Raw genomic sequence first — 72089 nt, forward strand, 5'->3', positions numbered from 1 at the left:
TGGATTAAAGATGGAGACAAGTGGTTGGTGGTCAGTCAGCAAGGTGACCTTCTGCCCGTGCAGATAGTGGTTGAACTTTTTCACTCCCCACACTAGGCTGAGGGCCTCCCTGTCAATCTGGGCGTAGTTACGCTTGGCTGAGGTTAGTGACCGAGACGCAAAGGCTACTGGCCTCTCTGAGCCGTCCGGGAATTTGTGCAACAGCACCGCTCCAATGCCATAGGGTGATGCATCGCACGCCAGCCGAATTGGTAGTGCTGGGTTGAAATGAGCCAACACCTCTTTTGATGTGATCAATTCTTTGCACTTCTGGAAAGCTCGTTTACATTCGTCATTCCACTTCCATGGTACCCCCATTTGCAGTAGGGTGTTCAGTGGGTGTAGTACTGTAGACAAATTCGGCAAGAACTTATGGTAGTAGTTCACCAACCCGAGGAACGACCTCAGTTGTGACACAGTTTCCGGTGCTGGAGCCTTGACTACTGCCTCAATCTTTTCAGGGGACTTATGTAACCCCTCTTCATCAATAACATGGCCACAATACGAGATCTGCTTCTGGAAAAACTCGCATTTGTGGCAATTAGCTCGGAGCCCATAATCCTTCAATCTAGTGTGCACCTGCTCCAGGTTGGCAAGGTGATCACTGTCATTTTTGCCCGTGACCAGGATGTACTCCAAATAACACTGGGTCCCTGGAATCCCTTGCAGGACTTGATCCATTGCCCTTTGCCAAATAGCCGGAGCTGATGCTACCCCGAACACCAGCCGGTTGTATTGGTAGAGACCTTTATGAGTGTTGATCGTGAAGTACTGTTTTGAGGCTTCTTCTACCTCCATTTGCAGGTACGCCTGGGCCAGATCAATCTTAGTGAAGCGTTTCCCTCCAGATAGCGAGGCAAAAATATATTCAATCCGCAGAAGCGGATATTGTACAGTGTGAAGGATTGAGTTCACTGTCACCTTAAAGTCCCCACAGATGCGAACCTTCTTTGGTTCCCCAGACGTATTACTCAACGACTTCCTCATTACAAGAACGATGGGTGTAGCCCACTCGCTCCAGTTCACTTTGGATAGTACTCCTGAACATTCCAAACCTTCCAGCTCTGCTTCGATGGCTGGGCGGATCGCATAAGGTACCAGTCTGGTCTTAAAAAACTTTGGCTTGCATTTTCCTCTATTTTGATCATTGCTGTTATGCCTTTTAGTGTTCCGAGTCCCTCCTGGAACACTTCTTGTGCATCAGTTAGCATTTTTGACAGTCGTCCAGGTGTGACGTCATCATCCTTTTTGGCATCTACAGTCAGTGCTTGTATGGAATGCCAATCTAGCTGTATCTTCCGGATCCATTCACGCCCTAGTAGTGGTGGTTCTCCATCTGGCAATACATATAGGTCCATTTTTGGTGTTTCCTTGCCGTTGTATATCACGTTCACCCTTAGTTTTCCTTTGGGGTAGACTTTTTGCCCCGTGTACGTCTTCAAGACAATCTCTGTATCTCTCAAGGGTATATGTGAGAATAGCCGCTTGTAGTCCCTTCGGTTTATGACTGTTAGGGCTGATCCTGTGTCCAATTCCATATTCACTTGGACTCCGTCTATCTTGAGCGTGACCCAGATAGTTTGGTGATCCTCCATTTTGATTACATGATGTAGTTTCAGACAACCCAGCTCCTTGCTTCCGGAGTCTGTATCACTTTTCTGTTCATCTGAACTACTCTCCGTCACCTTATGTACCTTTTTGTACTTCTCCTGTGGAGATTTCTTGCTGCTGGTTTTCTTTCCAGACCTGCCGACACTTGCTATGTGTCCTACTTTTCCACACTGTCTGCACACTTGGTCCTTGAACCAACAATCCTTATGGTCGTGTGTTGTTCTGCCGCAGTGATAACACTTCACTGCTCCATATGACATTTCATTTGTGCCATATTCTTGCGGTCTCCGTTGTATCTCAGCAACGCCCCGTGCGGCTGCTTTGTGTGATACTGCCATGCTGAAAGCCTTGTCCAGCGTAAGATCCTTTTCTGATAGAAGCCGTTTCTGGGTTCCTTCACTTTGAAGCCCACACACAAACTTGTCCCTTAAAGTATCTGCTAGTCCCGTTCCAAACTGGCAGTGTTTCGGTAGTTTGCACAGTTCCGTTAAATACTCAGCATTACTTCGTCTTTATGCTGGTTCCTTTTGTGAAACTTAAATCTTTCTGCTATTAGCAGCGGTGTGGGGTTTAAGTGGTCCTGTAGGATTGCCACTATGCTTTCAAAATCCTTTTCCACTGGCTTCTCTGGGTTACTAGGTTTCGCAGTAAGCCGTACGTTTTTGCACCCATGGAATTCAACAATACCAGTGCTTTCCTGGCATCTGGCACTTCATTCGCCTTGCAGTACACTTCTATGCGTTCTATATATGTTGCCCAATTTTCGACTTCATTGTCGAACGCTGTGACACTGCCACTCTTCGGCATCCCTGGGTATGGTTAGACTGGCTAAAAGTGACGTCTCCCGCGCTCTCCCTTCTTCTCCGCTAGCTCAAAATGGCGTCTCCCGCACTTCCTTTCTTCCCCCGCGGATGCTGCTCAGCCCTTGAAACCCCGGCCACGCTCTGCGCGTTTTCCCCTCTCTCATTGACGCCGCTCGGTCTTCAACCCCGGCTGCGCCCTGTACGCTTTACCCTCTCTCTTACCCCGTCGATGCTGCTCGGCCTTTTTCTGTGCCGTTGGTCGGCTCCAGCCGCCGCCGTCCAGGAAGGGTCTGCGCCGTACCTGCTGCCAGCCCGCTGCGCTGGATCGTCGCAACTGGGGAACCAAGCCCAGCTCTCCACAGCCTCCTCTGCGATGTTCAATTCCTCTCCGGATGGTCGACGCCCGCACTGGTGGAATCGGCCTTCTTCTACAGAGTTGCAGGTAGGTTCGAATCGACTCGTCGCCACTGTTAAATCCGTGAATTTTGATGTATGGTGTCCTTCAATAAATCGACAGAGACTGCAGAGGAACAATCAACAGGTGTTTACTGGAGGAAGGTTACTCTAAAACTAAAGTACAGATCCCTACTCAGGGTTTATAGACAGGTGTGGTCACTGCCGGTACTACAGTATACAGGAGCTGTAAAAAGTCGTTCTCCCCTTAAAGGTACATACACTGCAGTATCAGCGGCGGTATTTAAACAGCGAGAGACCAGGCAGCGCGGTCCTAATGGGAGGCGGTATCAGCGGCGGTGTTTAAACAGCGAGAGACCGGGCAGCGCGGAGCTAATTGGAGGCGGTATCAGCGGCGGTATTTAAACAGCAGGAGACCGGGCAGTGCAGTCCTAATTGGAGGCGGTATCAGCGGCGGTATTTAAACAGCGAGAGGCCAGGCAGCGCGGAGCTAATTGGAGGAGGTATCAGCGGTGGTATTTAAACAGCGGGAGACCGGGCAGCACGGACCTAATTGGAGGCGGTATCAGCAGCGGTATTTAAACAGCGAGAGACCGGGCAGCGTGGCCCTAATTGGAGGCGGTATCAGCGGCGGTGTTTAAACAGCGAGAGACCGGGCAGCGCGGAGCTAATTGGAGGCGGTATCAGCGGCAGTATTTAAACAGCGGGAGACCGGGCAGGGCGGCGCTAATTGGAGGTGGTATTTAAACAGCGGGAGACCGGGCAGCGCGGAGCTAATTGGAGGCAGTATCAGCGGCGGTATTTAAACAGCGAGAGACCGGGCACGGCAGAGCTAATTGGAGGCGATATTTAAACAGCGGGAGACCGGGCAGTGCGGTCCGGTGAGTGTAAAGAAGTAAAAAGTTATCAAGGTGTGACTCACGAAAAAGCAGGTAAGTGATTGGTTGGTGAATATTTCTCTATTTCTCGTTTTTTTCAAACTTGGGCGTCTAAATTTAAGTGCCTTGGTGTAGATCAAAAGACATACATGTTCCAAATTTTAAAAACGAATTAATTAATTCATTGAGATGGGAGACCAGGCAATGTGCTGACAAGGGTGGTGCTGTTGTTGTTTGGCGAACCGACCTCTATCTAGCGGAAGCTGAACGCCAAATCTCCGACACCTCCTCCTACCTCCACCTGGACCATGACCCCACTACCGAACATCAAACCACCATTTCCAAGACTGTCACTGACCTAATTTCCTCTGGAGATCTTCCCCCCACGGCCACCAACCTCATAGTTCCTCAACCCCGCACAGCCCGCTTCTACCTCATTCCCAAGATCCACAAACAGGACTGCCCCGGTAGACCCATCGTTTCAGCCTGTTCTTGCCCCACGGAACTTATCTCTTCCTATCTCGACTCTATCTTTTCTCCCCTTGTCCAGCCTCTTCCCACCTACATCCGCGACTCTTCTGACGCCCTCCGCCACTTTAACAGTTTCCAGTTTCCTAGCCCCAACCGCCTCCATTTCACCATGGAATTACAATCTCTCTACACCTCCAGCCCCCACCAGGATGGCCTGAGGGCGCTCCGCTTCTTCCTTGAACAGAGGCCCAACCAGTCCCCATCAACCACCACCCTCCTCCGCCTGGCTGAACTTGTTCTCACATTGAACAAATTCTCCTTTGACACCACTCATTTCCTCCAAATTAAAGGTGTTGCTATGGGTACCCGCATTGGTCCTAGCTATGCCTGCCTTTTCGTGGGATATGTGGAACACTCTTTGTTCCATCCTACTTGGGTCCCCTCCCTCACCTCTTTTTCCGGTACATTGATGACTGTATCGGTGCCGTTTCCTGCTCTCGCCCTGAACTAGACAATTTCCTTCACTTTGCCTCCAATTTCCACCCTTCCCTCACCTTCACATGGTCCACCTCCGACTCTTCCCTTCCCTTCCTCGACTACTCCGTCTCCATCTCTGGGGATAGGTTATTGACCAACATTCACTACAAGCCCACTGAATCCCACAGCTACCTGGACTACACTTCCTCGCACCCCGCCTCCTGCAATGACTCTATTCCATTCTCCCAGTTTCTCCGTCTCCGCCGCATCTGCTCCAACGATGCCACCTTCCACACCAGTGCTTCCGACATGTCTTCCTTTTTCCTCAACCGAGGATTCCCCTCTACCGTGGTTGACACGGCCCTCGACCGTGTCCATTCTATCCCCCGTACTTCTGCCCTCACCTCCACCCCTCCCTCCCGGAACCACGATAGGGTTCCCCTTGTCCTCACCTTGCACCCTACCAGCCTCCACATTCAACGGATCATCCGCCGCCATTTCCACCACCTCCAACTTGATCCCACCACCAAACGCATCTTCCCCTCCCCTTCCCTTTCAGCATTCCGTAGGGACCGCTCCCTCCGAGACACCCTAGTCCACTCCTCTATCACCCCCAACACCCCTTCCCCTTCGCCCGGCACCTTCCTGTGCAAGCACAGGAGATGCAACACCTGCCCTTATAACTCCCCCATTCCCACTGTCCAGGGCCCCAAACACCCCTGCCAGGTGAAACAACGATTTACTTGTACTTCTTGCAATCTAGTATACTCTATTTGCTGCTCAGGATGTGGTCTCCTCTACATTGGGGAGACCAAATGCAGATTGGGTGACCGCTTTGCGGAACACCTCCGTTCAGTCCGTAAGGATGACCCCGAGCTTCCGGTCGCCTGTCATTTCAATTCACCGCCCCATTCCCACTCAGACCTCACCGTCCACGGCCTCTTGCATTGTTCCACGGAAGCTTAACGTAAGCTCGAGGAACAGAACCTCATCTTCCGATTAGGCACTTTACAGCCTTCTGGACTCAATATCGAGTTCAACAATTTCAGATCATAACCTCGGCCCCTATTATATTTCTATGTATATCTTTTATCCACACCTTTGGTTTGTGCCTTTTCCTTTTTTTCTCTCCCACATGGCAGCTGTCTCTTATTCTGCCAGCGCATTTCACACTTCATCTAGAGCCATCCTTTGTCTCTTCACCTGTCCTTTCACCATCTCGTCTCGCCTTGAATACCTCTTAATGTCTCTTCATTTCCCTTTTGTTCTTTCATCCCCTCCCCCATTTCCCAGCCCCCAAACTGGCCTTTTAATGTTTCATTTCCTGCTTTTTTTTCTTCAGTTCTGAAGAAGGGTTTTGCCCTGAAACGTTGACTCTATTTCTCTCTCCACTGATGTTGCCTGGCCTGCTGAGTTTTTCCAGCGTCTTCTGTTGTTATTTCGGATTTCCAGCATCCGCAGTATTTTGCTATCGTAATGTTTTGTTGCTGTTACATGTGGGAGCTGGTGGACACCATTGAGGTCCACAGCGACTCATTGGTGAGACCACACCTTGAGTACTGCGTACAGTTTTGGTCTCCTTATTTAAGGAAGGATATACTTGCATTGGAGACAGTTCAGAGACGATTCACACGGTTGATTCCTGAGATGAGGGGGTTGACTTATGAAGAAAGGTTGAGCCTATACTCATTGGAATTTAGAAGAATGAGAGGTGACCTTATTGAAACATTTAAGATACTGAGGGGGCTCGACAAGGTAGATGCAGAGAGGATGTTTCCCCTCGTGGGGAAATCTAGAACTCGGGGGCATAGTTTCAGAATAAAGGGTCGCCCTTTTAGAACTGAGATGAGGAGGAATTTCTTCTCTCAGAGGGTCATAAATCTGTGAAATTCTCTGCCCCAGAGAGCCGTGGAGGCTGGGTCATTAAATACATTTAAGGTGGAGATAGACAAATTTTTGCAAGATAAGGGAGTGAAGGGTTATGGGGAGCATGCGAGGAAGTGGCTTTGAGCCCAAGATCAGCCATGATCTCATTGAATGGCGGAGCAGGCTCGAGGGGCCAAGTGGCCTATTCCTGCTCCTATTTCTTATGTTCTTATGTTTATGTTTTACACGATAGTGCAGATTTATTGTGTGGGTAATTGTGCAGAAATACCCAAGTCTGGACAAACATGATAACGTAGACAGTGCAAGTGCCAGCCGAGGCTCAGTGGGCAGCACTCTCGCCTGAGTCAGAAGGTTATGGGTTCACTCCAGAGACTTGAGCACATAATCTAAGCTGACACTCCAGTGTTTTACTGAGGGAGTGCTGCACTGTCGGAGGTGCCGTCTTTCGGGTGAGAGGTTAAACCCAGGCCCCATCTGCCGTCTCAGGTGGATGTAAAACATCCCCGGCACTATTTTGAAGACGAGCAGGGGAGTTCTCCACGATGTCCTGCCCAATATTTATCCCTCAACCAACATCACAAGCAGATTATCTGGTTATTATCACATTGCTGTTTGTGGGACCTTGCTGTGCTCAAATTGGCTGCCGCATTTCCATATTATAACAGTGACTACACCTCAATAGTCCTTCATTAGCTTTAAGGCATTTTGGGACATCCGGTGGTTGTAAAAGATGCTGTATAAATGCAAGTCTTTGAATCTTTTCTTTCTTACTGTTAGAAAAAATGACCTGTTTGTGACAACATAGCAAGTTATCGTTTACAACATAGAAACATAGAAGATAGGGGCAGGAGTAGGCCATTTGGCCCCTTGAGCCTGCTCTGCCATTCAATGCGATCATGGCTGATCATCCAAATTCAGTACCCTGTCCCTGCCTTCTCCCCCTATCCCTTGATCCCTTTAGCCTTAAGAAATATATCTAACTCCTTCTTGAATATATTTAATGAATTGGCCTCAACTGCCTTCTGTGGTAGAGAATTCCACAGGTTCACCACTCTCTGGGTGAAGAAATTCCTCCTCATCTCAGTCCTAAATGGCTTACCCCTTATCTTTAGACTGTGACCCCTGGTTCTGGACTCCCCCGCCATCAGGAACATCCTTCCTGCATCTAGTCTGTCTAGTCCTGTTAGAATTTTGTAAGTTTCAATGAGATCCCCTCTCATTCTTCTAAATTCCAGCGAGTATAAGCCCAATCGACCCAATCTCTCCTCATACTTCATTCCTGCCATCCCAGGTATCAGTCTGGTGAATCTTCGCTGCACTCCCTCCATGGCAAGAACACCCTTCCTCAGATAAGGACAACAATGTATGATTTTTGAAAATATTCTTGGTGATAACAACACCATGTATGCGAATGTACAATGAGGGATTGAGTAGAACAGTGATTCAGAACACTGTACTTGCACCTTTCGAACTTGGCTTATCATCCAGTCTCAATTTATATAGTGAAAATCTCTTTTCTGATGGCTGTTAGCATCCTCAGTGAAGTACGTTCTGAAGGAGACTCAATGCAGTAATTGAGCCCACAGCAAAAAAAAGCCCGTAGTTCAATATTAAATTGGCAGTTTAAGTCAGAGGAATCGTAAGGATGGCTGTAGTGGGAAAAGGAAATATTACACTTAGAAACAAGCTAGCAAGTGTCTGAAGACAGGTTTAAGGAATATTAATGGGGCAGAGCGGAGGAATCTTAATTCAGTATCTGACTTGTGCTATGCTTTACCTGCTCTTGCTTGATGCTGACAATGACAGCATGTAATTTTAAAAAATTCGTATTAACATCCTTGCTCTTCATTAGCACAAATACTCCGCAAAAGTGAAAGAAAATACTGAATTGGACTAGATACCTCCAGAAATCACTGCACACTGGAAAAAACAGTGCTGGCACTTCAGTTATTTTTTTTTAAATGCTTAGTTCAATGAGTATAAACCAGTTGGCACTTACCTACTCTTTCTTATTAACAGCTGTAATCATATCACCCAACACCTCATTCATTTCTGGATCTACAGCAAATGATCAAAGTGGCAAAATAAGTTAAGAAATATGGGAGTAGATTTTCATCCTCATCACCTGGTCAGTAATCCGGCGGAGCGGATCGCTCACGCTTTGTGGAACCCGCCTGATCTTCATTCCACTGACATCCGTGCAAATCAAAATCAGGCAGGTTCTATAAAGGGTGAGCAATCTGATTCGTCAGATTGCTACCCAGGTGCTGAAAGCGAACATCTGACCCATGTTCACGTTTCACTTATTTTGAACTAAATTTGATTGGTCGGGTTCTAATGCTAGATAAGAACCATAAAAGATTGATTTATTTCCCATCTGCCCACACCTGTCCATGCTCTGTTACTGTTTCTGAAGTCCACGAAGCACATTACCAATGACACACTTTGATTGAGCAGCCAGAGGCTATTCTTGGATAATATAGAAATGTTTCACCTTTTCCCGGAAAGGTCACAACTATCTTGTTAGGAGAGGTATGTGGGGTCTCTTTGGAGCCAAGTTGATCCAAGATAACATGCTTGGTGAATGAAGATTGGGACTGAGTCAGCTCTCCCTGGTAGACTTGATAACATCTGACACAGGTAGGTTGGCAGTACTTTAGGGCACTTATACACTACTGATGATTGACTACCAGTTCAACAACAGGACCTGGAAGGGTAGACCTGTTGCTATGGTCTGGGGTCTGTGGTTCTCCCCATTCAGCTCCACATAAGCTAATGCCCCGAGAGATAGGCTGAATAATCAAGTGAAAGCTGACTTGTGCACTGTGCTGGTGAGAGGTTTGGTTTTAGTTGGTTCAACTCTCAGTGTATCCCTACAAACCTTTGGGGGTCTTTAAACTTTGGGGGGGAAATTGAGTGTCGCCCCTTTTGGGGCACTAACGTCACGCTAATTTTAGCACCCCCCCCAAAAATTAGCACCCCTCCGCCAGAAATTCAGTTGTAGCGGCCCAAGCTACTGGAAGCGCTCCAACTCCTTCTTGGCACGCTACAACTGAATATCGTGGCGCTACGTGCAACAGCACCACGTGTGTCAGCACGTAGCGCTGCTTCTTTGCAGGCCTCCCTCTCCTGATTAAAGGGGAGGGGCCTAGCACTGCGCACACCGGGGCCTTGCGAGACCATCGGGGAGCGGGGTGCCGGGAAAACAGCTGGTCACTCAAGAGGAGTGCCGGGCTGAGCGATCGCAGCCGGCACCCCGAGAAAAAAAGGGGAAGGGGGCAGGTGCTGGCAGTCGGCCAAATGAAAATGGCTGCCCGACACCTGCCCCTTTTACTAGCACCACCACCGCTGCAAAAACGTCCCCCTGACCCTGTCGGACATATCGCCTGGTGATAGGTCAGGGGGCGCAAGCGAAGTTTGTGGCCGGGGAGCGAGCGGGGTGCTGTACATGGCGATGATGTCATCGCCGGAGGCGCAGCACCACGGGGCGCTACTGGCTACCGCTAACCTCCTGCTGAATTTAGCCGGAGGCGTCAGTGGCGCCGCGCCCAGACGTTAGGGGATTTGCGCCCCATTTGCGCCCCCTTGGGGCGCTAACAAGAGGCGCAAATCAACCCAATTTTTCCCCCTTAGTTTTTTCCCAAATCAAAATGTAAGCTCTCTGGAATTTTATAAGTGGGATATGTCCCTGTGTATACTCTACATCAGACAAACAAAAACTCTATCTGTGTGGATTTCTTAGTTTGGTTGGAGATGGGTTTCTGTCCCTGTCAGATACCTGGCCAACCAAAAAAGAAATTCCCAGCAAGTTTTCCATTCTCTTGCAAATTACCCCATTCATGACTGTCAAAATTGTTCCCTTCAGTGAAGAACTACTGTGACTGTCAATCAAGACTACACTCCTGGTCAAGAGCTGTGTACTGCAGCTGCCTCGTGCTGTTGTAAATGTCACTTGAGTATAAAAATTACAAGCAAAAGCGAAACAAAAGACAGAATCGTCTGCCTGTTCAGTGCTGGCAGTTAATGTGATGCACTGAATTTGTGAGGAGGGTGTAAAAAAAATAGTGGGCTAGATCTTGACTTTGTGTGATAGTGTAAAATGGGTGCTACTGAATCGGCAGCCCTCCTAATTTATATTTTCATTGAGTTCAATGAAATCGGGAGAGATGTTAAATGGGCTGTGATTTCACCAGCGTCCATTTTACACTATCGCACAAAGTCAAGATCTACCCCAGTATCTCTTAACCATTGGAGGATGACAATCACCAAGCTCATGGCCTACAGAGCAGTAGTGATACCCACCCTGCTGTATGCCTCAGAAACATGGACCATGCACAGCAGGCACCTCAAAGCACGGAAGAGGTACCACCAATGCTGCCTTCGCAAGATCCTGCAAATCCATTGGCAGGATAGGCGCACCAATGTCAGTGTTCTCACTCAGGCCAACATCCCCAGCATTGAAGCTTTGACCATGCTCGATCAGCTCCGATGGATAGGTCACATCGTTCGCATGCCCGATACGAGACTCCCAAAACAAGCGCTCTATTCGGAGCTCTGACACAGCAAGAGGGCCCAAGTGGGCAGAGGAAACGCTTCAAGGACACCCTCAAAGCCTCCTTGAAAAAGTGCAACATCCCCACTGACACCTGGGAATCCCTGGCCCAAGACCACACAAAGTGGAGGAGAAGCATCCGGGAAGGCGCCGAACACCTCGAGTCTCTTCGCCGGGAGCAAGCAGAAGCCAAGCGCAAGCAGCGCAAGTCAACCCAAGCACCCCACCCACCCACCCGCCCCTTCAACCACCATTTGTCCCACCTGTGACAGAGACTGTAGGTCCCACATTGGACACAACAGTCACCTGAGAACTCATTTTTAATGTGGAAGCAAGTCATCCTCGGCTCCGAGGGACTGCCTAAGATAATAATATAATGATCAGCAGAAGCAAACCTACATAAATACAAATTGGCATATATGTATTCCTTGAACATCACAAAGGCTCACCGTGCTTTTTAAACTTCAGCCTGTTTATCCACCATGTGTCTGACTTTGCTTTACACCTACTGCTGTATTGGAGATTGTGGCATTTTGAGAATAGAACCTTGGGGTGCAGGAAGAAAAGGTATGTACCCCAATATCTGTTGTCTTAAAAAAATATTACCTAGATATCCATCACCCTAGAAACAACATAAAAATTCATGTTTATTTTTTGATCTGTTCCATTTTAGTGATACCAAAAGGTATTAGTGTCACTGGTATTTGATGTTCTGCAAAAAATCAAGAAGTCCAATGCAAAGAAAGTCAGGAACAACTCCTCATTCCAAACTGCCCACACCCCAGAAGTATTCTGAAATATTCCCTTCTGCGAGGGGTGTTAAAAGAAAAATCCAACCACAATTTATATTACTACACCACACCTCACATGCACAAAAGTGTCTCAAAGTGATTTACCGAGTGAAGGCAAAAAACAGGCTTCAGAGCTTCAAAACACGTGGTGGGTACGAAATCAGTCATTTCAACTTGAGTACTTGTAACTATCAATCATCCAATTGTCAGTTACTTGACAATGGAGACAAAGTTACACCAATATCAATACATCTCAATGTACAAAAGAAATGTAACTTTTACGTGAGAACACTTCAACAACACAATAAAATCTATATCAATGATGAAGTCCAACAGTTCTCGTAGGAACAGATTAAACTAAGTCAGATAAGCTTGTTGCTACATGGTGTTCACACTATTTTACTACCTTTTGTTGTTAGGGTAATTTGTTGTGTTGAAGGGAGTTTTTTCCATCAGAGGTTCGAGTTGCAGTGTTGGCTCACTGTTTTATTGGTGTCTGGCCATTTTCTTTTTTTCTGCTGTGGCTGTGGTTTGTTTATTGTGGACTGGCTGAGTGGCTCCACTTGTGTTATGGAGCATGGGCCTGGATTGCCAGGTGTCTTCGCAAACAATGGTTCCGTGTTCCACAGTTGTCTCTTGTTTCTCCTAAACCCATTCCATGTTCAGTCTGATTTTGAAGTGCTTCATGAAGCCTTCTTTGAAACACCTCAGGATCTGGAGATATTCCACAGCACAAGCTCAGCCATTTGTATCTTCCAAATGGGGTTGAAAATGTAGTCAGCAGACTTGATTGATCATCCAATATAACATACCAAAAAGCAAGCTTTGCATCAATATCTGTGAAAAGCTTCACTTATGCTACTTCAGGGAGGACATCATGTAGGATTTGAATTGGGTTATGACAATGTTTGAGGGCTTTATTAAGTAGCTTTGGATTGATGCACAGACATATCTTATTAGCTTTCATACCACCATCAAAAGACCCATTCAGTCAGGAAACTGACTAGTGTAAGAACTTTCATATCAAGCTTATTAACCTGCTTCTTGACAAATTATTTTAGCCGAGGTAGTTTCGTGGCTGAATACTATTTAGATGTGACCTTGGGGTCAATTTGAAGGCCTTCTAACTTCTCTTAACCTTTGAAGGTACCCAGGTACTTGACCACTACCCTCTTGTTTTATGAGCTTCAATTAAGTTTCCATCATTACAAAGTTCTCATGATTCACCGCTAAGAGTTGCATAGGTTGAAGGATTCTAGCATTAGAACAAGTCAGCATCCACTTGTTATGATCTGATACTCAATGCTTTACTTGTTCTTGGGGTTTTTAACACTGACTCTTATTTTCCTCAATTGTTTAAATTCTGTTTCATTGAACATTAGCAGGAAAGTGTTAAAAGATTTGAAGCTCGCAATTCTTAAATCTCAAATAGAACATTGACAGTCGCACCACAATCTGACTTGCTTCTGGTTTTCAGTATGCTGGCACATTGGTTTTCTGCAGAAATAATAACTTCAAGTATGAGAATGTAATCATAATCTGAGTCACAAATCACTGCATCTACAATATGTGAGTGCTGTTTGGCAATTTTCCAATTTCTGGACTTTGGACACTTGGCTGAGAAATAGTTCAGTACACTACATGTATTACACTTCAACCCCAAACAGGACAGGCATCTTTCTTTCTAAAGTAACACTTTCCAAAGTATTTACAGTCTGTTTCAGGAACGCTCCAAATTTTCTTAAAGTTTTCCTTTGTATTTTCAATAAAATAAAGTGTTCTTTCTTGCTATGAGCAACCTCTCTATCAGTGCTGTTTGCATCTGTTTCAAACTGAAGGCCAATGATTTTCAGAGACTCTGGGCTGGATTTTTACTCGGAGGCAGGGAGGGAGCTGGATTGAGGTCAGGAAAACCAGAAGAACGGGTTTCCCTCAGGCCCTGCTGAATTCAACGGCAGGACTTAATTAACATTTTATTTCTCCATTTCCCAGCCGCAGCCAGTTAGATTGAAAGGCTGGCTGGCTGTCGGGCGAGTAGGCCTTCGGCACCAGGCCGCAGCCGAGCAGCGGAGAGGAGGGAGGGAAGATTCGGAGGCCGGTGAGGGGGTGGGGGGAGGGTGGTCGGAGATCGGAGGCCTCGGGGGGAAATTGGAGACCTCGGGGGGGGGGTCCAATTGCGAGGGTTGGTGAAGCAGCTACGCTGATCCAGCAGGTAAGTGGAAAGGTGTAATGTCCGTGTGTAATTGAGACACGGACTGCAGAAGTTGGTTATAACAGGTGTTTACTGAATGGAGACAAAACTGGAACTACTATACAAAGTTACTACACAGGCTTATATACAGGGGTGGTCACTACTGGTACTGCAGTATACAGGGGCTGCAGAATATAGTTCCTTCTTCAAGGTACATACAGTACAAAAGGCACTTATCTCCTACATCCAGCAGTCCTGGCCTCCCTTTAGCCGCCGAGTTTACCAAGGCCTGGGAAACCCAGTCGGCCAGGGTTAAATTTTAAATGGTGGATAAATATGAGGCATGCAGCCTCATCATAATATTTAAATTACCAGCCCACCTCCTGGGAGTGGGTTGGTTGCCACTCCCCCCATCACGCCTCCGTTAAAACCGGAAGTAGGCGCTTGGAGTCGGGATTCAGATTTTTAACACTTTAACCTCCCATCCATCCCAAACCCGCCCGTTTTGGGGGATTAAAACTACCCCATCTCTGTCCATACAGGTAATTAGAATGGCAGTTCGGACATCTTTTAACTGCTTGATGAGATGTGAGACAATCTTATGAATGTTTCGTACTCTCTTAAAATTTCTCTAATTGCTGACTGGATCATCTGCCAGACCTGGCGATGTAAGAAAACTACTAGGCACTTGGTTAGAGTATTAAACAAGGCTTTAATCAACTGTTTTGCAACATGGAGATCTAGTTGTGTCCTTCACTGGTTCCTGTTAAAGAATGTCCTGAGCAAGCTGGACCCATGCCCGATTATTTATGCTCTCCCTGGACAGCGCCACCAGCTGGCTGCCCAGTATTACTTCATAAGTCATTTCCACATGAATGACAAAATTCATGTCACCTGGTTTCCCTGGGAATTGTACATTTGGAATAGTTATATTCCCAGATCTGTCAAGTGGCTGCATTCCTGGTGCTTCATAGAAAAGACTCCCAAGCTTCAAACCATGCAGGTCCTGATAGTTGTGAGGGCTGCTCCCCCGGATCAAGGCCACAAAAAAGCCTGGATGGTCTATTTGCATTTCTGAGCTGGAGAAAGGATAGCTGGTTTGGTGATTGGAATTTTAAGATTTCAACAAACCACGAGCGTCTTAGTTTCTGTGGCTCAGTGCAACATGTGAAGCATTTCCCTGCAGAATTATTGGGTGGTTGGGAGCAGTGAACTGTACAAAGATTTGACTAAATTATACTCCAATTAATATTAATTTACGATTAAATCAATTCTGTTTATGGGCACATTTGAAACTTTTCTACCTGGTGGCAGATACATCAAATTAGCTTGGCCCAGTTGCAATGACTCTCACTTCTGAGTCAAATGGGTTCAAGTCCCACTCCTGGACTTGAGCACATAATCTAATAGGGCTCTTTAGTACAATGCTGATGAAGTGTTAACATTGTTGGAGGTGCCAATTTCTTGGATGAGATGTTAAACCTATTCAGGTGCTATTCAGATTATAGAGCAGGGAAGTCTTCTCGCGTCTTGGCCAACATTCCTCCCTCAACCAACACCACCTAAAAAAATCAGCTGATTGATTAATTGCTATTTATTGGACCTTACTATAAGCAACTGGCTGCCATACTTTCTGCCTAGCAACAGTGTCTTCACTTTAAACATCATTCATTAACTGTGAAGCACTTGGAGACATCCTGTGAACATCGTGGCACTATATAAATGCAAGTTCTGCCTTACACTGGACACACAATTGAGTAATTACTCAAATTTATTTAATATAGTTTGCTGAAGTGAGTGGAGAATATGTTTATTCTAGCTGCTCCAGTGAATTAGCTCCCAGTGGCAGAATGCATGGCTGTGCATTTGATCAAGTCCTATTTTATTTTATTTCTTTCCTTTTCTTATGAAGCCATGGATTCATGTAAGGGTCTTGTTCCATGGTACTGTGTGAACTAATAGAATGAGTGTCAATTTGACTGCAGATCAGCATCGCATCCTCTGCTCACCCAACTTTCACTGCCAACAGGAAACCTGGCTGATTTCCCTCCTCTTTTCCCCCAGCCCTGGGTCACAAGTCCAACTATAAAGCCCCTACTGGAACACTGGCCAAGGGCAATTCATTCAGCACAGACCAGGAAGTGAACCTGGGACCTTCCCAATCTGCAGCGAATGGGATTTACACCAAGTAGCACGTTTACCACCTGAGCCAGTCCAGGACTCCTGCAGTTATTTCCTAACAATGATGTATTAGAACCATGTGAAGGTTGGAGTGAAATGAATCAAATTCAATAAGATCTGCCGGAAAAAACACTAGCTGGTAATAGACAAACGAAACAGTCGTTGACTGTTCAAATAGCATTTCCAAGAGCCGAACTGATTGGTGAAAAAATTAGCAGTATACTTTTGTACTGACTTGTGTTTTTAAATCTGTCCAACCTTTAAATGGAACTAAATTTGCATAATTTACATATAAATGCAAATCTGGGTAATTGCTGAATTTATTCAGACTTTTCTCACACTATTTAGGGCCTGTTAATCTAGGCACCCTGGTGGGAAAAATGTCCAATTTGTCAAATTTTGAGTTAAGCAAGAGAAAACACCTCCACACTGATTTTTTACTAAATGTCAGCAGCTGCTAAGTGCTTCTGAAGGCCTGAGGCCTGGTGTGAAGAGAGCATGGTTCCAGAAAACATTATTTATGGTAAAACATCAGAGCAACCTTAAACCATAAGCACAGAGCTGGTGTTGGCTTCGTACAACTCAGATACTGGTGCACACGAGAGTCCAACGGTAAAGATATTTTGCGGAAGTTTGTTGAAGTGTGTTATTTATGTGCAAGCTTTAGCAAACTTCCTGCAACAGAAATTCTCAAACACATAACCTCAATCACAGAAATCCGGTCACGGTCACATTTTATCTCATCTTTGGTCATTTGCTCTTCAATGGAAATCTCAAACTCAGGAACCATAGTCGGCAATAGATTGCTCTTCAAGAGATCAAAATGTAATTTATACTGCACTACAATTTAAAAAATAAAATGACAGATGTGGACATTTTAAATGGAACAAGAACCACTTTTGAGGCAAGGAAAATAAATCCTTGTAAGCTTCCTCTGTCTTCACATTCTCAGTGATAAGATCATTACTCATTTCTCATTTCTTGCTCATGTGTTACCCATCCTCTCAATAATCTTTACCAATCAGAAGTGCCAGTGCCCGACAACAAACAGTCCGAACAAGTAGAGAGATTTCCTGGAACGCCCCATCAACCTAAGCGCCCCTGTGCCTTAGCAATACTCTGGCAACTCTTGCACATAAGAGAAAGAAAGTGTAATTTCTTATGTCATGGTCAAGTTGTGCAGTAGATGCTCATTTTTTAACGGATATTGATCATAATGAATTGCACCAGAGAGCTAAATTTACACCATTATTTAAAAATATAGAAAGCTTTTGAAGGTACTTGACCATGCAAAAGCTCTTTTTTAAAATTCCTCCCATGTTAACCTTTTCTGAGATGATTCACAGCAGCAAGGCCATTTTTTTATTCGCTTATGGGACCTGGGCGTCGCTGGCAAGGCCAACATTTATTGCCCATCCCTAGTTGCCCTTGAGAAGATGGTGTTGAGCCACCTTCTTGAACCGCTGCAGTCCGTGTGGTGAAGGTACTCCCACAGTGCTGTTAGGGAGGGAGTTCCAGGATTTTGACCCAGCGACGATGAAGGAACGGCGATATACTTCCAAGTCAGGGTGGTGAGTGACTTGGAGGGGAACTTGCAGGTGGTGGTGTTCCCATGCGCCTGCTGCCCTTGTCCTTCTAGGTGGAAGAGGTCACGGGTTTGGCTGATGCTGTTGAAGAAGCCTTGGCGAGTTGCCGCAGTGCATCTTGTAGACGGTACACACTGCATCCACGGTACGCCGGTGGTGGAGGGAGTGAATGTTTAAGGTAGTGGATGGGGTGCCAATCAAACAGGTTGCTTTGTCCTGGATGGTGTCGAGTTTCTTGAGTGTTGTTGGAGCTGTACTCATCCAAGCAAGTGGCACAGACCTCCAAATGCCATTTATAAATTACATGTGATATTGTATTTACTTGTATTTAGTGGGGTTTACTTGACTGGGGGACTGCACGAGAAAGGAAAAAAAATCTTGCATTTATATAGCGCCTTTTACAACCTCAGGACGTCCCAAAGTGTTTCACAGCCAATGAAGTACTTTTGAAGCGTAGTCACTGTTGTAATGTAGGAAACACAGCAGCCAATTTGAGCACAGCAAAATCTCACAAACAACAATGAGATAAATGACCAGATAATCTGTCCTAGTGATGCTAGTTGAGGGATACATGGTGGTCACAACACTCCCCTGCTCTTCTTTGAATAGTGCCATGGAATCGTTCACATACTCCTGAGAGGGCAGAAGAGGCCTCGGTTTAACGTTTCATCCAAAAGATGGCACCTCTGACAGTGCAGCACTCCCTCAGTACTGCACTGGAGTGTCAGCATAAATTCTGTGCTCCAGTCCTTGGCGTGGGACTTGAATTTGTAACCTATTGACTCAGAGGCCTTCCTATTCCCAGATGAAAGCCCTGATCTCAGAATTAAAAGGACATTGTTTGTACTGGTTTACTCCAGTTCTCCAGCCTATTCCACGTTAAAATTTATCGGTCCAGATATTCCGATCGCAGACCTCCCGCGGGCGGAGGACTGCGATCTGAAAAAATCTGTGCCCTTACCTGAGGGCTCCCGGGACGCACACACTTCCAATGCTGGGCCTCTCCAAACTGCAAGTGCGCAGGGCCCACGGATCCCAGAGGCGCAGGTAATTCGCAGCATCCCTGGGATCACGTAGGCCATGGGGAGCCAATCACAGAAGGGAATCTCTCTTCATACACTTGACAGGAAAATCTGTCAAATATATGAATGGCGATCAGCCCCAAAAACATAGTAAAACTTTAAATACATTTCTTTTTAAATCACATTTATAACATGACTTGAAATTACAATAAATTAACTATTTTAAACAAAAATTTAAATTTTTGCAAAAAATAATTGAAGTTTTTTACGAGGCTAAAAATAAATTTAAATGGTAAATCAGTGAATTTTGTTTTTTTACTTTTTTCAACTCTTATCCTGGTAAAAGCAGGCTTTATGCCTGCTTTTACCAGGTGCAAGATTTCTAAGGGTTTTCTGCGGGTGGAGGGTCTCCAAAAAGCGGAACTATCCGCCCGCAGAGGCCCTTCTCCAGTGCAGCCGGAGGATCTGTCAAGTGCTTTCTGGGCCATTATAACCTTTACTGTTGATAAGAAATTACTCAAACTAAGGGCTAGATTTTCAGTATAGACAGTTTTGGGGCGCTAACCTTAGCGCCCGCCCGAAGTTAGCGCCCGCCCCAAAGTAGCGCCCCGTTGCCAGAAATTCAGTGGCTTCGCCCTAAGAGGTTGGTGGAGCGCTAAAAGAGGCGTTCCACTACTATCTTTAGGCGCTAAGCCGGTGGTGCAGAGCGCAGCGCCCGAGCTCGGGCGCAGCGCACGGCAGACACTCTGGTGCCAGTGAGCTCTTAAAGGGGAAGGGTGCATGTGTTTTTTGATGACGACGACGGAGGAGGAAGAGGAAGAGGAGGAGGAGGAAGAGGAGGAGGAGGAGGAGGTCGGAAACATAAATACACCGTTCACAACAACACACTGGATCCTTGCACACAACACATGCAGACTGCCGTTTATAGTGCAGGAGGAGTGCCCTTTAATTTGCGCTCCCCAGGGTGTGTTGTGTTCCATTTTACAAACGCTCTGGACGCCAGCCGCACAATGGGGCGGTCCAACTGAAGTTTGGAATCGGGGCGGCCAAAGGGCGTTGCACGAGGATGTGACGTCATTTTCTGCGCGCGCATCCGGGCGGCCGCTAAACTTTGCGCCGGCGCTAACGGGCAACTTAATTTGGGGCGGGGCGCAAACTGCGCTGCGCCCGGGCGCTACACGAATAGCGCCCGAAAATCACTTCTCTTAAGGCGCTATCTGCTGGCGCAAGCAACTGAAAATCTAGCCCTAAGACTTTTGACTTGATTCTTTTGCTGTAGATGAGAAATCACATAGATAATGATAAGCACAGAAGAAACAACAGTTTTTCAATAAAGCGGAAGTAGCCCATCATTGACTCCATTGAAGTGTACAGTACAGAAGGAAATCAAGTGGGAATAAAGATACTGCTGGGCTTTAACTTGTTAAAATTGTGCCGCTTACAAGCATGGGACGTTGGTAAGCTTTCCTCTGATTGCCCAGCTAGGAACAGTCTACCCCTTAGTGCATTGGCTTTTAGGATTATTTGGAACTGAATGGGATGAAGGTCATCTCCAATGATAGGTTTACCCATCCAAGTCCCATCACTGAGTTACCCTGGAGTACTGTGGACCTGTCTGTCTTATTTATCGGGTTACTGACTCTGCCACATGGGGATTGGCTCAGTTCTAATTTTGGCAAATCATCATGGGACCAACTCAGCCTTAAAGAGACCTTACTTACCACCCCTTCTCCTGATAGGAAAATAGTCATGAGTTGGCCACTGGGCCAATGGAAAATCTGGGTTTTTATACATAGACTAGCTGGGGGTGCCCGGCGTTGCCAGGGCTGTTTTGGGCCGCGCGGTTTATGGGTGGGTGCTGCCACTCCCGCGGTCTGTGTCAGTCTTTCCCTCCCTGACTCTCTATCTGTCCCTCCCCCTCTCTCTCCCTGCCCTTCTCTCTCTCTGCACCCTCTGTCTCTCCCTCCCCCTTTTAATCTCCATCCATCTGTCTGTCCCTGCTTTCCTGTCTGTCCCTCCCTCCCCTCTCCCTCCCTAGCGCCTCAGGCCCGGTGCCGTTGAAATTGAGCCCGGCCGCGGTGGCTGTGTGTAGCCTAGCGGTTGAGGCCCAGCCGGGCTCTGGGGCAGAGACGGACCCCAGCTGAGCTGCCGGTGTGGCAGGGCGCTCCCCCGCCTGCTCTGTGTCTCGGGCCAAGCGTTTGTGAGGCCCGGCCCGAGTGACTCCAACTCACCTCCCACTCCCGGAGCCGCAATGTGGGGGGTTGATTCGACGAAGTTTCGGGAGGCTGCGGGATTAGGCCCGCCCACAGACAGCGGATTGGTCAACCATCAGGTCACTGAACTGTAGGATTGGTCAACCATCATGTCACTCAATGCTAATGAGAGGTAGGATTGGTCAACCGCTAATGAGCGGAGTTTTGAGGATTTTTGAACGTTTTTTGTATACTGTCCGAACAATTTTTGTCTGACCAAAAAGTAAATACGCCTATGAGACTCCCCTAATGATAAGCTTTCTTTTGATATAACATGCGTGTAGGTACGCTCTATAACTTTTGATTGTATAGCCGGACAGCCAGACAGACAAACAGACAGACAGACAGACAAACAGATAAACTCTTTTATTATATATATAGACTAGCTGGAGTGCCCGGCAGTGCCGAGGGAACTCAAGAACCCTGTGCCAGACAGAGAGAGGGGGGGAAGGAGAGAGAGAGGGGGGGAAGGAGCGAGAGAGGGGGGGAAGGAGAGAGAGAGGGGGGAAGGAGAGAGAGAGAGAGAGAGGGAAGGAGAGAGAGAGGGAAGGAGAGAGGGAAGGAGAGAGAGAGAGAGGGAAGGAGAGAGAGAGGGAAGGAGAGAGAGACAGAGAGACAGGGAGAGAGAGACAGAGAGGGAGAGAGAGACAGAGACAGATACAGAGGGAAGGAGAGAGAGAGACAGAGAGGGAAGGAGAGAGAGAGGGAAGGAGAGAAAGGGGAAAGGGGTGGGGGAAAGGGGTGGGGGGAAGGAAGGGGGGAAGGGAAAGGGGGGAATGGAAGGGGGGAGGGGGAGGGAAGGGGGGGAGGGGGTGAAGGGAAGGGGGGAAGGGGGGAGAGAATTGGGGATGGGGGAAGGGGGGGAAGGGAAGGGGGAGGGGCGGAGGGGGAAGGGGGGAGAGGGGGGGAAGGGTGTGTGTGGGAGGGGGGAAGGGGGTGTGGGGGGGAAGGGGGGTGTTGGGGGGAAGGGGGTGTGTGGGAGGGGGGGAAAGGGTGGGTGGGAAGGGAGTGTGAAGGGGGGTGGGAAGGGGTGTGGGGGGAAGGGGGTGTGGGGGAAGGAGGGGGAAAGGGAGAGGGGGAGCCAGCAGACCCTCTCCCCTCTGCCAGTGTTGAGAGTTGTGCTGCCAGCGGTTGGAGAAGGCTAGGCCCCGGGGCCTCGGGCACCCGCACTGACATGACCCAGCCGAGCCCAGCGCCCCGGGCAGCCCGAGCTCCGCAGCCGCCGTTCGGCCGCAGGCCACAAAGCACCCATCCCAGCGCCAGCGATGGCTCCGCGGAGCTCTGTACCGCCCCGCCAGCCTTTACAACGATGGCGGCGATCGCAGGCCGCTTGTTGAGCGGGATGGGAGGTGCCTAGCTCGGGCGTGGCTGGGGAGTAGAGGCCGAGGCTTCGAGGCCTGCAGGCGGGGTAACCCTGGAAGGTTGCGGCACCCGGCGGAGGTAGCGAGTCAAGAGGAAAATAAAAGGGTGAAAGGTAGGAAAATTAATGAGGTTAGAGAAAATATTGACAAATTAATTAACTTTTTTTTAAAACAATTTATTTGTGTTTTAAAATCTAGATTTGAAAATAAACACACAGAAAGTGGGAAAAAAAATGAAGAGTTAGGAATCAAGATGGCAGCCACTCACCTCAGCTCAGAAGGATTAGGCCCGCCCACACACGCAATGAAATGCCCCCCATGATGCACCGATTGGTCAACCATCAGGTTAATCCCCTGTACGATTGGTCAACCATCACGTCACTCAACGCTAATGAGCGGAATGTTGCCATTTTTTGAACCTTTTTTGTATACTGTCTGAACAATTTTTGTCTGACCAAAAAGAAAATATGCCTATTCGAGTCCCCGAATGATAAGCTTTCTTTTGATATAACATATGTGTAGGTACGCTCTATAACTTTTGAGTGTATAGCCGGACAGACAGACGGAAAGACGGAAAGACAGACGGAAAGACAGACGGAAAGACAGACGGACCATTTTATATATATAGATGATCCATTTTAACAATTTATTTGGTTTCCTGGAAACAGTATTTTTTCCCCTCTCTTCATTTTAAAGAAATGGGGTATCTAAGTGCTTGGAAATAAAATATTTTTCTACTTTGTATCCCGTTAACCTTAGACTCTGCAAGGAGAGATGCAGCATCAATCTAATATAGAACAAAGCTCCATCTAATCTGTTTCAACAACATTCTCCAGTTTCACTACCAGAAGGGACCTCCTGGTGCACCAGTGTGAAAACTTACATTTCCAATATCAATATTTTCTATGACTTCTTTGAATAAGATTGCCAGTTTAGTCCCAAATTTGGAGCACTTTTGTGCAGAATCTCTGTTGATACTGATGTGCCTCAATAAGTTCCGAGACTCGATGTTAGCGAAACAAAACAAGGCTTTTATTAACTTAGAAAGTAACAAGTAAAAGAGAGAGATGTCTTCCTTCTGGAGGCTGAGGCCAGACTGAGCCAGCTTACAAAAGGGGCCAGGTATGGGCGGAGCCATACACACAGCACATTCCAGCACATTCCAATACATAATACAATGAGGACTGGGGGAAGGGAAATGACACTGAAACCGACCACAGTCACAGGCAGTGATGAATGGAATATATTTCATCACATTCACCCCTTCTATAGATTTAGTCTGTTCGGGGGTTTGATAGTCCTCTGCGACCGACGTGGTGCCGCGGGTGTCGGCTGGGTGTCCCCGGTAGCCTCCTGGGTCTCTGCCGGGGGTGCCACCAGGGTTGTTGAAGGGGTAGTTGGTGGGGGTGCCGTTGGTCGATGTTCTTCCGGGGGTGATGAAAGAGTAGTGGGTGGGTAAGGGTTGCTGTGATCGTTGAAAAGAGTAGTGGGTGGGTAAGAATTGCTGCGATCGTTGTCGCTGCTATTGCCGTGGCTGTTGTCGATGCCGGCTGGGGCGATGTCTTTTATGGACACGGTGTCCTCCCTTCCGTCGGCGTGCCGGACATATGCGTATTGGGGGTTGGCGTGGAGTAGGTGTACTGGCTCCACGAGAGGGTCCGTCTTGTGGCCCCTCACATGCCTTCGCATGAGTACCGGACCTGGGGTGGAGAGCCATGACGGCATGGATACACCTGAGGTGGATTTCCGGGGAAAGACAAACATACGTTCATGAGGCGTGGCATTAGTGGCCGTACACAATAGCGACCGTATCGAATGGAGCACATCCGAGAGGACTTCCTGCCAGCGGGAGATAGGGAGGCCCTTTGTCCTTAGAGCTAGAGTGACTGCTTTCCACACTGTCCCGTTCTCTCGCTCCACCTGGCCGTTACCCCGGGGGTTGTAGCTGGTGGTACGGCTCGTGGTGATCCCCTTGGACAGCATGCACTGGCGTAGCTCTTCACTCATGAAGGACGCCCCCCTATCCGTATGGATGTAGCTCGGCATACCGAACAGGCAGAACAGGCTGTTGAGGCATTTAATGACCGTGGCGCTGGTCATGTCTGGGCAGGGGAAGGCGAATGGGAACCGGGAGTATTCGTCCACAATGTTCAGGAAGTAAACATTGCGGTCGACGGACGGGAGAGGGCCCTTGAAATCTAAGCTGAGCCGCTCAAAGGGCCGTGTAGCTTTGATTAAGTGGGCTCTATCTGGGCGGTAGAACCGAGGCTTGCACTCAGCGCAAGTGCGGCAGTTCCTGGTCAGAGACCGAACTTCCTCAATCGAGTAGGGTAAGTTACGGGACTTTATGAAGTGGAACAGCCGCGTGACCCCTGGGTGGCAGAGGTCGTTGTGGAGGGTCTGTAGCCGATCCCCGGTGGCGCTGGCACACATCCCTCGTGAGAGGGCGTCAGGGGATTCGTTAAGGGCCCCTGGCCGGTAAATGATGTCGTACTCGAAGGTGGAGAGCTCGATCCGCTAGCTAAGAATCTTATCATTTTTAATCTTCCCCCTCTGTTTATTGTTGAACATAAACGCTACCGACCGCTGGTCGGTAAGTAGGGTGAAGCGTTTGCCGGCTAGGTAGTGGCGCCAGTGGCGCACTGCCTCCACGATGGCTTGGGCCTCCTTTTCCACGGAGGAGTGTCTGATCTCGGGGCCTTGGAGGGTCCTCGAGAAGAAAGCTACGGGCCGCCCCGCCTGGTTGAGGGTGGCCGCCAAGGCGAAGTCAGATGCATCACTTTCCACTTGAAATGGAGTGTTCTCGTCCACTGCCTGTAGCGTGGCCCGCTCAATATCCTGCTTAATGCTTTTGAAGGCGGCGTGGGCCTCAGCAGAGAGCGGAAAAGAGGATGCTTTCAAGAGGGGGCGGGCTTTGTCGGAGTAGTTGGGGACCCATTGGGAATAATAAGAAAATAACCCCAGGCACCTTTTCAGGGCTTTGGGAGTGTTGGGCAGGGGCAGCTCCCGTAGGGGGCGCAATCGGTCGGGGTCTGGTCCGATTTCCCCATTCTCCACCACGCTGCCTAGTATGCAGAGGCGCGTGGTGTTGAAAACGCACTTGTCCTCGTTGTAGGTGAGGTTGAGTTTTTGTGCGGTTTCCAGGAACCTCTCGAGGTTCGAGTCGTGATCCTGCTGATTGTGGCCGCAGATGGTGACGTTGTCGAGGTAGGGGAAGGTTGCCTGCAAGTGGTGGTCATCGACCATGCGGTCCATCTCCCTCTGAAAGACCGAGACCCCATTCGTCACCCCAAAGGGGACTCTGAGGAATTGGTAGAGGCGTCCGTTCGCCTCGAAGGCGGTGTACGGGCGGTCCTCTGGTCTGATAGGGAGCTGGTGGTACGCTGACTTGAGGTCGATGGTGGAGAACACCCGGTATTGGGCGATTTGGTTCACCATTCCTGATATGCGGGGTAGCGGGTAGGCGTCTAGTTGGGTGTACCTGTTGATCGTTTGACTATAGTCGATCACCATCCGTTTCTTCTCGCTACCCCTTACCACTACCACTTGGGCGCGCCACGGGCTGTTGCTGCGTTCAATAATGCGCTCTTTCAGGAGCCTGTCCACCTCGGTCGTGATAAACCGCCTGTCCTCCCAGCTGTACCTCCTGCTTTTGGTCGCTATTGGCCGGCAGTTAGGGGTAAGGTTCACGAATAGCGAAGGTGGCTTTACCTTCAGTGTAGCCAGACCGCACACTGTGAGGGGCAGCTGGGACCCACCGTACTTGAGCGTGATGCTTTGGTGGTTGCACTGGAAATCCAGGCCCAAGATCACGCTCGCACATAGGTTCTTCATGATTAACACTTTAAAATTATCGTATACAGTTCCGTTAACGCCCAATTGTGCCGTGCAGTAACCCAGAATGGTCGATGTCTGGGTTTTATCAGCCATAGAGATGGTACCCTGAGTAGGGACCACCTTTAGGGAGAGTTGCTGTGCCAGTTCAGGGTGGATAAAACTCTCCGTGCTTCCACTGTCAATTAAGCATTTAACCCGGCACCCGTTTACCTCGATGTCCACCATTGATTTGGATAGCGGGTGCGGCCTGGTCTGGTCCACTGTGACCGATGCCACTGTAGGGCCCTGATCGATACAAGATGGCGTCCACGCTGTCTGCTCATAAGATGGCGGACCCCACGAGGTCGGGCAAGATGGCGTCCAAGATGGCCGCTCCCACGGCGCACACGCGGCGGTTGCGGGTTTTCCGGCGGTTGGTTTTCCGGCGGGGTTCCCTCTGCACACCTTCCCAAAGTGCCCCTTCTTACCGCACTTAAAGCAGGTGGTGCCTTTCGCCGGGCACAGGTTTCTGGTGTGCTTTGGCTGCCCGCAGAAGTAGCAGTTGGGTCCCTGACACGTCGCGGCTGTCGTAGGGCTTCTGGGGGGAGAGCTGGGCCCCGCCGGTGTCGGGCTGCCGGGCGGGGAAGATGCCTTCCAAGATGGCGGCGCCCTCGGTGCGCACGTGGCGGCGTGGACGGCGCGGGCTGAAGAGTAGGTGTCCGAGTTTCTCTGGGCCACATCCAGGGACCGCGCGGTGTCCGCAGCCTGTTTCAGGCCCAACCCCGTTTTTTCCAGCAGTCTTTGCTGGATGTAAGTGGAGCTGAGGCCTGTGATAAAGGCATCGCGAACAAGCTCGTCGGTGTACACTGCGGCTTTTACATCTCGGCACTTACAGTCTTTGCCAAGCATTTTCAGGATGCTTAGGAACTCCTCCACCGATTCCCCAGGTCGCTGTGCGCGAGTAGCGAGTAGATGCCTAGCATACACCTCATTCGTAGGCTGCTGGTAATGCGCCTTTAAGATGTCGCAGGCAGCCAGGTATGTATCGGCGTCTTGGATGAGGGGGTAAACCCGGTGGCTTACCCAATTCCGCAGAATTCCGAGTCTCATCCTCGCAGCGTCCGTAGCGTCTTTGACGGCTGCGGAATTGTCCAGGAAGAATTCCATACACTCAAACCAGTGTCCAAAGCGTGCTGATGCATCCGGAGCATGTTGATCCAAATCCAAACGTTCGGGTTTCAGGAGTTGGTCCATAGTGTTGAAAAATAAGTTAATAAAATTGATGTGCCTCAATAAGTTCCGAGACTCGATGTTAGCGAAACAAAACAAGGCTTTTATTAACTTAGAAAGTAACATGTAAAAGAGAGAGATGTCTTCCTTCTGGAGGCTGAGGCCAGACTGAGCCAGCTTACAAAAGGGGCCAGGTATGGGCGGAGCCCTACACACAGCACATTCCAGCACATTCCAATACATAATACAATGAGGACTGGGGGAAGGGAAATGACACTGAAACCGACCACAGTCACAGGCAGTGATGAATGGAATATATTTCATCACAGATACAGATCAGGGCAATCGTGCAATCATGGTCTCTGATAAATGCCCATCGAGTTGGATGACATCTTGGAAGGGATCCGTGTAACTGGGTTCATGCTCTTGATTTGGCTAATAGCTTTTAGTCCTGGAAGCAGCAAGCTTGTCTTGGTAGAATTTAAGTTATATTTAAAGAATATAAGACATGCTTTCCCCCGCCCTCACTAATTTATGATGATAAAGTAAGCCGATAAAGAGAAGTTTCCAGGAAGATGCTTTTAAAAATGCTATGGAATGTTGTACAAAGGACAAAAATCAAAAAGAAGTTGTTAAGAACTTTGGATGAAACAACTGAGCACTCTCAATGGTGGGCTATGACCAGGGTTGGAATAGATCTCCTGAAAGAGCTTCAGATTCTTTGGAATTCTCATGGAAAAATGGGCACCGATAATACAGCGATATGGGACTATTCCCCAGGGGCGATCAGGAATTCTCCCGATTTCTTACATGCCCAGTTCACCCTATGGCTATGGTTTGCAACAAAAAAACTTAACAAGCACCATGATCCTTGGAGGCAGTTAAGGTCATAACCTCAGAATCCCCCAGTCATGATGCCAGCTGGAGAAAAGCCTGTCATACTGTCATCTTACTTTGCTACCAAACTCCTGTAAGTTGATTATTTATGTCATAAATTGTCTGGTTCTAAATTTGTTTTTTTTTTAAATTGCTCTAGCTGTTTGAATTTTGTTGTCCAATAAATCATATTTGAAACAGCCATCACCCCTCCCCTTGTACTCGTACTATCAATAAAACAACTGCCGTTTTTCAAATAAAAACTGAAAATGCTGGCAACACTCAGCGGGTCAGGCAGCATCTGTGGAGAGAGAAACAGAGTTAACGTTTCAGGTCGATGACCTTTCATCAGTTCAATTTGCTGTTGTTCAAATGCCTGACTTACTTTATCCTCACAAATTAAAAGTGACAGTGTCATCCAAGAGAGCTGACAGTTTGCCAACTGGGCACATTTATCTGCCCAATATGTACCTCAAGCCACAAGCAGTGCGAGAAGCAACATCAATAATACATCAACATTGAACGGGAAAAAAAGCCCCCGCATCAAAAAAAAGGCCCACATCTGTTCAAATTAAGCAATACATTGGGAGTCTAATTCAGAGAGAGGATGAAGGTGGGTGGTATAGGGAACAGAAATATCAGAGCAGGGCAATAGGAGTGTGGTTGGAGCTCTGTGTTCCAGGGCAGCAACAACCCAGCAGGAAATTAATCTTCCTAATGAGTGCTTAAAGTATTTGCGATGTGTTAACATCCCAGATGGTCTGCTTTATAGCCTCCTTGTACTTTTTAAGATATAAAACTATGTTTGTGAGGTCCCTCTCATTAAGAGTGGCACACAGGGGATGATTTGCTCTGTTTGTGTCTTAGTGAAAAGAACATATTTAAGATTTTGTTACAAATAACTCGTAGAGGAAATCTTCCGCTACTGCCTCCTAGATTCCAAAAATCATTCTGCGCTGCTGTTGTAGAATTTTCCCTGGGAGGCTACATAAGTACATGAGGGAGAAAGGAATGGAAGGATATGCTGATAGGGTGAGATGAAGTAGGATGGGAGGAGGCTTGTGAGTTGTTAGTTGGTATGCTTGCAGTAGGATGAGGGTGAGTGTGAGGGGTGGCTAGTGAGATGGGGAAGTGATAATGTAGATAGAGAGGGATGGGTGGAGGTGCAAGGTAAGTTGGTGTAAGCTGGGTGGGCGTGTGTGCTGAGAGGAGGATGCCGAGAAACTCCAGTATGATTTGGACAAGTTGGGTGATTGGGCAGATGCATGGCAGATGCAGTATAATGTGGATAAATGCGAGGTTATCCACTTTGGTGGCAAAATCCAGGAAGGCAGATTATTATCTGAATGGCAATAGATTGGGAGAAGCGGAAGTGCAACGAGACCTGGCTGTCCTTGTGCACCAGTCGCTGAAGGTAAGCATGCAGGTGCAGCAGGCGGTTAAGAAGGCAAATGGTATGTTGGCCTTCCTAGCGAGAGGATTCGAGTACAGGAACAAGGATGTCTTGCTGCAGTTGTACAGGGCCTTGGTGAGACCACACCTTGAGTATTGTGTGCAGTTTTGGTCACCTTATCTGAGAAAGGATATTCTTGCCATGGAAGGAGTGCAGCGAAGATTCACCAGACTGATACCCGGGATGGCAGGAATGACGTATGAGGAGAGATTGTGTCGATTGGGCTTATACTCACTGGAGTTTAGAAGAATGAGAGGGGATCTCATTGAAACTTATAAAATTCTAACAGGACGAGACAGACTAGATGCAGGAAGGATGTTCCCGATGGTGGGGGAGTCCAGAACCAGGGGTCACAGTCTAAAGATAAGGGGTAAGCCATTTAGGACAGAGATGAGGAGGAATTTCTTCACCAGAGAGTGGTGAACCTGTGGAATTCTCTAACACAGAAGGCAGTTGAGGCCAATTCATTAAATATATTCAAGAAGGAGTTAGATATATTTCTTAAGGCTAAAGGGATCAAGGGATATGGGGAGAAGGCAGGGACAGGGTACTGAATTTGGATGATCAGCCATGATCTCATTGAATGGCAGAGCAGGCTCGAGGGGCCGAATGGCCTACTCCTGCTCCTATCTTCTATGTTTCTATGTAAGGATGTGCAGGAGTAGGGTAGGGAAGGCAGAGTGATGGGGATGTGATGAGTGGCACAGCAGGATGAGGTTGAGTGTGGCTTTGCAGTAACGTTTTGGGATCCACTGAGATCATTGAAAGGTTGGCGCCACTGCAGCCAGGGACACCTGACGACATCGCTGCTTTTGCCCTCCTGTGCAATGTGCAACCAGGCTGTGCTGACATCCTGGGGAGGTCTCTTCTGCCCTTGGAAGGGAAGAGGGCCTCCCTGCGTGCTGTGACTCCCTCCATAAGCATATGGAGGGAGTCATTGGAGAGCCTGGGTGCAGCCCTGCACCTTTGTGCAGTGCTTGTCAGTGTTTGCAGCACCTCAATGCTGTCAAACACTTACAGAGCAAATGTCAAACTCAATGTGGCCATGGTCCCTTTAAGGAAACTGGCGGATGATGCGTCATCAAATAACGTCATCAGACCCGCTTCCTGTTAATTGGCCAAGAAGCCCGCAGGGTGGGCTTAACAAGGCCAATCAAGGGAAAATCCCTTTGACAGAGCGGCTGCAGCCGGGAGCGGGACCGGAACCCGGCAACCAGCTATCCCGCCACCATCCCGCCACCGCAGAGAAAATCCAGCCTAATAACTCTGTTTCTCTCTCTGTCCACAGTTGCTGCCTGACCTGCTGAGTGTTTCCAGCATTTTCTGTTTTTATTTCAGATATCCAGCATCTGCAGTATTTTGCTTTCATCAATCACAGATGTCTCCCTGCAAGATGCCAACATTATGTACTTGGTGTTGATGGCTGTTAATGAGTGGCAATTTACACCTAAGGAGAAACATTCATTTAAATTTAAATGAGGAGACTATATAAAAGCCGAGAGTAGCTTAGTAGTATCAGGTTTGGAGAATTATGCTGAGAATCCAACAAAGTGGTGCAAAAATACCCAGACCTGGTAATTAGAAATTCTTCCAAATGTTTGGCATGAACAAACCTTTGATAGAAGAAAGAAAAAAAATGTACATTTATACAGTGCCTTTCATGACCTCAGGAAGTCCCAAAACACTTTACAGCCAATTAAGTATTTTTCAAAGTATAGTCACTGTTGCAATGTAAGAAATGCAGAGCCCCGTGAACATCAAAGAGATAATGACCAGATAATCTGTTTTTTTAGTGATGTTGGTTGAGGGATAAATGTTGGCCAGGGCACCGGGGAAATGCCCCCTGCTCTTATTCAAATAATGCCATGGGATCTTTTACATCAACCTGAAAGGGAAGATGGTTTATCACCTCTGAAGGTTTAGCACTTCCTCAGCACTGAGATGTATGAAGCCTCTGGAGTGGAACTTGAACCCATGACCTTCTGACACAGAGGCGAGAATTCTACCACTGAGCCAAGGCTGACACCTTAAACTCAGATTTTGGTATCAACTCAGATTAAGTATTTATTCCTGTCACCATTAGAGGTGTTCAAAATTATAATGGGTTTTGATAGAGTAAATAAGGAGTAGCTATTTCCACAGGCAAAATGGTTGGTAACCAGAGGTTAAAAATGGAAATCCAAAAGTTGCTGTCCGAGTTGCGCTGGTCCGCTGTTAGCGTCATGAAAACGACATCTCGCTGTCTGTCTCACCATTGAAATGCATTGAGCGGAATGAAGTTACTGCACTTGTGCAGTAATAAAGTTAGGTTTTGTCCATTTCAGTCTAAGTAGCCTTTTAACACTGTGATAAATGTTAATTACTGCCAGTCAACCTCTCTGGCACTAGAACATAACTATTACAAGTCTGGAGTCTCATTCGTTCAGATTTTAATTGCTGTGGGAGATTTAAAAATTTAACATTAATTTTTAAAAACATTTTCCTTTGTCTTTTTTTCTCTCTTAATCCAGCCTTTCTTTCCCTCGCTTTAGCCACAATTTTCCTTACCTCGGCGGGTCCATGGTGGGTGAAGTTGGTGGCGGGTCCCAACCCCGCTGCTGGCTCCATCCCAGCCTCCGACCTGATGATCCCGATTGGGCTTGTTAAGCCCGCCCAGCGAGTTTCCCGGTCAATTAAAGGAAGCGGGCCTGGTGACGTCATTTATGACACGTCACCAGCCGGTTTCCTTAAAGGGACCATGCAAAAATTTACTTTGACATTTTTGTTCTACAGCATTGAGGTGCTGCAAACACTGACACACACTGCACAGAGGTACACGGCTGCACCCAGGCTGTCCCATGACTCCCTCCATATGCTTATGCAGGGAGTCACAGCATGCAGGGAGGTTCTCTTCCCTTCCCAAGGGTGGAAGAAACCTCCCCAGGAGACCAACGCAGCCTGGTTGCACATTGCACAGGAGGGCACAAGCAGGGATGTCATCAGGAGGACCAGGCTGCAGTGGCGCAAACCTTTCAATCTCAGTAGATCACGAAATGTTACTGCAAATCTACACTCAGCCTCATCCTACTGTGTCCCTCATCACATCCCCATCACTCTGCCTTCCTTACCCTACTCCTGCACATCCTTACTCACACCATCTTACCTTGCACCTCCACCCATCCCTCTCTATCTACATTATCACTTACCCATCTCACTAGCCACCCCTCACACTCACCCTTATCCTAGTCCAATCATACCAACTAACAACACTTGTGTAGGCACTTGTGTGTTTCAGCCAATGTTCATGTGAAGTTTCTGTTAATGCGCTGTCAAACATTGAAATTTTTATTTTCAACACTTTGCTTCCTTGGAGAGATTTGTGTGCACTTTTGGAAGTGGCTTAGTGAGTTGCAGTGAATGGCGAGACGTAATGGTACCCCCGCAATGTTGATGAGTGTGTAAGGATTGGCTTGGGCATTGTAGGGATGTTTTATGTTTTTGGTGTGGGGTTGTGCCAACCTGGTGCATCATGTGGCAGCCAGGATGTGCAGCGTCAAGTGAGGTAAATGTGGCCATGGTGAGGTCGTCCCTGGTGTCCCGGGCAATAATGTCGTTGGGTGCTGATGCCCTGTGTCCTGTGCAGCATCAGTTGATTGCGGAGAAGGTTGGTGTGGTTGTTGGTGCTGTTGGTGTGCCTGGTAATGCTGGTGTTGGGGCTGATCATGGTCAGATTCTGAGGGTCAAGGTGAGAGAGTATAAAGTGCACCCACACTGATGGAATAGATGGCAGGTGAAGTAGAGATGACAGAAACAATCTGTCAATGGTGGGAGAGGTAATGAGGTCAGACTGCATGGAGACTTGTGTAAAGACTTGCAGCATTCTGAATCTGTTATGGAAATGCAGTTTAAAGATGCTAGTGCTTAAGGGAAGATATCTGAATCAGCTGGGAGCTTTGAGTTGACATTTGAAGCTGTCGACTCATCAGCTGATTCAATGGCCACTGACCTCCTGCCTCAGCTTCACAGACGAGGTCTCGGAACAGCAGGAAACCGGTGAGAGACCTGTGAAAGTTAAACAGCTGGGAAAAAAGCATTGTTAAGTTGCTGTAAACAAGCCATTAATGATTAGAATGGGGTCCCCCGCCGCTGCCTGTCGGGCCTGCTCAGCGCTGGCAGATCCGACATTGGGAAATGCAAGCATGCGCATCTTGACAGTGGGTTCTCGACCTGCTGTCAATTATTTTAAATTTCACAGCTGGCCCGCCACCAATCGGGTCCGCTAAGTGCTGGCAAAATCACGGCCTTTATTCCTCTTTCTGTACCTGATTTGACATTGAATTCACTCATTCTAATTTTCACTTTCTTCTCAGTCCTTGTGGTGTTAAGTTTACAATCCTTCATTGTTAAGATTTGGAACATACTACCTGAAAGGGTGGTGGAATCAGATTCCATAGTAAATTTCAAAAGGCTATTGGACATGTGCTTGAAGAGGACTCATTTGCAGGGTTATTGGGATCAGCTGGGGAGTGCGACAGCTCTTTCCTCCTCCCGTTCTGCATGATTCTATGATTGAATTTGATTGGTTATGGAGGTACACAGTTGCTTGCCCTGTTGACTCAGGTCCCAGATGTCTGGTGTCCCTCGCTGCGCTGTTATCAGCTCGCACTTTCAGCAACTTGCCACCTAAAATTTTTTAAAACCTCAACGTGAACGGGTAGGTCTAACTAACAGCAGATGCCGTTAGATTCACTCCTACAGCAAGTTATGGCCCATTGTTAGTAAAAAATCACTAGCTACAGGGAAGACATGTTTATTCCCAGCTTTAGACGACACAACTCAAGTACTCCTAAGAGGCTGCCTTTTATAAATGTGCTCTAATGCTAGTACATGTCTCATCCTTCACTATGTGTTGATAAAGTGGATCATTTGCACAGCTAATTTTATCAACAGCAGGATGAAAATCTCTGCCAAAGGTTATACATTTTAGGAGGGGTGCTGATAACTAATAAATAAAAATTGCATTTTCACACCATTTGCTGCCCTCGCCAATTAAGTACTGAGAAGATAGAGTAAACCCCCTCATTACCATACTCCCTTAGGAACCATATAGGCAGCATGTACCAGTGATGTGCGAATTATAATGAGGGTATTCTGTGCACTTCATTAATCCGAGAGTTATAAACAACACAAATGATAAGAAAGGCCACGGCACATCAAAGAGTAATGTTACATTGGCAGAAAATGATTGTACTGAAGCACACCATATTATGCATACATTTAAGCTACTTCTTCTGGCCTAAATAAAGATGAGACATAGAATTAACAATATTACTGTGTAAGATCCGCAATATTGAACATTGTATTATAAGGGTCTATTAGCAGAAGAGGCCTTGTGTTTATAGACTGTTTTAAAAGAAGCCCAGGAAAAAGGGGCATATAAAATGGCCGCCAGACCCCGTGACTAGCTTTTTGTTGGATACGGGGGCACCGTGCACCGTGATCCACGCAGATAACCCCACCGCCTCGCCTCTGTCCACCGGGGTTCCATACCTTCTGTCGGGCTTCACGGGCGAAGAACAGGCTGGCGCACATTCCATTCCCCTCTCCATTCATTTAGGACCACTCCGCACCACGTGGAGGTGTACACTAATGAAGTGGGAAGTGGGGGGTGGAACGGGAGTCTTTGGGTCTGATTTCTTGGTAGCACACGGGATCCTCGTGGACCTGAGAAATCACTGTCTCTGGGGAGCGGGTACGGGTGTGAAAGGGATAGAGGGTGCCAAGGTCAACCCAACGAAAGCACGGGTCAGCCGGCGGGAAGTAAAGTTCTTGGGTCTGACCCTCCGCGCTGGCAAGAGAGACATAGACCAGGATAGACAGGAATCGGTGCAAGATCCACCGGTCCCCGCCATTCGCGCAGTGAAGTTGCCCCGACGCACTAAATGGTTTCACATCAATCAGTGCAAACTGTTTAAGCCGGGTGCAAAAGAACCAGCAACTGAAGCCGGGTCTGAGGGTAAAAATCCTCAGCCTGAGGCGTGCAACAAGTCACAGACCACACAGGCTGGAACCACAACCTGCTTGGAGGGAGAAGCTGTCCGGCCCACCTGGGAGGTTTCCGCAATGGCCTGGGACTCGGACGAGGAGGAGCCCGAAGACCAAGGCCCTCCTCCTGATCCGGGGGGAGCCTGAACAGCTAGGCCCCGCCCTTGACACGATTCTGGAGGAGGTGGAGTTGGAGGATGGAGATCGCGCCCTCGACTCAAGCTTAGGGGAGGTAGAAATTGGGGGCGGAGATCCTCCACCTGTAGGGACAGGTGAGGAGTCGTCGTCTGCCACAGACCCAAATCCCAAAGGGGCGGAGCCTGAGGGAAGGGAGCCGAAGCCGGCAGTCGCGGAGGTGCCACGGGCTGTGAGGGCTAAAGTCCCAACCGCAGGTCCACTCGCTAAGGGAGCCACGCCCAAAGTACCTCTTCGCTGGTCGTCTCGAATGCCTCAGCCGGTAAAACCTTGGCCCGATTCCCCCGATTTCAGTAAATGCCGACTGGGGAAATCTCTGGCAAAACGCAGTCCCCAATTGACAGCAAAAGGCTGCGGGGGACCCAAGCCACAGGTCAGTGCAGCCCCGCCACAAGGAGCGCCGAGCTGCAGTCCAAACAAGGATTAGGCAAGCCGCCCGGGGACGGGCGGCGCTGTACATAAGTTAAGTTTAAGTTTAATTAAGTTTAAGGTGTGTAAATATGAAAGTGATTAGTGTTATAAGTAGTTTTGGAATCTGCCCAGCATGTGTGTTGTTTGGGATCAAGGTCGAAAGACCCGATCATGCCTTCACCTGGGCCAGAATCTCTCGGGGGCCTGGCTGTATCGTTTAATTTGTTACAGGAACCAAAGAGATAATGAGAGGAATTCTTGTCGCGTTCGCGGTGATCGGGTGTAGCGGGGCCTATCGGGGCCGCACCAAGGACTCCACGATTTATGGGTGCTCAGGAGACACAGCCCCCATCGTGACCGATGGGTCGGGCACGCGGGGCGTTGAGGAGACAGCCACCTATTTCCACGAAGGGAGGTGGCCAGGATGGCTGGGGTCGAACTCTACGGAATACTCCAGCCAGTTCGGTTTTAAGTACAGAGAGACTTCTCTAATGTGTCCCCGAGTGAGGATCATCGCACCCAGAGTCAGCGTTACCGTCGGGAAAAGGATTTGTTTGCAATGTACGGGACATGTTCCTTTGAACCGATGGTGGTGGTTGCGCAAGTTGAGCAAAACCATGAAGAACTCCACGGTCGAGTGGGAGGGACTGGGTAACAATACCCATCGGACTATTACCGGGACTCATGGGGGATTGAGTGTCTGTTGGGACAAATGGTGGGAACCAGATGAGGGGATTTACATCTGTATGTGGGGTTCAGAACGTGCCTGCCCCACAGGCATCTCCATCTTTTTCCAAAGGCAGTGGCAGGATGCTGGAAAAGGGATGAGGTGGGACGTCAGCACACGGGCGTGCGGAGTCCCATACTCTCAGATCCCAGTAAACGCCACTGAGCTCATCACCCACCCCCGCAAGCCCCTGCCCACGATTCCGGTAGCCAAAGCCCGCAAGGAAGGGTGCCCCACCACTACCAAAGGACCCGGAAACGGATTGGTATTCGTGCCCACGCAGTGGCTTCGGTGATTTTAAACCTCACCGAGGTACGATTGCCAGAGTGGTGCCCCAAGGAAATGGAGCAATTGTACCAGGTCCTGTTAACAAACATGTTCAGACAGTTTTATGAATTCGACTTTGCTGATGTAGACAGAGCCGAATTGTACACCACACCACATGAGGTTTTGGACAGGGTAGGGAGACAAAGAAGGGGTACAGTAAATGATATTTTTACAGCTTTTAACACAGGAACTTCCGTCATCAACACTCTGGATGGCATGGAGCTGCAGACCCAGATCAATGGTTTGAAATAACAGTTAAGAAAGATACTGATGGATGAGAATAAGGTAGTGGGTTCTGAGTTACATGAGGACCAGGCCATGATACTACACTTAAAAGAAATTATTGCTGAGCTGGAGAAACACGCTAAAACGGTAAATGCTCTCATCAGGGAGGATCGGAATGCGTCAGATCAGGCTGTGCAAAACGAGGCGTGCATGCTGTATGGGGCGTGGTTACTGGGCGAGGGCCGCGGTAATCTGGAGGATTTAAAACAAGGTTTAGTCCCCTCCTGGATCAGCAACAAGCACCTCGTAGCCCTCCACCCTTTTGAGAAAGCATTGAGTCCGTGCCAGCTCAGACTAGCTTCAGAGGCCTACCCAGTCCCAGTGGACTGTGGATGGTCTAATCACACCATTATGGGTATAGTGGTAAGAATGCCGGTGATGGGAAAGACAGCTAAACCCGCCCCGGTATACAGGGTGGAGAACATGGAGTCATTCAAGGGGGTGCACACATTCGCTACACAGCGGTCCCACCGTACGTCATTCGATGGGAGCATGCAATGATGGGTACCGACCTCTCGGGGTGCCGGAGCCGGTGGGCACACATCATCCTGTGTCCCCAGCACTTGAATGCCTATTCAAAACCACAGTGCGGGTTTAGAACTGGATTAGTGAGCATGTTTCTGGCCCTTCATAATCGGATCTAGATAGGTTTAAGGGGGTGGGCATTTTGGGTATAATTAACATGAGTTGTTGTCCCTCGATGTTCCGTGTGTTTCCCCATTTCATGATGATGTTTGTAAAGTATAATATGCCTGTATCTATTTTAGCTAGTACTGTATTTTGATTTGTTTTTCCCTCCCATGTACCCTCTTATTTGCTTGCATTTGATTTGTTTTTCCTTATGCAATAAAATTTCATTTCATTTCATTAAACTTGGTCTATAAGAGTGTTCTCTGCATTGCAGTTCCTGCATCTAAGACCAGTGTCTAGAACCTAAGGGGTGAGTGGGTCGAACCACTCAAGGTTTTAATGTGCAAGAGGGAGAGAGAGGCCTCTAGAGAGAGAAACCTCTGTGATCCAAAGAGGAGAACCCCTTACACTGTTGTGCACTGTCCCAGGTCTTATCCTGTGTGTCAATACCATTTAAGGAAAACAATATTAAACGCAGAGTGGTTAAGTTTACTGTGCAATATTTTGCCATCCTAATTATAAATGTGCATAATGCCTTGAATGCAAAATCTATATTTACTCATCTTCACAGGCAGCTTCGAGTCATACAATGGAAGTAATCATTTTGACAACAAAAAATTAGGAAGTGATTTAATGAGAAATAATTGCAGTGAATAAGCACTTGGGACACATGTAATTCCTACCAAAGTGGATCATTTTACATTTCCCCACATTATACTCCATCTGCCACCTTATTGCCCACTCACTTAACCTGTCTACATCCCTTTGCAGCTTCTTTGCATCCTCCTCACAGCTTACTTTCCCACCTCGCTGTGTATCATCAGCAAACTTGGATACATTGCACTCAGTCCCCTCATCTAAATCATAAATATAGATTGTAAATAGCTGACGCCCAGGCGCTGATCCTTGCGGCACCCCACTAGTTACAGCCTGCCAACCCGAAAATGACCCATTGATTCCTACTCTCTGTTTTCTGTCCGTTAACCGATCCTCTATCCGAGCTAATATATTACCCCCAATCCCATGAGCGCTAATCTTGCACAACAACCTCTTGTACGGCACTTTATCGAATGCCTTTTCAAAATCCAAATATACTACATCCACTGGTTCCCCCTTATAAACCCTGCTGGTTACACCCTTAAAAAACTCTACTAGATTTGTCAAACACAGTTTACCTTTCATAAAAATGTGTTGATTCTGCCTAATTACATTATGATTGTCTACATGCCCTGTTATCACTTCCCTAATAATTCTTGCATTTTCCCTACCATTTGTTATGTTCATTAATAACGAGTCATTTTTATTAAGAACAGCTAGCTTTTGCTAGACACTTTATTGAGCACACGTGGACTAGGTACAGTATTTGTAGAGGCATCCATCTTGACTGCTGCCTTGTGGGTAGCCTCGTGCATCCTGGGTAGCCCACTGTTATATACATACAGCACCACCTAGTGTACCATTCCAGAATGACAGGTTACTGATCATTACATCCCCTTTTCTTTGAGGTTAAACAAAATCAGTATCAATCAATATCAATCAATCATAACAACATAAACATCTTCAACAGTCAATACATTTTCAATGTAGTTTTCTTTGTACTCAAAGATTAAGTCTATCAGACTTTTTTACTTCACGTGTGGATCTTCTCAGCACAGGTAAGTCTGATGTGTTTTCATGAGAGCCTGTATGGTTATTTGTGTTAGATTGTTCTGGTGGTGAGTGACAAGATTCAGTTGCGGCATTGTCATCGATTTGCTCTTCGATAGTCTCTTGTGTTTTTAGGAGGGAACGGCGGTTCCTCCTGAGAATCTGTCCTTCCTCAGTTCTAACAGTGTATGACCTTGGTCCTACTTCCTCAAGAACCGTAGCTTTCCTGTTCCAATCATCTGGATCCTCAATCCTGACAACATCATCCCTTGTCAATGGTTTCAGAGTTTTGGATGACTTGTCTTAGTATGATTTCTGTTTCAGCTTTAACAGTTGAAGTCCCTGTCTCATTCCTTACTCTGCTTTTCTTTTGCACAGCAGGGTAGCGTGGTACACAACTTGCGACCCATTAGGAGTTCAGCAGGTGAAGAACCAGAGTCTAAAGGTGAGGCTCGGTAGCTCAGCAGGGCGAGATAAGGATCAGACTTGCTTTCTGTCGCTTTCTTCAGTAGCTGCTTGAGAACTTGAACACCTTTCTCTGCCGTACCATTCGACTGAGCATACAAAGGACTGGATGTGATGTGTTGAAAGTCATAATGTGCTGCAAACTGTTGCCACACCTTACAGTTGAAGCACGGACCATTGTCGCTAACAGCAATCCTGGGAATTCCATGTCTGGCGAAGATGGATTTCACATGCATTATGACACTGCTTACTGTGGTGCTTGAGAGCAGCACCATCTCAGGATAGTTAGAATAGTAGTCAATCACTATTAGATAGTCTTTACCATTTAAATGAAAAAGGTCCATACCAACCTTTTGCCATGGTGCTGTTGGTATGTCAGCTACTATCATTGGTTCCTTTGCTTGTTTGTTTTGGTATTTCTGACATGTCTCACATTTGCCTATCATGTTCTCAATGTCCTTATTTATGCCAGGCCAATAAACAGTGTCTCTTGCTCTCCTTTTGCATTTTTCAATTCCGAGGTGTCCCTCATGAATCCTTTTGAGCATGTCTTGACGTAGAGCCTGTGGAATGACTATTCTGTTCGGTTTTAATAATAGTCCACTTACGACACTCAATTCTGACCTTATGTGAAAATATTTTGGACAGGAACCTTTTGGCCAACCATGATGAATGTTCTCTATTACTGTTTGTAATACTGTGGCCTAGAAATTCACTGGCCTTAGCACCGCTTTTGAGGCGCTAGAGGGCCTAGCGCCGAAGTTATGGCCAGTTTAGAAATTGACAGGGGCCCTAAATCGGCGTTAGGCCGGTAGCGCTGCGCCGGCACCGATGACGTCATCCGTGTGCGCAGCGTCCCGGTTGCCATGGTAACCCGCCCGAACTCGGAAATTGAGTTGCGGCCGCCTCGCCCGTGGCAGCCGCAAGCAACGTTCTGGCAGAGGTGCCTTACAGAACTTTGCGCCGGCGCATTAAAGGCCCCGCGGCGGCCGGCCGCTTTCCCGCCGGCCGCCTGGCCGCAGCTCCCTCCCCGGACTTCCCCCCCCACCCCCCCCAGAACAGAAGCAAGACCGGCACTTGTCCGAGGTGCCGGGCTCATTTTTAAAAAGATTATCGCGGGCCTCGGCCGGGTGCAGGCAGCTCCTCCTTAACGGAAGGAGGAGGCCTGCACTTCCCGAGCCTGCCGCACCGCAGCGGGTGCTGCAGCGCCGGAATAGCGCCGCAATGCGGCGCGTGGCGCCAGTTTTGAGGCGCTGAGACCCCTCAGTAGCGCCGGCAGCCGTTTGGGCGCGGCGCTACTGAATTTTTGGCACGCGCAGGGGGACTTAGCGCCGGCACTAACTTCCGGCGCTAAAGCCCTCGCTGCGCCAAAACCGAATTTCTAGGCCTTTATCTTTTACTGTTTCTTTTGTTATTTGCTTTGATTTTGCATCTGACACGGGCAGCGCAGCAGTGACCATACTCACATGAACATCCACGTCTTCTTCAGTAGAGCTCACATGACTCATTGTGGGTGCTCGGGATAGTGCATCTGCTAACACTATGTTTTTGCCTGGTGTGTAGATCAGTTCAAAGTCATATCTTTGTAGCTTCATCATGAGTCGTTGAATCCTTGGAGACATCTCATTCAGGTTCTTTTTTATGATGGCAACCAGTGGGCTGTGGTCTGTCTCATCTGTGAAGGTGGGAAGTCCATATATGTAGCCATGGAACTTTTCTAGTCCAACTACCAAGCCTAGACATTCCTTTTCAATCTGGGCATATTGACACTCAGTATCAGTCATAGACCTGGAGGCATAGGCAACAGGCTTCCAATCTTCACCCTCTGCTTGTCGCGAGACCACGCCTAGGCCATCTTTTGATGCATCCATTGACACTTTGATTCTCTTTGTCGGGTCAAAGAAGGTGAGTACAGGTGTGGTTGTTGTTGGATCCGTGATTCAGAGGATATGCTGTTATTAAATAATCACACGGATGCTGTACATTAACAATAAACAGGTCTTTACTGGAGGAGGGTAGTCTCTAGACTGGGGGTACAGAGGCATGCGCAAAGCTTATATACCGGTGTGGTCACTGCCAGTACTACAGTATACAGGAGCTGTAAAAGTAGTTCTGACTTAAAGGCACATACACTACAATTCCTCCCCTTTTAGATTAGTAATACCCCTAATAATGAAATAACAATTAACATTTCAACATGTACATTAAACAACAAAAGTCCATTTATAGATTCAGTCTTTGGGGCGGCTTCCTGACCCTTTCGGGATAGCGCCTTTCCGGAGGTTCTTGTTCTTGGTGCAGATGCGATTCTGACACCATTTCATCGGGGAGTTCATCAGGTTCCACTGCTACTGGGTCTGAAGTAGATGCGACCGGTATGTCGGGTTCATCCCCCGGAACTCGAGACATAGGGTTGACGCGTTCCTGTGACGCTAAGGTCTGATCGACGTGGCGTCTCACAATGTCCTCCCCGACATCCACTGTGTACATTAATGGCCCCTGCCTTGTACATATCGTTCCGGGTTGCCATTTCTCTGCTCGATAGTCACGGGCCAAGACTGGTTGCCCTACATTGAAGCTCCTTGTCAGCTTCTCATTGATGTGCTGGAATTGTTTGTGTTGTGTCTGTGTATTGATAGAGACACTGAAGACCGGAGTTGGTTTCATAGGTGTTTACTAAGCAAAGTCTGGAGGGGAACTAACGGATATAACACAATATACAGGCTTATATAGCCCGAGTGGCCATTACCGGCATTACAGCACACATGGGGCTCTTAAAGGCACATACACTACAATTCCTCCCTTTTTAGCTAACCAGTACATAATATTTTAAGTAATTATTAATTACATGTTATAAGAAAAATATACACATTGCTGCAGTTAATTCATTATAAATCAGTCTCTCTGGAGGCTTCCTGACTCGGTCCGGATAATGCCTCGGTGGTGTGGTAGTTTCTGGTGGTGTAGTAGGTTCTTTTGGCAAGGCTGATTCGGCTTGAATGCCAGTGTCGGGTTCATCGGGTTCCAGTATCACCGGATCGGAGGTAGATATGGGTATCTCTACTTCATCGTTAGGCGTATAGAGTTGTGGTGTAGGCTCTATGATTTGGTCAGCATGGCGCCTTATTATGCTTTCTCCGATGTCCACGGTATACATCAGTGGTCCTAGTCGTGTGCAGGTAGTTCCAGGCTGCCATTTCTCGGTACGGTAGTCCCGGGCCAAAACTTGTTGACCTATCTGGAAGGTTCTAGTTGGCCTTTCATTCATGCCTTGAAATTGCCGGTTCTCCACGTCCCTTCTGATGTTGGGCTTGATCAAATCCAGCCGGCATCTTAGGGTTCTATTGAAGAACATCATGGCGGGAGTTTGGTTGGTAACCATATGTGTTGCATTCCTGTATGCGAACAAGAAGTTATCCACCTTGTGCTGAAGTTTTATGTCTTCATTACCCATGGCCTTTATGGCCTTCTTGAAGGTCTGGACAAACCTTTGAGCCAATCCATTGGTGGCGGGATGGTATGGGGCAGACATGTAGTGCTTCACCCCATTGTTTTTTAAGAACTTCCTGAATTCTTCGGACACAAATTGCGGTCCATTATCAGAACAGGTCTGTTCCGACAGACCATTCCTGGCAAATATGGCCCTTAATACTGTGATGGTTTTTTCCGTGGTGGTGGAGGACATCTTTATTACCTCCGGCCACTTGGAGTGTGCATCAACCGTGATTAAGAACATTGAGTCCATAAATGGACCAGCAAAGTCGATGTGTACCCTTTGCCAGGGAGATGAGGGCCACTCCCATGGATGTAAAGGGGCTTGGGGTGGAGCGTTTTGGACCTTCTGGCATCCTAGGCAGCTCTTGGTCATTTCTTCTATGTCTCCATCGATACCTGGCCACCATACAAACGCTCTGGCTAGGTTCTTCATTTTCACTCCACCCAAATGCCCCTCGTGAAGCTCCTTTAGCACTTTATCCTGGAGTTTGGGTGGAATCACCACTCTGGATCCACACATCAAGGTTCCTCGGCATACTGACAGCTGTTCTCTTCTTTGCGAGAATGCTGGCAACAGTGGTTCACCATGTGCTGGCCATCCCTTCACCGTTAAGTCGTAGACTCGTGAGAGAGTCGGGTCATTTCTCGTTTCCTTTTCAATGGCAGAATTTGTTACTGGTAGACATTCCACTATGGTTGAGTGGAACATCTCCACTGGGTCTACTGTAGGTACCTCTTCTACCATTGGCAACGGTAGGCGCGATAAACCGTCAGCATTCCCATGGTGTTTTGATCCTTTGAATTCTATGTTGCATTGGTGTGCCCCTAGAAAAAGGGACCACCTCTGCAGCCTTTGCGCTGTCATAATGGGAACACCCTTTTTAGGGTTGAATATGGAGATGAGGGGTTGATGGTCAGTCAACAAGGTAAATTTTTGTCCGTGTAGGTAATGGTTGAATTTCTTCACTCCCCATACCAGGCTGAGTGCTTCCCTGTCGATTTGGGCATAGTTACGCTCAGCTGAGTTCAATGAGCGTGACGCAAAAGCTATCGGCCGTTCCGAGCCATCAGGGAATTTATGCGATAATACTGCTCCTATGCCATAAAGGGATGCATCGCACGCCAGTCTGATTTGCAGTGATGGGTTGTAATGAGCCAAAACGTCTTTGGACGTGATTAAGTCTTTGCATTTATGGTAGGCACGTTTACAGTCTTCGCTCCATTTCCAAATTACTCCTGTTTGTAGCAGTTCATTAAGAGTGTGTAGAAGAGTTGATAAGTTCGGTAAAAATTGATGATAGTAATTTATTAATCCCAGGAACGACCTTAATTGTGAAACATTTTCAGGTGCTGGGGCTTTTATGACCGCTTCAATTTTTTCAGGTGACTTATGCAACCCTTCCTTATTAATTATGTGGCCACAATATGATATTTGATTTTGGAAAAATTCGCACTTGGGGCGATTTGCTCGTAGGCCCCGTTCTCTCAGCCTAGTGAGCACCTGCTCCAAATTGGCAAGGTGCTCGTTGTCGTTTTCTCCCGTTGCAAGGATGGCGTCTAGGTAGCATTGAGTCCCCGGAATCCCTTGGAGGACTCGCTCCATAGCTCTTTGCCACATAGCTGGAGCGGATGCTACTCCGAAAACCAGTCGATTGTACTGGTACAGACCTTTGTGTGTATTTATCGTGAGATATTTTTTAGAGGCCTCTTCAACCTCCATCTGTAGATATGCCTGTGCCAAGTCAATTTTGGTGAAACATTTCCCTCCGGATAGTGAGGCGAAAATATCTTCTATCCTTGGAAGAGGATACTGTACCGTGTGAAGGACCGGGTTTACCGTCACCTTGAAGTCTCCACAGATGCGAATTATTCTCTGTTCTTCAGATTTATCATTATTCAATGCTTTCTTCATGACTGGAACGATGGGTGTTGCCCACTCGCTCCAATCTATTTTGGATAATACGCCTGCATTTTCCAAATTCTCCAGCTCTGCCTCGACTGCTGGACGAATTGTGTATGGCACTGGTCTTGCTTTAAAAAACTTGGGAATTGCTGCATCTTCCACTTTTATTGAGGCGGTGATGCCTTTCAAGGTTCCTAGTTTCTCTTGAAACACTTCTTTGGCGTTGGCCAAGATGTCTTTTAATCGTTCAGGTATGACGTCATCATCATTTTTTTTCTTACTGGTCACCGTCAGTGCCTGAATGGAGTGCCAGTCTAAACGTATTTTCCTGATCCATTTACATCCTAACAGCGGTGGGCCACCATCTTGTAGAATGTATAAATACAACTTCTGTATTTCCTTGCCGTTGTATGCAACAGGCACCCTTATTTTTCCTTTGGGGTATACTTTCTGCCCCGTATATGTTTTCAAGATAATGGATGTGTCTTTTAAAGGTATATGCGGAAATAGCCTCTTGTAATCCCGTCGATTTATTACGGTCAGAGCTGATCCTGTATCTAGCTCCATTTTAACTGGGGACCCTGCTATCGTGAGGGTAACCCAAATGGTCTGGTAATCATCTTTGGCAAGTACATTATGAAATTTGAGACAGCTTAGTCTCTTGTTTTCGGAGTCGCTATCGCTCTTCTGGTCTTTGGAGCTACTGTCCGTCATCATTTGTACCTTTCTGTACTTTTCTTTATTGATTTTTTTTTTCCTGTCTGTGGATTTATTTTGTCCAGATCGGCATACCCGTGCAATGTGTCCAATCTTTCCGCATTGCCTGCATGCTTTGTCCTTGAACCAGCAGTCCCTCTGGTCATGGGTGGACCTGCAACAGCGATAACATCTCTCGAAACCCTGTGTCATTTCATGGGTGCCGAAGTCCTGTGTCTTTTGTTGTATTTCTGCAGCTCCTCTTGCGGCTGCTTCGTATGATACAGCCATACTGAAAGCCTTGTCCAGTGTTAAATCTTTTTCAGAAAGCAGCCTTTTCTGTGTTCCTTCACTTAAGAGACCGCAGACGAATTTGTCTCAAAGATAATCTGCTAGTCCTGCCCCGAATTGGCAGTGTTTTGATAGCTTTCTTAATTCGGTGAGGTAATCAGCGTTACTTTCATTCTTGTGTTGATTTCTCTTGAAGACTTTGAATCGTTCCGCTATCAGCAGCGGTGTTGGGTTTAAGTGCTCCTGTAGGGTATCAACAATTTCTTTAAAATCCTTGTCCTTTGGTTTGGCTGGAGTGATTAAATTTCGTAACAGCCCGTATGTCTTTGCGCCCATTACATTCAGCTGTACTGAAGATTTTTTTTCATCTTCTATTCCATTTGCAGTGCAATACACCTCCACTCTTTCCACATATGTGTTCCAATCCTCTATCTCGCTATCAAAAGCATCAATATTGCCAGACTTAGGCATCTTAGAAAAGATATGGCACTTCCCGCACTTTTCTTTCTTTTCTGCAGAAAAGATATGGCGCTTCCCGCGCTTTCCCGCCACTGCTGCCGATGACAACGCTGTTTCATGCGGTTTCCGTTCTTTTTAAAATTTATTTATTTACAGTTGGAGACTCGTTCCCACCGGACTTTCTCTCTAGGTCTGAACGCCGACCTGTTTGCAGCGCCGGCCGTCTCCCGAGTGCTCCCTCCCCATCTGTTACTGCTTGCCTCTGCTTTTGCTGCTTGGCCCAGCTGTAAAACCAACCGCTGGAGCCCCAGCCTGACGCCCAGGAAGGATTAGCGCAGTACCTGCCACCAGCTTGGCCAGCTGGTGAAACCACAGCTTTTTTCACTTTCTTGATTCTTCTGGACGCCAGAGGAATCAATGTCCTTGAGGTGCTGCCGAATTGCAGGTAAGTCCGTTTCCACATCGTCGCCACTGTTGTGTCTGTGTGTTGATAGAGACACTGAAGACAGGAGTTGGTTTCATAGGTGTTTGCTAAGCAAAGTCTGGAGGGGAACTAACGGATATAACACAATATACAGGCTTATATAGCCCGAGTGGCCATTACCGGCATTACAGCACACATGGGGCTCTTAAAGGCACATGCACTACAAATTTTCCTCAACATTTCTTCACACATTTGGTCTGAGCAAGTCCAGACGAGATCTCAACCTTCGGTTAAAGAACATCATGGCCGGGGTCTGGTTGGTAACTGCATGTGTCATGTTTCGGTACGCTAATAAGAAATTGTCCATCTTATGCTGCAGTGGAATTTCATCGTCGCACATGGCCTTTATCACCTTCTTAAATGTTTGTACGAACCTCTCAGCCCATCCATTTGTGGCTGGATGATACGGGGCGGATGTGTAATGCCTTACCCCATTCCTTTTCATAAATTTTTGGAACTCGTCGGACACAAACTGTGGTCCATTATCAGAGCAAATCTGCTCTGGCAACCCGTTTCTGGCAAATATGGTCCGTAGGACTGCAATCGTTTTCTCTGTAGTGGTTGAAGACATTTTTATCACCTCAGGCCACTTTGAATGAGCATCCACTGCTATTAAGAACATTGAGTCCATGAATGGACCAGCGAAATCAATATGCACTCGTTGCCATGGAGAGGAGGGCCACTCCCATGGGTGTAGAGGGGCATGTGGTGGTGCATTTTGGACCTTCTGGCATCCTAAGCAGCTCTTAGTTAGGTCTTCAATTTGTTGATCGATTCCCGGCCACCACACATAAGCCCTAGCAAGGCTTTTCATTTTCACTCCTCCCAGATGGCCTTCGTGAAGCTCATTGAGCACTCTCTCCCTTAACTTGGGTGGAATCACCACTCTGGATCCACACATCACTGTCCCCTGGCATACTGACAGCTGTTCTCTTCTGGATGAGAATGCTGGCAACAGTGAGTCGCCATGTGTTGGCCATCCCCTCACCGTCAATTCATATACCCGCGACAGTGTCGGATCATTGCGGGTCTCCTTCTCTATATCCGCGTTTGTTACTGGCAATCGTTCAATTATTGACGAATAAAATATCTCGATAGGGTCCACTGCTGGTGCTTCCTCCACAGTGGGCAGTGGCAGGCGCGATAGCCCATCAGCGTTCCCATGCTGTTTCGTGCCTTTATATTCTATTTCATATTGATTCGCCCCTAGAAACAGGGACCATCTTTGTAACCGCAGTGCAGTCATCACTGGAACGCCCTTCTTAGGATTAAAGATGGAGACAAGTGGTTGGTGGTCAGTCAGCAAGGTGAACTTCTGCCCATGCAGATAGTGGTTGAATTTTTTTACTCCCCATACTAGGCTGAGAGCCTCCTGTCAATCTGGGCGTAGTTGCGCTCGGCTGAGGTTAGTGACCGAGACGCAAAGGCTACTGGCCTCTCCAACCCGTCTGGGAATATGTGCGACAGCACCGCTCCATTACCATATGGTGATGCAGCACATGTCAAACGAATTGGTAGTGCTGGGTTGAAATGGGCCAACACCTCTTTTGATGTGATCAATTCTTTACACTTCTGGAAAGCTCGTCTATGTTCGTCATCCCACTTCCATGGTACCCCTGTTTGCAGTAGGGTGTTCAGCGGGTGTAATACCGTAGACAAATTTGGTAAGAACTTGTGGTAGTAGTTTACCAGCCCGAGGAACGACCTCAGTTGTGAAACATTTTCCGGTGCTGGAGCCTTGACTACTGACTCAATTTTGTCAGGGGACTTATGCAACCCCTCTTCATCGATGATGTGGCCACAATACAAGGTCTGTTTCTGGAAAAACTCACACTTGTGGCGATTAGCTCGTAGCCCATGCTCCTTTAATCTGGTGAGCACCTTCTCCAAGTTGGCAAGGTGATCACCGTCATTTTCGCCCGTGACCAAGATGTCGTCCAAATAACACTGGGTCCCTGGAATCCCTTGCAGGACCTGATCCATCGCCCTTTGCCAGATAGCCGGAGCCGAGGCTACTCCAAACACCAGCCGGTTGTATTGATAGAGACCTTTATGAGTGTTGATCGTAAGGTAATGTTTCGAAGCTTCTTCTACCTCCATTTGCAAGTACGCCTGGGCTAGATCAATTTTGGTGAAGCGTTTACCTCCAGATAGCAAGGCGAAAATATCCTCAATTCGTGGAAGCGGATATTGCACCGTGTGAAGGACTGGGTTCACTGTCACCTTAAAATCCCCACAGATGCGGACCTTCTTTGGTTCCCCAGGCGTATTACTCAACGACCTCTTCATTACAGGAACGATTGGTGTAGCCCACTCGCTCCAGTCCACTTTGGATAGTACTCCTGAACGTTCCAACCCTTCTAGCTCTGCTTCAACAGCTGGTCTGATCACATAAGGCACTGGTCTGGCCTTCAGAAACTTTGGGCTTGCATTTTCCTCTATTTTAATCGTTGCTGTTATTCCTTTTAGTGTTCCTAGTCCCTCCTGGAACACTTCTTTTGCGTCAGTTAGCATTTTTGACAGTCGTCCAGGTGTGACGTCGTCATCCTTTTTGGCCTCAACCTTCAGTGCCTGTATGGAATGCCAATCTAATTGTATCTTCCGGATCCATTCACGTCCTAGCAGTGGTGGTCCTCCATTTGGCAATACATATATATCCATTTTAGGTATTTCCTGGCCTTTATATGTCACTTTCACCCTTATTGTTCCTTTGGGGTAGACATTTTGCCCCGTATACGTCTTCAAGACAATCTCTGTAGCTTTCAAGGGTATGTGTGAAAATAGCCGCTTGTTGTCTCTTTGATTTATGACTTTTAGAGCTGACCCTGTGTCCAATTCCATTTTCACTTGGACTCCGTCAATCTTGAGTGTAACCCAGATAGTCTGGTGATCCTCCATTTCTGTTACCTTATGTAGTTTCAGACAACCCAGCTCCTTGTTTCCGGAGTCTGTGTCACTTTTCTGTTTGTCTGAACCACTGTCCATCACCTGGTGTACCTTTTTGTACTTCTCCTGTGGAGATTTCTTACTGTTGGTTTTCTTCCCAGGCCTGCAGACTCTTGCTATGTGTCCTGCTTTCCCACACTGTCTGCACATTTGGTCCTTGAACCAACAATCTTTCTGGTCATGGGTTGTTCTGCCGCAGCGATAGCACTTCCCTGTTCCATAGGACATTTCATTGGTGCCATATTCTTGCGGTCTCCGTTGTATCTCTGCAGCGCCCCTTGCAGCTGCTTCGTGTGATACTGCCATACTGAAAGCTTTGTCCAGCGTAAGATCCTTTTCCGACAGAAGCCGTTTCTGGGTTCCTTCCCTCTGTAGCCCACACACAAACTTGTCCCTTAGCGTATCTGCTAGTCCCGCTCCAAACTGACAGTGTTTCGATAGCTTGCGCAGTTCCGTTAGGTACGCAGCATTGCTTTCATCTGTGTGTTGGTTCCTTTTATGGAACTTAAATCGTTCTGCTATCAGCAGCGGCGTGGGGTTTAAGTGGTCCTGTAGGATTTCTACTATGCTTTCAAAATTCTTGTTTACCGGCTTCTCTGGGGTTATTAGATTTCGCAGTAACCCATAAGTTTTTGCACCCATGGAATTTAACAGAACCAGTGCTTTATTAGCATCTGGCACTTCATTCGCCCTGCAGTACACCGCAATACGTTCCACATATGTCGCCCAATCTTCGACTTCATTGTCGAACGTAGAGATACTGCCACTATTCGGCATCCTTGGGTGTGAGTTAACTGTCAAAAATGGTGCCTCCCGCGCTTCCCCTTCTTCTCCGCTGGCACAAAATGGCGTCTTCCGCGCTTTTCTTCCTTCCCGCGCTCGCCCTTCTTCTCCGCTGCGGCTTCTAAAAATGGCGTCTCCCACGCTCTTCCTTCTTCTCCGCGGCTCAATGGCATCTCCCCTTTCTTCGCCCCGCGGAACCTGTTCAGCCCATGAGCCCTGGCTGTGCTCTGCGCGTTCTTCTTTTTATACTTTTCGACGCCGCTCAGTCTAGAACCTGGCTGTTTCTTTACCCTCTCTCTCTCCGGTTTGTTTTCTTTTTCTCGACGCCGCTCGGTGTTCAACCCCCGGCTGCGCCTTGCGCTCTTCACCCTCTGTCTTACCCCGTCGACGCTGCTCGTCTTTCTATCCGCCGTCGGTCAGCTCCAGCCGCCGCTGCTCGGGAAGGGTCTGCGCTGGACCTGTCGTTGGTCTCTTGCTGCTCGTCGTGGCTGTGGAACCAAGCCCGGCTCTCTACAGCCTCCCCTGCGAAGTTCAATCTCTGCCTGACGGCTGGGCGGTTGCTTGGGGTTGAAGGCCGTGTTCCTGGCCTCGACTATTTTTTTTTTTATGTTGCAGGTAGATTCGAATCGACACTCGTCGCCACTGTTGGATCCGTGATTCAGAGGATATGCTGTTATTAAATAATCTCAAGGATGCTGTACATTAACAATAAACAGGTCTTTACTGGAGGAGGGTAGTCTCTAGACTGGGGGTACAGAGGCATGCGCAAAGTTTATATACCGGTGTGGTCACTGCCGGTACTACAGTATACAGGAGCTGTAAAAGTAGTTCTGACTTAAAGGCACATACACTACAGTTGTCAGCACTGTTTTGAGATTCATCCACTCTTGTTCATGTCTTTCTGTCCATGCGAACTCATTTGTTTTACGTAGCAGGTCTCGCAGACAGGCTGTCTTGGCTGACAAGTTAGGAATGAACTTTCCAATGAAGTTTATCATCCCCATGATGCGTAGCACTCCTTTTTTATCAGTGGGTCGGGGCATGTTGAGTATGAACATAAGAACATAAGAACATAAGAAATAGGAGCAGGAGTAGGCCAATCGGCCCCTCGAGCCTGCTCCACCATTCAATAAGGTCATGGCTGATCTGATCCTAACCTCAAATCTTCTATCACTCTGCATCCACCCGAACCCATGTGATCTCCCGGGAGAGGCGAAAAACCAGATAAAGACCCAATGGCCAATTTGGGAGAAAAAAATCTGGGAAATTCCTCTCCGACCCATCTAGGCGATCGAAATTCTTCCAGGAGATCACTCTGTCCCTACATTTTCTACAGTACTTACCTTCTGTAAAGGCGATCTCCACCCCAGCCAGGAACAGGAATAAAACCATCTCCTGAAATCTAACACAGAATTAGAACACAGTAGGAGCAGAGCCAGGCTACACGGCCCCTGGGCCCACTCCACTACCCACAGGGCCATGACCATTCCAAACCTAGACTCATGTCCAATTTCCTGCCCGCTCCCCGAAACCCTTAATTCCCTTTACTTCTAGGAAACTATCTATTTCTGTTTTAAATTTATTTAATGATGTAGCTTCCACAGCTTTCTGGGGCAGCAAATTCCACAAACCTACCACCCTCTGAGTGAAGAAGTTTCTCCTCATCTCAGTTTTGAAAGAGCAGCCCCTGATTTTATGATTATGCCGCCTAGTTCTAGTTTCACCCATCATTGGGAACATGCTCACCGCATCCACCCGATCAAGCCCCTTCACAATCTTATATGTTTCAATAAGATCGCCTCTCATTCTTCTGAACTCCAATGAGTAGAGTCCCAATCTACTCAACCTCTCCTCATATTACCACCCCCTCATCCCCGGGATTAACCGAGTGAACCTTCTTTGTACTGACTCGAGAGCAAGTATGTCTTTTCTTAAGTATGGACACCAAAACTGTATGCAGTATTCCAGGTGCGGTCTCACCAATACCTTGTACAACTGCAGCAATACCTCCCTGTTTTTATATTCCATCCCCCTAGCAATAAAAGCCAACATTCCATTGGCCTTCTTGATCACTTGCTGCACCTGCATACTAACTTTTTGAGTTTCGTGCAACAGGACCCCCAGATCCCTTTGTACTACAGTACTTTCCAGTTTCTTGCCATTAAGATAATAACTTGCTCTATGATTTTTCCTGCCAAAGTGCATAACCTCACACTTTCCAGTATTGTATTACATCTGCCAAATCTCTGCCCACTTACTTAGCCTGTCTATGTCCCTTTGCAGGTTTTTTATGTCCTCCTCACTCACTACTTTCCGTCCCATCTTTGTATCATCTGCAAACTTTGATATGTTACACTCGGTCCCCTCCTCCAAATCGTTAATATAGATTGTAAAGAATTGGGGACCCAGCACTGACCCCTGCGGAACACCACTAGTTACTGGTTGCCAGTCTGAGAACGAACCATTTATCCCAACTCTCTGCTTTCTGTTAAGAGAGCCAATCCTCCACCCACGCCAGGATATTACCCTCAATCCCGTGATTTTTTATCTTGAGCAATAATCTTTTGTGTGGCACCTTGTCAAATGCCTTTTGGAAGTCTAAATACACTATGGCCACTGGTTCCCCTTTATCCACCCGATATGTTACTTCCTCAAAAAACTCCAGCAAATTTGTCAAACATGACTTCCCCTTCATGAAACCATGCTGAGTTTGTCCTATTAAATTATGTTTATCCAAATGTGCCGTTACTGTCTCCTTAATAATGGACTCTAACATTTTACCAACCACAGATGTTAGGCTAACAGGTCTATAGTTTCCAGCCTTCTGCCTACTAGCCTTTTTAAATAAGGGTGTTACATTAGCAGTTTTCTAATCTGCCGGGACCTTTGCTGAGTCCAGTGAGTTTTGGAAAATTATTACCAATGCATCCACAATCCCTACCGCTACTTCCCTCAAGACCCTAGGATGCAAGCCATCAGGTCCAGGGGATTTATCCGCCTTGAGTCCCATTATTTTACCAAGTACCACTTCCTTAGTGATTTTAATCGTATTTAGTTCCTCCCCCCCTAGAGCCCCCTGTTTGTCCAGTGTTGGGATATTCTTAGTGTCCTCTACTGTAAAGACTGATACAAAATAATTGTTCAGTGTTTTTGCCATCTCCATGTTTCCCACCATTAATTTCCCGGTCTCATCCTCTAAGGGACCAACATTTACTTTAGCCACCCTTTTTCTTTTTATATAACTATAGAAACTTTTACTGTCTGTTTTTATACTTTTTGCTAATTTACTTTCATAATCTATCTTCCCTTTCTTAATCAATCTTTTAGTTATTTTTTGCTGTCTTTTAAAGACTTCCCAATCTTCCATCCTCCCACTAGATTTGGCTACCTTATATGCCATTGTTTTTAGTCGGATACTATCCTTAATTACTTTGCTTAACCACGGATGGCTGTCTTTTCTTTTACACCCTTTTTTCCTCAGTGGAATATATATTTTTTGGAAGTTGTAAAATAACTCCTTAAATGTACACCACTGATCATGTACCGTCTTACCCTTTGATCTATTTTCCCAGTCCACTCTAATCAATTCCGCTCTCATACCTTCATAGTCTCCTTTATTGAAGCTCAGCACGCTTGTTTGAGATCCAACCTTCTCACCCTCTAATTGAATATGGAACTCAACCATGTTATGGTCACTCATTCCAAGGGGATCCTTTACTAGGACATTTTTAATTAATCCTGTCTCATTACACAGGACCAAATCTAAGGTTGCTTGCCCCCTGGTCAGTTCAGTTACACACTGCTCAAGAAACCCATCCCTAATACACTCAATGAACTCATCATCAAGGCTGCTCTGCCCAATTTGATTTGTCTAGTTAATATGATAATTAAAATCCTCCATAATTATAGCTGTTCCCTTATTACAAGCCTCAACTATTTCCTGATTAATACTTCGTTCAACAGAGTTGCAACTGTTCGGAGGCCTATAGACTAAACCCACTAGTGTTTTTTTCCCCTTATTATTCCTTATCTCCACCCAAACTGTTTCACTATCCTGCTCCTTTGACCCAATATCATTTCTCTGTATTATAGTGATTCCTTCCTTTATTAACATAGCCACCCCACCTTCTCTCCCTTCCTGCCTGTCCTTCCTGATTGTTAAATAACCTGGTATGTTTAATTCCCAGTCATGGTCACCCTGCAGCCATGTTTCTGTAATGGCCACAAGATCATACCCATATGTCGTTATTTGTGCCGTTAACTCATTCATTTTGTTACGAATGCTACATGCATTAAGATAAAGAACTTTCAAATATGTTTTGTAACACTTAGTTCCTGTTTTTTCTCTTTTTAGTACTTTACTTTTTACTCCATACCTTCTGTCCCTTCCTGACACATTCTGTTCTTTAATTCCCCCACTGCTACCTAAGTCTATGACCTTCTCTGTTGTCATTTCTATTATTTGCTCTCTAGAAACCTCCCCCCCACTAATTAGTTTAAAGCCCTCTCTACAGCCCTAGTTATATGATTCGCCAGGACTCTAGTCCCAGCACTGGCCAAGTGGAGTCCTTCCCAACGGAACAGCTCCCTCCTGTCCCAGTATTGGTGCCAGTGTCCCAAGAAGCAAAACCCATTTCTCCCACACCAGTCTTTGAGCCACCCATTTAACTCTTTAATTTTATTTATCCTAGCCATATTCGCTTGTGGCTCAGGTAATAACCCAGAGATTATTACCCTTGAGTTTCTGTTTTTTAATTTGACCCCTAGCTGCTCATACTCCTTTAACAGAACCATCTTCCTTGTCCTATCTACGTTGTTTGTACCAACATGGACCACGACAACTTGATCCTCCCCCTCCCACTCCAAGTTTCTTTCCAGCCCAGAAGAGATGTCCTTAACCCTGGCACCGGGCAGGCAACACAGCCTTCGGGACTCCCGCTCTTGACTGCAGAGAACCCTATCTATCCCCCTAATGATACTATCCCCTACCACTACAACATTTCTTTTTACTCCCTCCACTTGAATGGCCCCCTGTACCACGGTGCTGTGGCCAGCGTGCTCATCCTCCCTGCAGTCCCCACTCCCGCCCGCACAGGGAGTAAGAACCTCGATCTTGCTGTATGGCGTTTACTTTTTACATATCTGGCTCTATTCCTTTACCAGATAGATTATCTCCTAGGAAAGTGACTTCCTGGATGTCAAACTGACACTTGGCTTTGTTGAGCTTCAGTCCATTCCGGCGTATGCTCTGTAGCACTTTAGTCAGTCTATCATTGTGTTCTTTCAGTGTGGAGCCCCAGATGATGATGTCATCAACATAGACCCGAACTCCTTCCAGACCTTCAATTATGTGTTCCATCGCTCTATGAAAGATTTCAGATGCAGATATTATCCCGAAAGGCATTCTGAGGAAACAATACCTGCCAAATGGTGTGTTGAAGGTACAGTATTTGGTGCTCTCTTCATCCAGTTTTAGTTGCCAAAATCCTTGTGAGGCATCGAGCGTTGTGAAGTATCTGGCACCTGACATTTTACTGGTGATTTCTTCTCGCTTGGGAATCTGGTAGTGTTCACGTTTTATGTTTGCATTTAATTTCTTTGGATCCATGCATATTCTTAGATCATTGTTCTTTTTCTTTACACATACCATGGAGTTAACCCAGTCTGTTGGCTCTTCGACTTTACTGATGACTCCTAGTGTGGTCATTCTGTCCAGTTCATTCTTGAGCCGGTCACACAGGGGTGCTGGAACTTTTCGTGGAGCATGTACCACTGGCTGAGCATCCTCCTTTAGCTGGACCTTGTAAGTGAATGGTAGAACTCCAAATCCTTTGAACACATCCTGGAAATTATTTACTACAGAATCCACTGAGTCATCTGGTCTGTTTATGGCACAGTTTATACGGTAGACTTTCTTGACCAGTTCTAAGTCTTCACAAGCTTTGTTACCCAGTAGTGAATCAAGTCCTTCAGCCACAACAGGAAACATGAGATGATGCACTTTGTCTTTGACTGTCACTTTAAGTCTGCATACACCTAAGCTATCTATTTTCTGTCCATTATAGTCCTTCAGTAGTACTGACTTTTTCTGTATTTTGGGCTTTTCTTTCATATTTTTAATGTCACTCATACTGAGTTTGCTTTTGCCCCAGTGTCTAGTTTCAATATAACTAATGCTCCATTTACCTGCAGTGGGATCATCCATTTGTCCTCTTTTACTGCATTAACTTTATGTTCAGCATTGTTAATTCCTGAGGGCTGCACATTTTCTGTATCCTTTTTGATATTGTCACATGACACCATTCCTACAAAACATGTCGCACTTAAATCAGTGTCCTCAATCACATTAACTCGATGCCCTTTCTTTGTTTTTACTTTTGAAAAGCATTGTTTGGCAAAGTGATTCTTTCCATTACACTTTGTGCACATTTTTTCAAACGCTGGGCATTGTCTTAACTGGTGTTTGTAACCACAGCGTTTACAATTAAAAATTTCATCCTCCGATTGCTTTTCATTTCTGTTCTGCCCACGTTTCTTCCCCTTGCAGGACACAGCACCGACAGCAGCATTATCACTCATTACAATCGCATCATTATTGATTTCACTGAAATTCTTCGTGTGCTTTCGAGCTAGCTCGCTGGCTTGGCATATTTTCACAGCAATTTCCAATGTTAGTTCGGTTTCTCTCAACAGACATTCCCTAACTTTTTTATCATGAATACCAAACACAATCTGGTCACGAATCATGGATGCTTTCAGCTCAGAGAAATTACATGTCTGTGCTTTCAGTTTCAGATCAGTCATAAAGCTATCAAAAGTCTCATTTTGCTGCTGTGTCCAAGAACGGAAGATGTACTTCTCATAGGTTTCATTCTTTTTGGGAGAAAAATGTGTATCAAACTTCTTTAGCACATCGTCTAATTTTTCTCTGTTCTCCTCTGGATTAAATACAAATGTATTAAATACCTCTATTGCCTGTGGGCCTGCAACCGTGAGCAGCAATTCTATTTTCCTTGCGTCTGGCTTCGTACCATACCCGATGGCAGCAATGTAGAGTTCGAATTGTTGTTTAAAAGTCTGCCAATTGTAGTCGATATTTCCTGTGAGTTTCAAACGCTCTGGTGGCTTCAAATTCTCCATGTCGCATTGCACAATATTCAGCAGATCTTACCAATCCTGGTACCATGTTATGTTCATTAATAACTAGTTGTTTTTATTAAGAACAGCCAGCTTTTGCTCGACACATTATTGAGCACATATGGACTAGCTACAGTATCTGTAGAGGCATCCATCTTGACTGCTGCCTTGTGGGTAGCCTGGTGCATTGTGGGTAGCCCACTCTTATATACATACAGCACCACCTAGTGTACCATTCCAGAATTACAGGATACTGATCATTACACCATTGATATCAGATTAGCTTGCCTATAACTCCCTGTTGTCTCTCTTCCTCCATTCTTGAACAGCAGGGTTACATTTGCTACCTTCCAATCCACGGGGACCATTCTAGAATTTAGGGAATTTTGAAAGATAAAAACCAATGCATCCACTATTTCTGCAGCCACCTCTTTTAAAATCCTAGGATGTAGGCTTTCAGGTCCAGGGGAATTTTTGGCTTTTAGTCCCACTACTTTCTCCAGTATTTTTTGTTTACAAATATTAATTACTTTAACTTCATCACTCTCATTAGACCCTTGGCTCCACTTTATGTTTTTTGTGTCTTCTACTGTGAAGACAAATATAAAATATTTTAAAGGGGATACTAGCATCTAAAATCGGGCAGAGGGTGTCCATAACTAACAATAAAAAATGTAATTAATTACATAGAATGGAGCAGGTGATGTGTTACTGTTGCGAGATGTGGGAGCTGGTGAACCCCATTGAGGCGCACGGTGATTACGTCTGTGACAAGTGTCTGCTGCTACAGGAACTCCAGCTCCATGTTGATGAGCTGGAGACTGAGCTTCAGACACTGTGACACATCAGGGAGGGGGAGAAGTACCTGGACTCTGTGTATCAGGAGGTGGTCACACCTATGAAGTTAAGGAATTCAGATGTAGCCCATGGTCAGGGACAGGATGGAGTGACTACGAGTGAGGCAGGTACGGGGATCCAGGAGGTAGAGCTGGAGGAGCCACAGCCCATGCTCTTGACCAACAGGTTCGAGGTTCTTACTCCCTGTGGGGACAGGAGCAGGGACTGCAGGGAGGATGAGCAACCTGGCCACAGCACCGTGGAATGGGGGCCATTCAAGAGGGGGGAGTAAATAGAAATGGTGTAGTGGTAGGGGATAGTATTATTAGGGGGATAGATAGAGTTCTCTGCAGTCGAGAGTGAGAGTCCCGAAGGCTGTGTTGCCTACCCGGTGCCAGGGTTAAGGACATCTCCTCTGGGCTGGAAAGAAACTTGCAGTGGGAGGGGGTGGATCCAGTTGTTGTGGTCCATGTTGGTACAAACGAAGTAGATAGGACTAGGAAGCCGGTTCTGTTAAAGGAGTATGAGCAGCTAGGGGTCAAATTAAAAAACAGAACCTCAAGGGTAATAATACCTGAGCCACGAGCGAATTTGGCTAGGACAAATAAAATTAGAGAGTTAAATGCGTGGCTCAAATAATGGTGTGGGAGAAATGGGTTTTGCTTCCTGGGACACTGGCACCAGTACTGGGGCAGGAGGGAGCTGTTCCATTGGGACGGGACTCACTTGGCCAGTGCTGGGACTAGAGTCCTGGCGGTTCATATAACTAGGGCTGTAGAGAGGGCTTTAAACTAACTAGTGCGGGGGAGGTTCCTAGAGAGCAAATAATAAAAATGACAACAGAGAAGGTCAAAGACTTAGGTAGCAGTGGGGAAATTAAAAACCAGAGCGTGTCAGGAAGGGGCAGAAGGTATGGAGTAAAAGGTAAAGTAATAAAAAGGGCAAAAGCAGGAACTAAGTGTCACAAAACATATTTGAAAGTTCTCTATCTGAATGCACATAGCATTCGTAACAAAATAGACGAGTTAATGGCACAAATAACTACATATGGGTATGATCTTGTGACCATTACAGAAACATGGCTGCAGGGTGACAATGCCTGGGAATTAAACATACCAGGTTATTTAACAATCAGGAAAAATATAAACACAGATAGTAAGAGTTTTTATAGTTGTATCAAAAGAAAAAGGGTGGCTAAAGTAAATGTTGGTCCCTTAGAGGATGAGACCGGGAAATTAATGGTGGGAAATATGGAGATGGCAAAAACACTGAATGAATATTTTATATCAGTCTTTACAGTAGAAGACACTAAGAATATCCCAACACTGCACATACAGGGGGCTAAAGGAGGGGAGGAGCTTAACATGATCAAAATCACTAAGGAAGTGGTACTTGGTAAAATAATGGGACTCAAGGCGGATAAATCACCTGGACCTGATGGCTTACATCCTAGGGTCTTGAGGGAAGTGGCGGTAGGGATTGTGGATGCATTGGTAATAATTTTCCAAAACTCCCTGGACTCGGCAATGGTCCCGGCAGAGTGGAAAACTGCTAATGTAACACCCTTATTTAAAAAGGGCAGTAGACAGAAGGCTGGAAACTATAGACCGGTTAGCCTAACATCTGTGGTAGGTAAAATTTTGGAGTCCATTATTAAGGAGACAGTAACAGGACATTTGGATAATCATAATTTAATAGGACAAAGTCAGCATGGTTTTATGAAGGGGAAGTCATGTTTGACAAATTTGCTGGAGTTCTTTGAGGAAGTAACATATAGGGTGGATAAAGGGGAACCAGTGGACGTAGTGTATTTAGACTTCCAAAAGGCATTTGACAAGGTGCCACACAAAAGATTATTGCTTAAGATAAAAAATCACGGGATTGGGGGTAATATTCTGGCATGGATAGAGGATTGGCTATCTAACAGAAGGCAGAGGGTTGGGATAAATGGTTCATTCTCAGACTGGCAATCAGTAACTAGTGGTGTTCCGCAGGGGTCAGTGCTGGGTCCCCAACTCTTTACAATCTATATTAACGATTTGGAGGAGGGGACCGAGTGTAACATATCAAAGTTTGCAGATGATACTAAGATGGGAGTGAAAGTAGTGAGTGAGGAGGACATAAAAAACATGCAAGGGGACATAGACAGGCTAAGTAAGTGGGCAGAGATTTGGCAGATGGAATACAATACTGGAAAGTGTGAGGTTATGTACTTTGGCAGGAAAAATCATAGAGCAAGTTATTATCTTAATGGCAAGAAACTGGAAAGTACTGAAGTACAAAGGGACCTGGGGGTCCTGGTGCACGAAACACAAAAGGTTAGTATGCAGGTGCAGCAATTGATTAAGGCGGCCAATGGAATGTTGGCTTTCATTGCTAGGGGGATAGAATATAAAAATAGGGAGGTATTGCTTCAGTTGTACAAGGTATTGGTGAGACCGCACCTGGAATACTGCATACAGTTTTGGTGTCCATACTTAAGAAAAGACATACTTGCTCTCGAGTCAGTACAGAGAAGGTTCACTCGGTTAATCCCGGGGATGAGGGGATGGACGTATGAGGAGAGGTTGAGTAGATTGGAACTCTACTCATTGAAGTTCAGAAGAATGAGAGGCGATCTTATTGAAACATATAAGATTGTGAAGGGGTTGGATCGGGTGGATGCGGGGAGGATGTTCCCGATGATTGGTGAAACTAGAACTAGGGGGCATAGTCTTAGAATAAGGGGCTGCTCTTTCAAAACTGAGATGAGGAGGAACTACTTCACTCAGAGGGTGGTAGGTCCATGGAATATGCTGCCCCAAAAAGCTGTGGAACCTACGTCATTACATAAATTTAAAACAGAAATAGGCAGTTTCCTAGAAGTAAATGGAATTAAGGGTTACGGGGAGCGGGCAGGAAATTGGACATGAGTCTAGGGTCGGATCCGTCATGGCCCTGTGGGCAGCGGAGCGGGCCCAGGGGCCATGTAGCCTGATCCTGCTCCTATTTAATGTGTCTAATTCTGTTAGATTCAGGAGATGGTTCTGTAAAGTCTGTGGGTTGTGCAGTAAATAAATACACAGGCTTCTGAAGTACAAACAAACAGGTCTTTACTATTCAGAGGTCAGGGCGAATCTGCCCTATTTATCCTGTAACATCACTTATATACTGGTGTGGTCACTGTCGGTATTACCGTATACAGAAGCCAATCAAATAGTGCCACACCTAAAGTAGTTCTCTTAAAGGTGAACGGTTACACTCAATCGTTCCCTTAAAGGTAGACGGGTACATACACTACAATCCTCCCTTTTTAGCTTATTACTTACAGGGTCCCCGTTAAACATACATATCTTCAACTTCACATAACAATTTACAGATATACTCTCGGTGGAGAACAAACAATTTACAGAGATAATTCCGGTGGAGTCAACGTCATATAAAACAGTTTACAGATATACTTTCGGTGGGAACAGTTCACAGGTTCAGTCTCTGCGGAAACAGTTCATAGATTCAGTCTCTGATCTTGACTCATTCCGAACAGCATCTCTTTGGTGTAGCCGGTTCACATGGCTAGCGTGACTCCTCCATAGCCTTTTTCTTAACGTAACAGCTTGACCTTCCGTCCTGTTGAACCAGCAGTGCGGACTTTTACAACCAACTGGCTGTCTTGATAATTTTCGGGTTTTCAACTAATTTAGCTCCTTTCATGGTGTCCCGCCTGAAATGATAGTATTTTAGACAGTTATTATCTCCTGCTTCTTCTTTTTCTTTTCTGCCTTTTTGAAACTCTCGGAGCTCCTTTCTCTGCGGCCATCTGTAGCGCCACCAACTCTCTATGTTCATTAGACCTTAAGTGCTTCATGCGGATTTCTGTACTTTGGGAGTTTTCATCACAAACTGGGCAGACCAGATCCTCGTAATATTCAGTGTCACTCAATAGGTCAGGATAGTATTCGGGGTCGTCCTGAGTTAGGCCAGTGAGGGGCCCTTCTACTTCCTTCTTATCCAACTGGACATTAGCCGACGGTGGTTCCTTCTCTGACCATCTTTCTTGAAAAGACTTTTTCAAGCATTCATATTCATCCCGCTCTTCCTGGGATGTCTGCCATTCCTTCACGCCTGGCCTCATTTGTGAGTTCAATACCTTCCCTTCCATCGGGGATTCCGTTATCAGGCTATTTAATCCTTCTACTGAAGTAGCTGTTTCCGCATTCTTCTGTTCCCCTTGACGTAATTCAGCATACTTTTGACATCCATGTGCAAGCTGTGTTGCCCCCTCAGCTCTCTCCGTGACTTTTGGAAGCTCCGAATTCTTTCCCTTTGAAACCTGAAACTCGTGTTCCCATTTTGGAGTCTTGTCCCTCAGCGTGTATAAGAGTTGGCTGGCCGTTAACTCTTCTACGGGGACACTGTGGATTAGCGCCTTCTCCATTTCATCCACCTTTCCCTCCAATGTTTTCACCTTCCTTTCCTCCGGTCCTTTGGTTTTAAACGCTCGAAGAAATTGCGCCTTGATGTTCTCTAACTCCTGATCAGGGGCCATTCCTACAGTCTCTGTGTTCCTTCCATTGGCCTTTCCTTCCACTGCCCGGATTCCTAGTTGAATATGTTCTTCAAGTTGTTGGGCCTCTGCCATTGCCGCCTCATATTTGTCTTGGGTTTCCTTCAATAATTTAACGAGTTCTTGGACATCTTGAATTTCACGTTCTGCTATGTCTTCCACCTCTAATTTTCCATCTACGGATGGAATCTCTACCGATGAGTCTGTCTTGGCCTGGAGCTCGTCAAACATTTCCTGCAGCCTTTGTAATTCTCGCTCATGTTCAAACTTTAGTTGTTCATATGCTTTCACTAAAACTAGCTTTTCGGAGGTTGCCGAGTTAACCCCTTCCAGGATTGTAGTCTGGGCCCGTTCATACTGTTCCTTCAACTTGTTACACTCTGCTTGCAACGAGTCGTAGAGATGAACTGGGATAAAATCCTGGCTTCCTGAAGATTCCTCTTCCTTTAGGTCATTCTGTAAATAGTCTAGTTCCTGAACAGTTTCAGGGAGATGTGATCGGTACTTGGCCACGATGGCTCTATGGTCGCTCTTTTCTCGAGCTAGCTGTCTCTGTTGTCTTTCCAGGTTCTCCCATTCAGTGTCCCAGAACTTTTCCATATTTTTCATCTCTTGTACGAGACGGTCACTCCACTGTTCTAATTGTTGTCGTACTTTGACATAAGTTTGAGTCCGAGCTCGGTGTTCTTCCGTCGTGGATGAATCCTTAGCTTGAACAGGCTCAGAATTCTCTGTCAACCTGGAGTTCTGCTCTGTAACTTTATTCTTCTTGGTGACATAAGTCTTTCTGCATGTCTTTGTTTCCTTCCCCATCGTCGGCAAGTCCCCTTTAGCCTTGTCATGCATATTTGAATTGGTCTTATCGTCATCCATCTCAGAATCTGAGCTGATAGCTTGCACCGAATCCTCCTTCATTATGGCTTTTAGGTAGTGCCATTCCATGTCTATTTTCTTAATCCACTCCCGTCCTAGAAGTGGTGGTCCTCCCTCAGGTAATACGTACAAATTCATTCTTGGGTGTTCTTTCCCTCTATCTCTCACCTTGACTCTTATTTTCCCCATGGGGTATACATTATGCCCCGTGTATGTCTGTAATACGAACTTGGTATTTCTCAAAGGTATGTGAGAGAATAGCCGGTGGTAGTCCCTTCGGTTGATGACTGATAGAGCTGATCCAGTGTCCAGCTCCATTCGTACTTGGACTCCAGCTATTTTTAGTACGACCCAAATCGTTTGTAGATCAGTTTCTTTCCCCACATTGTGGATCTTCAGACTACCCAGCTCCTGGTTGTTTGGGTCTGAGTCTGAATTCTGTTCGTCTGAACTCTTTTCAGCCACCTTGTGTACCTTGTTGTACTTTTCTTGTGGTGGCTTCCGTTGATTGTTGGTCTTTTTCCCGGACCTGCATACCTTAGCGATGTGACCCAGTTTGCCACATTTCCGACACTCTTGGTTCTTAAACCAGCAGTGATCCTGGTCGTGCGTGGTCTTCCCACAACGGTAGCATTTTGTTGTGCTCGAAGTAACTTGGTCCACCCCGAGTGCCGCCGCCTTTAGCTGCATTTCGGCCGTTCCTTTCGCTGTGGCTTCGTGTGATGCAGCTATGAGGACAGCCCTGTCCAGTGTGAGGTCATTTTCTTCCAGTAGTCGCTTCTGCGTTCCTTCTTTGGACAATCCGCATACGAACTTGTCCCGCAGTGCCTCTGTCAGATTCCCTCCGAACTGGCAGTATTTCGCTAGCCTACGCAGTTCGACCAAGTATTCCGCATTGCTTTCGTCTTTCCTCTGCGTTCTTGCGTAGAATTTGAATCGCTCAGCCAGCATCAACGGTATGGGGTTCAAGTGGTCCTTCAGCACAGCCACAATTTCTTCGAAGGTCTGATCCGCTGGTTTAGCTGGTGCTATTAGATGCTTCAAGAGCCCATATGTTTTTGCCCCCATCGAGTTTAGCAATGTTATCGCCTTGTCGTCTTCCTCTATTTTGGTGGCTTCGCAATAGATCTCTATGCGTTCCACGTACGTGGCCCAGTCTTCTATTTCAGAATTAAAATCGTTAATATTCCCTCGCTTAGGCATCTTTCTTTCTTTGAAGCAGCGCAGTATTTCTTTAAGTATTATTTATTATCTTCTTTTTTCTAAAATGGCGGTTTTCCTGCGAAAATGGCGGTTTCCCGCTCTTCCCTTCTCTCTCTCTCTCTCTCTCTGCCCACTTCAATGGCAGTTAAGATGGTGGTTCTTTTCCCGTGAAAATGGCGGTTTCCCGCTCTTCCTTTCTCTCCCCGCCCACTTCAATGGTGGTTTCCCGCCTCTGTCGTCTTCTCCGCCTAATGGCGGCTTTCCGCGTTTCTCCCTGGTGTAAGGGGTACGCTTTCCCCACAGCGGACAGGTTCAGCCGCTGGGCTGGCTCTCGCACAGCTCCCCTTACTCGGCTCTGTCTTTTCCTCCCGCCCGCACGGCTCTACCGGCGCTGGGTACACCCCGTTAACGGAGGACAGTTCAGCCGCTGGACTGGCTCTCGCGCAGTCTCTCTCTCCCCGTGCTCGGCCCTGTCTCTCCCTCTCCTGCACGTTCAGTTCTACCGGCTCTGGGTACACCCCGTTAATGGAGGACAGTTCAGCCGCTGGACTGGCCCTCGCGCAGTCTCTCTCTCCCCGTGCTCGGCTCTGTCTCTCCCTCTCCCGCACGTTCGGTTCTACCGGCTCTGGGTACTCCGTAGGTGGAGAACAGTTCAGCCGCTGGACTGGCTCTCGCGCAGTCTCTCTCCCCGTTCTCGGCTCCTGTTCGCTCTCCTACTCCCGCACGTTCGGTTTTGCCGGCTCTGCGTACCCCGTTGGTGGAGAACAGCTCAGCCGCTGGACTGGCTCCTCGCAGTCTCTCACTCCGCACCCGGTTCTCACCCGCACGGTTCCCGTTCGCCTCCCCAGCCCTCTCGCAGACCGGTGTTTCCCTCCCCGGCTGCGGCTGGGTTTCTCCTCCCGCGCCTACTCACAGGCTCAGCGCTTCGTGGCTGCGGTCGCTGCCCGTATTTTTCCCGCCGATCGCGGACCGGCTGTCACCCGACGCCGTTGGACCCGACTTTTGGCCGGTACAGCTCCCCCTCGACCGAGGTCGAGTGCTCTGCCCTTCTCCTCCGGATACTTCTACCCCTTCCCCTACTCACAGTCTCTTCGGCCGCCTTGTTTCTTGCTGGTCGGCTCACTCCACACCGTGGTAGCAGGGTAATCAGTGCCTGTTGCTGATGAAGCTTTTGTTGCTAGTCTTCCAGCTTCTGTAAAGTACCACACTTTCTGTTGTTGTAGCCTCGTGTTTTCTTTTGATAGCACGACGAGGGCGGTTGCCTCTCTTCGACGCTCTTTGTTACTTTGCTATTCTTGCCGCAGGGTACGATCGGACTCGTCGCCACTGTAAAGTCTGTGGGTTGTGCAGTAAATAAATACACAGACTTCTGAAGTACAAACAAACAGGTCTTTACTATTCAGAGGTCAGGGCGAATCTGCCCTCGTTATCCTGTAACATCACTTATATACTGGTGTGGTCACTGCCGGTATTACCGTATACAGAAGCCAATCAATTAGTGCCACACCTAAAGTAGTTCTCTTAAAGGTGAACGGTTACACTCAATCGTTCCCTTAAAGGTAGGCGGGTACATACACTACAGGTTCTGTGATAGTGGATTAGTGGTTAGGATCAGATCAGCCATGATCTTATTGAATGGCAGAGCAGGCTCGAGGGGCCGATTGGCCTTCTCCTGCTCCTATTTCTTATGTTCTTATGTTCTTAGGAAGGACAGGCAGGAAGGAAGGGGAGGTGGGGTGGCTATGTTAATAAAGGAAGGAATCACTGTAATAGAGAGAAATGATATTGGGTCAAAAGATCAGGATAATGAAACAGTTTGGGTGGAGGTAAGGAATAATAAGGGGAAAAATACACTAGTGGGCGTAGTCTATATGCCTCCGAACAGTTGCAACTCTGTTGGACGGAGTATCAATCAGGAAATAGTTGAGGCTTGTAATAAGGGAGCATCTATAATTATGGGGGATTTTAACTATCATATTAATTGGAAAAATCAAATTGGGCAGTGCTGCCTTGAGGATGAGTTCATTGAGTGTATTAGGGATGGGTTTCTTGAGCAGTATGTAACTGAACTGACCAGGGGGCAAGCAACCTTAGATCTGGTCCTGTGTAACGAGACAGGATTAATTAAAAATATCCTAGTAAAGGATCCCCTTGGAATGAGTGACCATAACATGGTTGAATTCCATATTCAATTAGAGGGTGAGAAGGTTGGATCTCAAACAAACGTGCTAAGCTTGAATAAATGAGACTATGAAAGTATGAGAGTGGAATTGAGTAGAGTGGATTGCGAAAATAGATTAAAGGGTAAGACGATACATGATCAGTGGTGTACATTTAAGGAGTTATTTTACAACTTCCAAAAAAAATATATTCCACTGAGAAGAAAAGGGTGTAAAAGAAAAGACAGCCATCCGTAGCTAAGTAAAGAAATTAAGGATAGTATTCGACTAAAAACAAGGGCATATAAGGCAGCCAAATCTAGTGGGAGGATAGAGGATTGGGAAAACTTTAAAAGACAGCAAAAAATAACAAAAAGATTGATTAAGAAAGGGAAGATAGATTATGAAAGTAAATTAGCAAAAATATAAAAACAGATAGTAAGAGTTTTTATAGTTATATAAAAAGAAAAAGGGTGGCTAAAGTAAATGTTGGTCCCTTAGAGGATGAGACCGGGAAATTAATGGTGGGAAATATGGAGATGGCAAAAACACTGAATGAATATTTTGTATCAGTCTTTACAGTAGAAGACACTAAGAATATCCCAACACTGGACAAACAGGGGGCTATAGGGGGGGAGGAGCTAAACATGATCAAAATCACTAAGGAAGTGGTACTTGGTAAAATAATGGGCTCAAGGCGGATAAATCACCTGGACCTGATGGCTTACATCCTAGGGTCTTGAGGGAAGTGGCGGTAGGGATTGTGGATGCATTGGTAATAATTTTCCAAAACTTCCTGGACTCAGCAAAGGTCCCGGCAGACTGGAAAACTGATAATGTAACGCCCTTATTTAAAAATGGCAGTAGACAGAAGGCTGGAAATATAGACCGGTTAGCCTAACATCTGTGGTAGGTAAAATATTGGAGTCCATTATTAAGGAGACAGTAACAGGACATTTGGATAATCATAATTTAATAGGACAAAGTCAGCGTGGTTTTATGAAGGGGAAGTCATGTTTGACAAATTTGCTGGAGTACTTTGAGGAAGTAACATATAGGGTGGATAAAGGGGAACCAGTGGACGTAGTGTATTTAGACTTCCAAAAGGTATTTGACAAGGTGCCACACAAAGGATTATTGCTTAAGATAAAAATCACGGGATTGGGGGTAATATTCTGGCATGGATAGAGGATTGGCTATCTTACAGAAGGCAGAGGGTTGGGATAAATGGTTCATTCTCAGACGGGCAATCAGTAACTAGTGGTGTTCCGCAGGGGTCAGTGCTGGGTCCCCAACTCTTTACAATCTATATTAACGATTTGGAGGAGGGGACCGAGTGTAACATATCAAAGTTTGCAGATGATACTAAGATGGGAGTGAAAGTAGTGAGTGAGGAGGACATAAAAAACATGCAAGGGGACATAGACAGGCTAAGTAAGTGGGCAGAGATTTGGCAAATGGAATACAATACTGGAAAGTGTGAGGTTATGTACTTTGGCAGGAAAAATCATAGAGCAAGTTATTATCTTAATGGCAAGAAACTGGAAAGTACTGAAGTACAAAGGGATCTGGGGGTCCTGGTGCACGAAACTCAAAAGGTTAGTATGCAGGTGCAGCAAGTGATTAAGAAGGCCAATGGAATGTTGGCTTTCATTGCTAGGGGGATAGAATATAAAAATAGGGAGGTATTGCTTCAGTTGTACAAGGTATTGGTGACACCGCACCTGGAATACTGCGTACAGTTTTGGTGTCCATACTTAAGAAAAGACATACTTGCTCTCGAGTCAGTACAAAGAAGGTTCACTTGGTTAATCCTGGGGATGAGGGGATGGACATATGAGGAGAGGTTGAGTAGATTGGGACTCTACTCATTGAAGTTCAGAAGAATGAGAGGCGATCTTATTGAAACATATAAGATTGTGAAGGGGTTGGATCGGGTGGATGCGGGGAGGATGTTCCCGATGATTGGTGAAACTAGAACTAGGGGGCATAGTCTTAGAATAAGGGGCTGCTCTTTCAAAACTGAGATGAGGAGGAACTACTTCACTCAGAGGGTGGTAGGTCCATGGAATATGCTGCCCCAAAAAGCTGTAGAAGCTACATCATTACATAAATTTAAAACAGAAATAGACAGTTTCCTAGAAGTAAAGGGAATTAAGGGTTACGGGGAGCGGGCAGGAATTTGGACATGAGCCTAGGTTCGGATCGGTCCTGGCCCTGTGGGTAGCGGAGCGGGCCCAGGGGCCGTGTAGCCTGATCCTGCTCCTATTTCATGTGTTTAATTCTGTTAGATTCAGGAGATGGTTCTGTGATAGTAGATTGGCGGTTAGGATCAGATCAGCCATGATCTTATTGAATGGCGGAGCAAGCTCGAGGGGCCGATTGGCCTACTCCTGCTCCTATTTCTTATGTTCTTATGTTCTTATGTTTAGCATCTCTGCCATTTCTTTATTCCCCATTATAATTTCTTCTGTCTATGCCTCTAAGGGATCCACATTTACTTTCGCTAATCTCTTCCCTCTTACAACTGTTTTTATATTACTTGCTAGTTTACTCTCATATTTTCTCCCTTTTCATCAATTTCTTGGTCATCCTTTGCTGATTTTTAAAACCCAACCAATCCTCAGGCTTACTACACTTTTTGCAAATAATGATAAGAAATCCAATAAGAAATTCAGGAGAAACTTCTTTACCCAGAGAATGGTTAGAATGTGGAACATTTTACCACATGGAGTACTTGAGGTGACTAGCATAGATGCATTTGAGGTAAAGCTAGATAACTACATGATGGAGCAAGGAATAGAAGGATATGTTAATTGAGTTAGATGAAGTAGGTTGGAAGGAGGCTCATGTGGAGCATAAACGCTGGCATAAATAAGTTGGGCCAAATTGTCTATTTCTGTGCTGTAAATTATATGTCGTTCTACGTAAAACTGTGTTAAGATCTCGTGTCTTTTTTTTGAGCGAAGTGGCTTTTCAGAACCATGTTTTGCTCAGTAAAATCAGAGCTCCTATTTCTGCAATAATTGGAAAGCAAGTTGACCAGAGAAAAAGTCATTCAATACCAAGCAGGTCTCTCCTTTCAAAGTTCGACTTTGTTGAGGGACTGAAATATAAACACAGTACCAAGGGTTTTGTCTGCAGCACAGGACAGCTAAAGGACAAGTGAAAACATTGCAGACTTCAGCAAAATCGCAGCAAGCTGGCAGGTAGACAAACCACCTTTGCTAGTCCCCTTCACAAGCTTCTTAAACTAACCTTCAAGAGAGCTAAAAAGGGACTTTCTTCCCCACCCCCCCACCGCCTGCCCGCCCCCAAAGCAAAGCCATGATTTGTTTTAATCTTTTAAAAGTTAACATTTTCAAAATGAACCAAGATGGCGGTGAGATTGGTTTCCATGCTGACTGCCCCTCAGCCACTTCCATCAACTCCTGGAGTGACATCTTTCACTATGTCACAGGGGATTTCCACATCTTTGGGCACCGGCCCTGATTTTCCTGACCATTAAAATAAATGTCACTGGCGGATAAAGGTAGATTGGCAAATGCAAAAACGGGAACCGCACCACCACCCCCCCTCCACTGCCAGCACCCACCCCCCTCGCACCACCCCGCCAATGGCTGCTTTTACTGCCACCAAATCAACAACAACAACTTGCATTTACATAGTGCCTTTAGT

The sequence above is a fragment of the Somniosus microcephalus genome, chromosome 23 (assembly GCF_052327205.1).
Source record: "Somniosus microcephalus isolate GS21.2 chromosome 23, FLI_Smic_1.0, whole genome shotgun sequence".
Taxonomy (NCBI): Eukaryota; Metazoa; Chordata; class Chondrichthyes; order Squaliformes; family Somniosidae; genus Somniosus; species Somniosus microcephalus.